The following is a 72,089-nucleotide window of genomic DNA, read 5'->3' as shown; positions in this document are numbered from 1 at the left end:
TAGTGAATGCCATGAATAGGCACAAAGGCAAAAGTGGGTATAGCCCAGTAAGGTAAAAAGCTGAGCATTTCAGTGGTATGGAAAATACTTGAAATCACAGTGTGTTTAGGTTCATTCATCTAATTCTCTACTGGCCTAGCAAGTTGCTTGACCCTGTCTTTAATTGCTACACTTTAAAAGCCACATAAAAGTTGGTATACGCGCTTTACATTTCCTCTTTTTCTTTTTGGTTTTAAGGAAATGGTTCTGATGGCGAGCAACCCCACTTCCAACCGAGAGGTTGTGAGTTCGAGTCTCCCCAATAGTAAGGTGGGAAGTTCTTGGAGGGAAGGATGTCGGGGGTCTATTTGGAAACAGTCTCACTACCCTAGGGTAGGGGTAAGGTCTGCGTACACACTACCCTCCCCAGACTCCACTAAGTGGGATTATACTGGGTTGTTGTTGTTGTTGAAATGGTTATGCTCGACTTAAATATACTTTTACTATTACAATAATAATAATAAGTATTCCTTCATCCTAAACAAGTTAGAATAGACAATATGAATTCTCATTTCTTTCTCAAGCTTAACTATACTATTATTAGTACCAGAAACGAAAAAATAACAGTTCACTTATATACCTATGATAAACAACATTTGTCGTACAATATTCCGCCATAAACAGAAGGGACATTAATCAGTAATCACATAGAATTCAACAACAGCTGCTTTTGCGGTTTGAACCATGGCATCATAACAAGAAGCTGAGGTGTCAAATGGATTAGTTGGGTTGATTTTGGACGGGTCAAAATACGCTAAGTCAATAAATGGGCAAGTCAATTGACCCGTCTAAACGTAGCTTGAGTTGAGATGGGCCGGATTAAGTTGGGCTAAAATTTGGATCATAGCCCAATCCGCCCAACTTCTACCCAAGCTTTAATTAATGTGTATGATTTTCTTATGAATTGTTTAATTATCAAATAAGATTTTTTTTCTTTTGTTATGGCCATATATAACATATCAAACAATAAATACTATATTTTAGCAAAGTTACTCATTGATCAATTTGGGCTAAAAATCAACCCAATTTTGTAGAAAAAGCGTGGGATAGCCACTTTTTAATGTGGTATTTAGTTTTTATCCAGTATTTTTAATTTTGAGCAAAAATAGCCACTACTCTATTAAAATTAATACGAAAAGACGTTTTTACTCTTTCTTTATGAGCGCTGTGTAAATATTAAGGGCATGGTGTCCTTAACTTTTACACAGCATTCATGTAGTTAAGGACACCATATTCTAAAGTTTAACAACAGAAGGTTCAAATACATGACACTTTGTCCTTAATATTTACACAACACTTATGAAGTTAAGGACACCATGTCTTTAATATTTACACAACACTTATGAAGTTAAGGACACCAAGTTCTTAACATTTACACTGCACATATGAAGTTAATGACATGATGTCCTAAAGTTTAACAACATAAGGTGCAAATACAAGTTAAATACATTATGTCTTTAATATTTACACTGCACACATAAAGTTAAGGACACCATGTCCTTTATATTTACACAATACCCATATCTAGCACATGAATATTTTAGTTCGGACGAATAAAAATTTATTAAGTACTAGCTAAAGAGCAAATACATTTATTGATGGAATATGGCATAGCTCCCTAACCCATCCATGATTTCAAAGCAGTGAGATTTATCATGAAACAAATAGTAGTAAGTCATCTCTCTTACCTTGAAAATCTGGCCAAACTTAGCTTCTCCCTAACCACTCATCATTGGTCCCAAAACTTTTAATCTTGTACTGTTATGGTCCCCTACCATTATTGTCCCAAGAAATTTATGAAGTATGAAATGTATTAATCGGACTTGCAACTTCTAAATAAGTGGTGCGTCATGTATCACTTAAGTTGCAATTTTGTCCCAAGTCTAGTTTTTTCTCTTATGTAGGCTCCTATTTTGGATTGTTTGTTGTGGACAAGCACCTAATTTAATTGGATAGGAGATCAAAACGACTCTCCTGGAGCATGTGATCATTTCGGAGGTAAAAATGGAAAGAAATACACCTAAATATAATTTTAAATAAAAACCATTAAAGAAATGAGAAAGCGAAACAAGAACAAATAATTGATTTGGAATACGTGGTACTCCTGAAATGCTCCTTTAGAAGTCATGTAGATTTGACGTAGCAGTGGTGAAATTTAATTAACTTTAGCTTTTAAGTTTTTTTATTTTTAAGCTATTTGCTTATGTTTATTGACAGAAAACAGTGTGAAAATCATATTTATCTTCCATTTCAACTGTAATTGCACTTAAATTCAACAAAAGCGAGATTTAAATTTGAAAATGGTCTTTTGATTAGAGTAAGAGTTGCGCGAGAGAAAAACATTTTGTGTGAGAGACTATTTAAACAAGACATGCTGCAACGACCATCAGTGAGGTTATAATCATGACTTTTGTAATAATCCATATATAAGGTTTAAACTTGTTTACCCTAAAATCGGATAACAATTGAATTTATACGTGGTTTTAAGGACATGTGATATAACTTCATACAAATTAAAAAGAATAAATTAGTATTGAAATAAACAATTAAAGAATAAATGCAAACCAAACGAATTGAACAGCCTTTACCCTCGAGTTCGGTCACCCTTGAACCAAATATGTTTCAACTTGCTTATGAACAGAATAACAGGATAATGAAAGCTAGAAAATGACAGTATATTACTTTGTATTACGTTAGTATGATGATGTTTGCAAATGATTGGCTAATTAACCGGCCTCTTCTTGATACGTGTCGGGATTCGCGCCGTGATCCTCGCCCGATTGCGGATATTTCGTCTTTCCGTTATTCGCCTCGGTAAGCTTCCCTCAATCTCCATCTTATTCAATTTTGATCTCGGTTGATCTCGATCTTAATCGGTCTAAGGGCCTCGAGCTTGGCAACCTAACCTTGCACCATAGTTCGGTATAATACGAGGCTGATCCTTGACTTATCGCGCTCCAGACTCGATCAGCCACGCGGAAAGGACAAACCCGAATTTGGCCGTAAACAAAACTACTAATTAATACAGATAAAATTGGAAGGTTATCCTCCCCATTACTAAATCATCTCTACCCCATCCTTTTTTCCTTTGGAAAACCCAAAAAAAATAAAGAAGCTAATAAGACAAATGCAGCCACGAAAAAAGTGAGATATTTATGTGTGTATGCTGAATGTATATTTGGACCATATAGCTTGGTATTTAGCCTGTGTATCTTGGATGATGCTGGTGGACAGACCACATGCATTATATTTCTAGTTCTTATTTATCTAGTTATATATACAACAACAATCCAGTATAATCCCACTTAGCGGGGTCTGGGGAGGATACTGTGTACGCAGATTTTACCCCTACCCTGGGGTGGAGAGGCTGTTTCCAAATATACCCTCGGCATCCTTCCCTCCAAGAATTTCCGCCTTGTTCTTGGGGAGACTCGAACTCACAACCTCTTGGTTGGAAGTAGAGGTTGTTTACCATCAGAACAACCCCTCTTGCCTATGAACATGGAAATTAGGTGGAAAAAGAGAAAACGAATAAGTGGAAAAGAAAAGGGAAAGAAGGGTAAATGACTTTTTCTATTTCCTTATCTTTGTTTCCCACTTGAAGAGACCGAGTTTCTTAATTAAGCTTGCACAAAAGAACAGTATACGTATATAAAATTTCCATAGTTTAAGTTCATTTTAGTATTTCCCCTCGCGTGAGCGGCACATTGCTTTCTAAATTCCTTTACTAATTTGAGCAATTTTGTTGTTCTTAACAAAATGGGTATAGGAATTAAAACATGAAGGAAAAGAATATAACCTGAAAAATAAATAAAGTATAATACTATGACGAGATGGAAAATGACAACAATAAGAGAAAAATACATGACAGAGCAACTTTTGAAAAGTATTTAAAAAAATAATATCATTTTTGGTTTATTCCATATATAGCAGATTCATTTACAATAATGGCATATTACCAAGATTATATGCACAATTAATGAGTAACACCAATTACGGGATCAATTTTATCCTTATTTGTCTAAATTTAAGTTGATTAATTAGCATTTAACTCTCTCTCTCTCTCCTAAATATTTGTCCCTTAAATTAGCATTCAAATATTCTCAAAATATTTCAAGTACTTTGCGTATTTACATGAATGGTATAAATAAAATATGTCATGTATATACTTATTCCATGTATATATTTAATTATCTATTATTTTTACATTAAAACACAATCTATACAATGGCTGAAGGATTATTATATTATGTATATTAATATACTAAAAATACCATTATAATCTATAAACTATTTAGCACCATCATTATACTATGTAAAAATTGATGTTGATATACAACTAAAAATAAAACCTTATACCAATAGAATAAATCTTATATATAATTATGTACTATGTAAAAATTGATGTTGATACACAATTAAAAATAAAATTTTATACCAACAGAATGAATCTCATATATAATTATATATTATTATAATATCATATTTATACTTATTCCATGTAATTGAAATAAATCTCATGTGATATTCATTTTGGCGCTAATTTAGGAAGGCTTAAGAAAAGAATTGAAAAGAAATTAACTGAACTCCTTTGGACCCTTTTTTTTAGGAATTGAATGCTCTGGTCTTGTTTTTAAGCGTGATTCTTGGTCCATATTTATAACTTCCTGCTAGGTGTCACACCCCAACTTCGGGAGGAGCGACCGGCGCTCAATCGAGTGAACCCAACTGAGCAAGCCTTATCAACCGCTATCTACCCAACTCGATAGGAATAAGGAAGTCATGCTTACCTTTATTTAAACTAGAAAAGATAGTACATTCAACATCTTAGTTCATTTTATATCACAACATTTAAAACGTGGTTAAACTTTCAAGGTTCCATACAAGTTATAGTATAGAAGAAAGCAAGAGTACAAGGTTACAACATGGTCCGTTGACCTATCCAATACCCATACATAACCCACACAAACGCCTACGGAGTCTCTAAGGATACAAAAGACGTGATAACAATGCCGGCAACAAGGCCCCGTCTATACCTCAAAAGTGAAAGTCCAAAATAAGAAGATGTACAATATAATCCCTTGAAGGAGAAAGGGGCTCACCAAGACTTTGAGAAGAAGGTACTCTGTTATGCGCGATCGGCACTATCCGTAATAGAGCCACCTACATTCATAAAAACAAATGTAGCACCCCCGACAAAAGGGACGTTAGTACCACTGAATAGTACTAGTATGTATAACTAAACACCATTTTACTAGAAAGAACTATCAAGCAAGTATAAGTAAATCACATGAGTAAATCAAATATGCAATTCATTCAATCTTTAATATAATTTCCAAAACTTAGTTTGGGGCATTTCTTTCATATCTTCATCACTGTTCTCAATACCACCGCTATTTTGAGCGGAGTCCGATCATGACCCGACCGGCTAGGTTGCCTCATTGGAGGCATATATCTCAATCACTATTTCATTTCCCTTATCCGGAATTCAATATCAGCACATTACCACCATGTGTGCGGCATGGTGTCCGATCACGACCCGATCGGCTAGGCCGCCTTATCTAGGCATTGTTCCCTTCTCCTTATCTAGGCGTTGTTCCATTCTTATTAGTCATCACATATGAATCTTTATTTCATATATATATCATATCAATTCCTTGGCACTTAGGGCCACCATTATCACATCGTTTTCCATTTTCAGTATTCATCTTGCAGGTTGTGATCATAGGCATATACAAAAGTAATTCAAGTTGCAGTATAGGTAAGTGGGCACATAGCTAGCATGAATAATTCTCAGTTTCTATCTTGGCTTATAGCCTAAGCATTTCAACACATAATTGTATTCTTCATACTTTTCTAATTATCAGGAATGGTACATTACTCACATTGAGGCACATCCTTCACGTATATGTGTAGTTAATTGCAAATCAATTAACGCGCAATAACAATCAATACATTAACCAATTCAAATCTTACCACACTTTCGTAAACGCCAACGGAGCTCAATTTCTAATAAAAGGGGGTTTTAGCCATACATACCTCAAAGAGCTTTTCCTTAAGTTACTACAACATTCCGGAAATTCTAGCAATGCCCATCTACTTCGAGACATAGCAAAATTGAACACAAATTAGGAAGATATTCATAATTCTAGCTCATTTGAGCACTTTATCAAACACTATATGAGCGTTAAATCTTTATGGTCCTTTTATAGAGGATTTTATCAACCCATACTTTTCCATTTTTAGCTCAACCATGTTCCTACACCTTTTGACAACACATGCAAACAAGATAACAACTCCAATACCCACAAACTTTCTTGATAAATACCCGCCTTTAGCTAAAATTCGAAATTAAGGGTTACGGTATAGAATCTTACCTCAAGGATGAAGACCTAGTGTGGTTTTCCTTGTTAATCCTTCAAGATTTGAGCAAGAGTTGTAGAAGAAATGATGAGGAATACTTTCCCACTCTAGGGCATTCTCTCTCTCTAAAAATATCTAATTTTTGCTCAAAAAATGGTCCCTTCCATCTATTTAATGAAATAAGGTCGTTTTATAACAAAAAAACCCGATTTTGTATAGCCGCGCCGTGTAGGGCGCCGCATGGGGCGCCGCGGTTGTGAAAAAAGTGCTCAGAAAACGTTTTTGGATGCTCTCTGTACCTCCCCACAGGCGCGCCGCATGGGGCACTGCGGTAGTGTAAAATTTTGCGCTACTTTTGGTAATTTGGTCCTAACTTCTGGTTTGAGTGTCCGAATGACGAATGGTTTGAAGCGTTGGAAACTGACTCAAAGACATTTCATTTGATAGGTTGTGCATCGCACAAAACCTTATATAAATAGAGATATACTTGTCCAAAGTGAGGTCTTGTGCATACTCATTTACAACTTTAGTCTATTTGGTAATTTTCCAACTTGTCTTAGACTTAGGTTCTCCTTAGACCCTAAATCAATTATAATAAGACTTATACACTTATTACCATATCCAAATGATATCCATAATATCATTAATCCTCATTTGCACGCAAGATAAAATAATTAGCCTACCTTGGCACCACAAAATCTTAAATTACTAAGCAAAATTTTTCTGGGGCTTTACCCCCTGCTTAAGATCATTCGTCCTTGAATGAGGATCAAGGTTCATTCATTAGCCATACTTATGTAACTTCTGCTTTTTCACGTCATGAAATATATCAACAGCCCCGAATTTGGCTAACTCCTTAAATTTCTGAAAATTTCGCTAGAGTTTCCTTTGTAACTAGGACTATCTACCTGTCAGAGGGTCCTAGATACATATCCTAACAGCATATACATGTCCCATAGATATAACATAACTTGTACAACACCAACCATGGCCCCATAGGCAACATATATAACCAAAATGGAATAGTTTAACATAGATCAAATCAAAAGATAAGAGTTCATAGGAACCAAATGCATGAAAGCTATTACATAACTATTCAACCAAATGTGGGTACTTCTTTCTCATTTCTTCCTCGGCTTCCCAAGTGGCTTCCTCAACCTGCTGGTTCTGCCATAACACTTTTACAGAGGCAATTTCCTTATTTCTCAATTTCCGAACTTGCCTATCCAGAATGGCAACTGGAATTTCTTCATAAGATAGTTCTTCATTAACCTCAATAGTTTCAATTGGTACAATAGCGGACGGATCTCCCACTACCTTCTTCAACATAGACACATGGAAGACCGGATGTACCAACGACATCTCGAGTTATAGGTCGAGCTTGTATGCCACCTGACCAATCCTCTGAATGATTCTGTACGGTCCGACATACCTCGGACTTAATTTCCCTTTCTTCCCGAATCGCATGATGCCCTTCATGGGGGAAACCTTCAAAAATACCCAATCATCCTCTTTGAACTCCAAATCTCTACGACGAATGTCCGAATAAGACTTTTGGCAACTCTGAGCAGTTTTCAACCTCTCCTTAATAATCTTGACTTTCTCCATGGCCTGATATATGAGGTTCGACCCTATCAATTCTGCTTCTCCAACCTCGAACCACCCAATGGGAGACCTGCATCTCCTACCATACAGTGCCTCGAATGGTTCCATCTGGATACTAGCATGGAAGCTGTTGTTGTAAACAAATTCTATGAGTGGCAAATGGTCATCCCAACTACCCTTGAAATCAATAGTACAAGCACGCAAGATGTCTTCAAGGGTCTGAATAGTCTGCTCTGCTTGCCCATTGATTTGTGGATGAAAAACTGTGATAAGGTTTACTTGCGTACCTAAACCTTGATGAAATTTCTTCCAAAAGTTGACCGTGAACTGAGCCCCTCGATCTGAAATGATTGAGACTGGAGTTCCATACAACCTGACTATTTCTTTGATATACAACTGAGCATACTGTTCCGCTGTGTCTATAGATTTAACTGGCAAAAAGTGCACTGATTTTGTGAGTCGGTCAATGATCACCCAAATTGAGTCGAACCTGCGCGGAGTGCGCGATAGCCCTACTACAAAATCCATATTGATCATCTCCCATTTCCACATTGGAATTTCTATGCTTTGAGTCAATCCACAGGGCCTTTGATGTTCGGCCTTCACTTGTTGACAATTTGGACATTTTGCTACAAAATCTGCCATATCCCTCTTCATGTTGTTCCACCAATAAATTTCCTTGAGATCATGATACATTTTTGTAGAACCAGGGTGCACGGAATACCTGGATGTGTGAGTTTCTGCCATGATCCTTTCCCGAAGACTGTCGATATTAGGAACACATAGGCGGTCTTGGTACCGTAGAGTACCATCATTCATGCCAAAGGAAAAAGCTGTGGTATTGTGTTTGTGAATCCCCTCTTTCAATTGTGCTAACAAGGGATCGTTGAATTGTTTTTCCTCCACCTCCACTACAAGCGATGATTCAGCCCTATTCTGCACAATTACCCCTCATTCACTAGAGTTCACAAGGCGAACTCCCAAACTGGCCAACTGGTAAACCTCCCTGGCTAACGCCCTCTGATATGCCCCCAAATGAGCCAAACTCCTCATAGATTTTCGACTAAGTGCATCTGCCACGACATTAGCCTTTTCCGGGTGATAGAAAATGTCGATGTCATAGTCCTTGTGTAACCCGAGCCATCTTAGATTCAACTCCTTTTGTTTAAAAAGAATATATTGAAGGCTCTTGTAGTTCATAAATACATCAACGTGGACCCCATACACATAATGTCGCCGAATCTTTATACAAAACTACTGCCGCAAGTTCTAAGTCATGTGTCGAATAGTTCCTTTCATGATTCTTGGGTTGCCTTGAAGCATAAGCGATCACCTGGCCATGTTGCATCAATAGTGGACCATCTATGTCACATTTCTCTTACATATGACCTCCTAGGATTTGAGTTCTTCAATAATTTTCTTGATATGGTTACAATCTTATGTGAGTACTTGCAACTTGCTCTTCCAAATTCTCAACAAAGACATTACTGGATGAGTTTTCTTATAGAACCCTCTATTTCAAAGGAATACATCTTCTAGCCTGCGCACACACCTTAATATCATCAACATGCACGACATTACATCAAATGTAATGTAACATTGTGCTCAGACCTTTCCTAGTCAACCTCTTTCCTCCTTGTGTGCCTTATAGGATTTAAGAAACCACTCCACTTCCTTTATGAACATTCTCATGATCCCTCCATACTGTTAAACACTTCCAAAAACACGTATCAACAACCTTAGTACACATTCAACTCAGAAAGAGCACTGGCCCGAACAATAACTTGAAATCTTCCTAAATTCTTCAACAAAAACTTCTTGTTTTCTTTCTAAGTGTAAGAATTACTCCATCCTCAATAATTAATTCACCTTATTCCGAATATTGTAACTACCAATAATGTTTGTTGGTATTGTGGCTTAAGAGCTATCATGTTAAACATGTTTGATTTGTAACAAGTGTTCGTCCTCTCTCACTACATTTCAAACATTCCCTTTGTGCTTTGGGTAGATTGTGTTTGTAAGCACGTGATTTTTTTTGCTATGTATGAGAATTACTCCCAAAAATTCAAAATTAAAAGAGGCTATCCTTCGGGTACAATTTTGAGAATCTGCGTGACATTTTAATAATTGTTTTGTCCATGAATGCTCACCTTGCTATAGTTAAAAATACAAAAATACATGTTGCATTGCATTTAGGAATTAATTAACCATAATTTGGTTTTTAAAAGCGAAAATCACAAAGAATATGCATTTTTATTCTATTTTTGACATGGTAATTTTATTAATGTAATTTGTGGGATAATTATTATAGGTGGAAACATAATATGTGTATAATCTTTATTTTTGATTTTTACAATTTATTTAGGATTTTTGTTAATTTAGATAATTAAAGAAAGAAGGAAAATGAGTTAAAGGAAACTCGGATTGGGCCAGGTGAAAATAAATCCAGGCCCAAACCAATTACATCTGACCCAGTCCAAACCAGGCCTCAGGCACCCCCTCCCCAAATGATGCTGTATAAGGTGTTTGATCTGAGCCGTCCGTTCAATCTGATCTAACGATCCCATGGCATTCCCCAGCACCCGACCCGTTTAAACTTTAGACCGACCCAGTCTCATTAAATGGAGACGACGTCGTTTCCTATTACAAAATAGATCCTGGCCATAGATCCAACTCGATCCAACGACCAGGATCTAATCCCCTACACCATATATAAACCCCTCATCACACCCCACGCCCCCTATCCGAACACCCCCCCTTTTCATCGTCTCTCTCAAGAGACTAACCTAACACCCCTTGCCAAACCCTAGCCGCCACCCTTCACCTTCACCGTAAAGCCGGCGGCAAGGACGCCGGTGACCACCCCCTGAATACCCCTGATGCACCTCACCACCCCAAACCCAAATCTGTTACCCCCTTGCCTCGAATCAGCCCCCTCTATCTCGAATCTTGATTTGAAGATTCGAGACCGAACCCAGATCTACACCAAACCACCCCAGATTCACACTGGACAACCCCCTGACCTCCCTCGTGACCAAACCAAGCTTGGTTTTGTCCGAATCTACCCACAAATCCTAAAACCCCAAATCTGAAGATTCAAACCCTAAAACACAAGAACCTGGGGAATCCGACCAGTTTTAATAAAGGGTTGAGGTCTAATAGACCTTAATCAAGGTGTTCTCGGTCGAGAACACCCCGATTAAAGTTTGTTCGGCCTCAAATGGTCAAATCTAGTTCAGACCTGGGTCGTCCTTTGTTGAGCCTTCACAGTAAGTTTTCTTTTTCTTTTCTAGTTTTGTTTGAATATTGATTGAGTTTGTTAGCATGTTTTGTTATGTTTGTTTGGTATTTCTGATATTTTCTTTCAATTCCTTCCGTCTTTGTAAGGCCTTTTATTTGGTCGATTGTTCTTCTGTGTATGTTTGAATACGTTTTGTGATATACATGCTCGAGTTAATTAATGTCGTCGAATAGATAATTCATATAGATTCTCTGTGTTGTGCAAAGTTGTTGAAGGCAGTCGATGCCCTGTTCGTGTTGTTTGATTGATCGACTGATTATTCCATGTTATAATTAGTATAGTCGATTTGATAAACGTAGTCGATTAGTTTTCTATGACTAAATGTTCAAATAACTTCACATGATTGATCGAACTTTGTGGTTAATTGGATGCTTGACATTGTTTGAAATTAGTTTGTAACTGCATTACAAACAACTAAAAAATTCAGTCTAGGGCAGTTGGAAAATGAACTTTCAGAAGTTCAAATTTCCTGCTATAGAAGCAGGGCAAGAAAGTGATAACCAGGGGCTAACAGGGGTAATTTGGGTGTAAAAAAGAACAGAAATGATTAGTTTAAGTGAGCTGACAAATAGGGTACTGAATTAGGATTAAACTAATGTAATAATGGGGAACCAAACTTGGTTGGAAGGGGCTGATTAAATAAAAGGACTGCCCATACCTTTGGGCAGAAACACACATGCTAGAAGGCTGTCAAATAGATGGGCATGGGGAATACTTTTGATTAGTTTTTAAAGAAGTTATGGGCAGGAAAGAAGTGAAGGGATCAAGGCAGCTTGGTGCTTGCCATTTCTGCCTATAAATAGGTTTGTTTAGGACAGAGAAAGGGGTTGGAAAATATAGCTGAAGGTTCTGAAAAAAAGAAGAGTGTTAAGTTTTGCATTTTTAGGTTAAGCTTTACATCAAAGGGCCTTAACCTGTCTTTGCTCTTGAGTGTGTAACAAAAATCAGAAATCACTACTTCTCGTACTAGTCTGTGTACTGTTAGCACTGCTGAATTCTCAGTTTGGTAGTGTCCAGTTCTTTGTTGGCCGAATATTGTTCCATCAGTTTACTCCGGGAATACTGTTTTGGTTTTAAGCAACTGTCGCAACTGGTTATTCTTATTGATTTCTGTGGGTTGTTGCTGTTTGGTTTTCTGGAATCGCTGTTGGGTTTGTCTCTTAAATTGCTGTTGAGCTTTGGTCTGTTTTCTTGGACTGTCTCTTTTACTGGTTTGGGGCTGTTCGACTGAGTGTGCTGCTGTTTATCTGCTGTTGCTGTGGTATTGCATACTGCTTTGCTGATCATTCCCTTTCTTCTTTTGCTTTCTATACCAGGTACACGACTGATACATTGCCAATGTAACTTCAAAGTTGAGCATGAATACAAAAGAAAGGAGTTGAAGTTGTTTATTTTCATATGTAGCCTGTATATTGAACATTATATGGTGTATAATAGTTTACATTTTTGCCTGGATAGTGGAGGTAGTCCTCCTACATAATGAATGTCGATGTATGGCAACTTGATAGCATATTGTGTATATAGGCTGGTAGATAAAAGGATTGACAGTGTAGATAGGCTATACCTTAGACTTTAGCTATGTTTGTGATTAGCATATCCTTTAATGCATGTTAAGTATGAAACTATCCATTGTTAGTTAATCTTATTTCCTTTGATAAGCTGCCTCGTTATAACTGGCAAACCATACCTTTTGGAACAAACAACACAAGTCTACATTTCAACCTTACAAATATCAAGCCCAAATCGAATGAGCTAAACAGGCCTTCATCGGAAAAGCAGTGGCCCAGGTCCGGCCAATACTGTGTGGGCTGGGTTTGGGCCCATAGTGTCCAGACGGTTGTCTATGTACGCGGTCGGGCTTCGGATTTTGCGAAAGCATTCGGGACCCCGCTATAAATAACCTACAAACATGTAACTAAGTAGGATCATTGCTTTCATTAGTAGAGACAAACGTAATAGAAAAATGTAGTCACTATAGGTTTATCCTTTAAAAATAAAAATGAGACGAGCCTCGCCAAATAAATCACACATCGCCGGGGCCCTCAATAAAATACATAACCATTGACTAGACTTTGGATTTGGCCGTTTAATGAACCTTCACGGCCTCTTCCTAAAATAACAACACGTTAGTCTCTTTAGGATACGCCTTAATAAACCTTACCTTCTTAAACTCGGGTGCACATTTATGTGACCCAAATCCAAATCTCAATGGAGTCGAAATGTGTCTCTAATCACGGGTACATTGATTGTGACATGGTTCGAGATGCGTGTCCATGACGTTGCAAAGTCCTTTTAAAAAATAAGAATGAGATGAGCCTCGACAAACAAAAATGCACAAGCTGCGGGGCCCTCTAAATGTATATATTAAAATACTTAGAATTCGGGATAGGCCGTTTAGCGAATTTTACGGCCTTCCCAAAATAACAATACGCTAGTTGCTTTAGGCGTGCCTTAATAATTGATTTGCCTTAACTCGGGTGCACATTTATGTGACCCAAATCCAAATCTCAACCGAGTCGAGATATGTCAACAACCACGTGTGCATTGATGTAACGTGGTTCGAGATATGTTTTCATGACGTTGCAATTCTCGTAAAAACATAATAATAAAAGCGGTCAAGAGTTAAAAAATTTCACATAAGTTTATATTTGTATAAAATCAGATAATCAAGCCGAATATAACAGTTGAGCGACCGTGCTAGAACCACGGAACTCGGGAATGCCTAACACCTTCTCCCGGGTTAACAGAATTCCTTATCCGGATTTCTGGTACGCAGACTGTAATATGGAGTCATTCTTTTCCTCGATTCAGGATTAAAATTGGTGACTTGGGACACCCTAAATCTCCCAAGTGGCGACTCTGAAATAAATAAACAAATCTCGTTTCGATTGTCCTTTAATTGGAAAAAACTCCCTTCACCCCTCGCGGGGCGCGAAAAAGGAGGTGTGACAGCTCTGGCGACTCTGTTGGGGAATGATTAAAACCCAGAACCACTGGTTCAGGGTTAGAAATTCGAGCTTAGAATAATTGTTCTATTTGGCTTTATTTATTATCTGATATTCTTATATGTGATTCATGTGCAAAATGATGTGTGTTACCGCTTTGATATTATTTGACTGTATACATAAACTGTGCCGAAACCCTTCTCTTCTTACCTCCGGGGAGAAGCTCGCTGGTCGAAACTCCCTATTTTGTTAGTGTCATACCCAAGTAGAAAGAGGCTCGGACAAGTTACAGAGCCGGACGACCCCGCGGGTCCCTGGTACGTAGCCCCCTCCTCGACTCGAGTTGTCCGCTCGTATAAGCCAGGTCTAGAACAAAGCCCAGTTTGAAGCTTAGTAAAACATAGCTTCATGCCGGATCGCTAGTAGGAAAACGCTTATTTGCATCACATTGCATTTGACTTAGGGGGCTCAACACAGGGGTTGGGCCCGTCTAGGAATAGCAGCCTGGAACAAAAAGACCATCATGTGGCATCTTGTCTGTTAGCGCATTTAATTTGCTTCGAATTTGCATGTTGACCGGCGGGTGATAACGGGAATTTTGAAAAAAGAATATAAATAAATAAATGACAAAGATTTTCAAGAGTTTCTCACTTAAGAAAAAGCAATGTCCAAATATTTTTCAATTTTGAGAAAAACCCGTGATTTAGATAATTTTCTAACCCGAACTACGTCGGTTTGATTCTCACCGGATGTGGGATACGTAGGCAACCCTTATCGGGTCCAACTCCCCGTTTTGTTTTACCAATAAAGATATATGTATGTATATATATACACATATATGTATATACATATATTGTTTCTTTAAAAAAAGGGGGGAAAACGAAAATTGTTTGGAATCAAAATAAAGATTTTTGCTTTCATCTGAAATCACCTTAATAAATGTGCAGAATGGGCACAAGTAAGAGTTCATCTGAGGCCATTATAAACAAATTTCCTTTGGGCTTACGCATGTGGTGGAACGACTTAGAAGGATCAGGGCGAGATACGGTCAAAATATACTTGGGAAATTTGGTTGGATTGCTGGACATCGATCCACGAGGGGATATTATCAGGGCTTTAATTTCATTTTGGGACTCGGCACACAATGTATTTCACTTCTCGGACTTCGAACTCACCCCGACGCTGGAGGAGTTGGCAGGGTACATTGAATGTCCTAAAATCCCTATGAAAGAACAGTATCTCATTGCACCAAGGACCGTGACCATACACAAATTCCTGGACATCGTAAAGATCCGCAGAATGGTACATAACCCAGAGTTATCAAAAGGGTTTTGTAGTTTGGCATTTCTGTACGACAGGTACGGTCATCTGGGAGGGTTCAATAATCCCGAGAGTAAGATTTGCAGTGGGGAAAGCCGGTTGAAATGGGAGAGGCATAGATGTATTGCTTTCATGATAGCCTTTCTAGGTTTTCTGGTGTTCCCTAGAAAGGATGGGAAAATTAACATACAAATCACTGGGGTCGTCAGCACTTTGCTCAAGCAAGAAAACAGCACTCTGGCACCAATGATAATAGCAGATATTTTCCGCGCACTCACTATTTGCAAAACCGGAGGAGGTTTCTTCGAAGGATGTAATATACTACTGCAAATGTGGATGATAGAGCATCTATGTCGTCGCCCTCAATTTCTGAAATATGGGTCATCACAAAAGACTTGTATAGAAGAGTTTCCCACCAGGATCGGCGGGTTCGGCTTGCCAGAAGGGGTCGTCGAATGGGTCACGCTACTGCGCTCTATTTTAGCAAACCAGATATAGTGGGCATTTGGGTAGCTACCCATAGATGAAGTCATACACATGTCAGCCACCGAATCCCATTTGTTGTTGATGGGTCTCCAAAGTATCCAGCCCTACGCACCATGCAGAGTGTTGAGACAGTTGGGGCGATACCAAATAATCCCGAAAGAAGAAGATCTCAGCAGCCAGGTGATCGAAATCGGACCTGGTGGGCAGTTCCCTGAAGCGGTCGTTCGGAGAATCTGGAATGAATGTCAAACCTTGAAGGTGGATACTTGTGTACGAGATCGGGCCAAGGGCGAAGTGTCACCAAAATACCTCACGTGGTACAGAAGAGAGCTTGAGCATCAGAGACCAACTAAGAGAGCTCACATCCAAGACTTTGAGGAAGCATCACATGCACAGTGGGGTTGGTTAAAAAGGGAGGAAGGCTACCGGGCTGAAATCGGGAAGCTAAAGCAACAAGTTGAAAGGCTTATATTTGAGAACAACGTGCAAGTCGCCTCCGAGCGGGGTGAAAAGAACAAGTTAGCCCAAGAGAACCAGACACTAAAGGCCCGCATTCGCCAAGCCAGCAAGAGTAACATTGACCGACAGAAACGTCGCTCCGACGAAAGATTGATAGCAGATTTGAGAAGTCAGGTCAGCCAAAGCCAAGAAGAATTAGAACAATACAGAGGCTTGCATAACAAGGATGAAGGTCAGATGGGCAAAAGGTACAATAGCCCGGAGGCTGCGTCTGTAAAAGGTCATAAGGGATTATGAAATGAGCATCGGGATATTAAGGAAAACGAACTCCACTCTTCATGATCGGATCATCAAACAAGCACGAGATGCCTAGGCCGGCAGAAGACGTTGTTACGATGCAATAGCCTGCATGGAAAGACAAATGGAGATGTTCCAGGATCGACTTGCCGACAATGCTCAAGCACTGGGATTAAAGAATCGGCAAATAAAGCAATTATTCGCTGAAAGGGACAACATTCGAGGAAGGATCTACGAGGTTGGGCACTACATCTACATGAGATGCCTAGCATGTGAGCAAATACCTCGGAAAACCCTCCTTGTTTCCATCATGGGCTGCGTCCACCGGATCATGAATGAGTTGAAGAGCCTACAGAGAGACCTTACACCAAGGGTCGCGGAAAGTCCGAGCGATGCCTCGCGAGCCCTCAAATTGGAATTGTAGCCCTAGTTCGAGTCTTGTTTAATTAGCTTTGCTGTCTTCCATGTGTTGTTTTCTTTCTGTCAAGGAATTAGGTCAAAAACTTTGGAATCTGTACTGTTGCTATTCTTTGTTTAAAGAAAGTTGTAATAGCAAATTTTGATGATCAATTAAAGGATCCCAAAAGAATTTTGTGTGTCTTTACTTTATGGCAGAACTACGCCCGGTCTGATTCACGCGGGGACGTGATACGTAGGCAATCCACATAATATTCGGCCGCCATTAAAGGAAAAGAAAAAGAAAGAAAGAAAAAGAAAATATAAAAATAAAATAAAATAAGGGGTTCCCAAAATGCTTTAAAAGGACAAATAAGCAAACCGGGACGACGCATGTTGTTTGAAGCAAAGCATGTTAGAAATGGTTAACTGCCTAGGAGCATTTGCATCCCCAATGTGTGTTATCAAATCTGTTAACCTCTAACGCTAACAAATTTGTTGTTTTCCAAAACATCCAGATAGTTAGTTGTTAAAGAATTCTGGCAACACACCCTTACCAAACCAGATCCAAAGGATCAGTAACAACGAGCATGACTACTTCAGAGAATAGTACCGAGGAAGAAAGGCCGATGAGCCAGTTGTTAAAAGAAGCGATGGAAAAGATTGAAGGGATGGGACTAGAGATGAATGCAATGCAGCTAGCTCTAGCCAAAGCACAAAAGAGCCCTGAGCCACTAGGGCACATGCCGGAATACCCTCACTCCGGCCCTTCAACAAGCCTCCCGAATCCCCGTTATCATCAGGAGAGAAGCCCCCATGATTCCCAAGCTCCACCACCCCATCGACCTCTCCCAACACCGAGTGTTCCCACTTTTGTGGGACCCACATCAGCCACCCTGCAAAGAACGACCAGCGAGCCATTGTTTCAGGCTCACGATGCGCAATACTATCCCCCTGAGCCTACATTCCATGCCCCCGAACCACACACCTACAATCCCCACTTGGAGGTACCGACAGAGATTGAAAAGCCGGTTAAAGCACCAGAACAAGATGAGGTATTGAGGAAGTTCAAAAGCCTGGAGCAGTCCTTCAGGAACTTGCACGGATTGGGCAACCAGGTCAGCGTGGCCTACAATGATCTATGCCCTTTCCCGGACATCCAACTCCCGGCTGGGTTCAAGATGCCTAAGTTTGATTTATATGAAGGGCACGGTGACCCCATGGCACATTTGCGGGGTTTCTGTAGCAAAATGAGAGGGGCAGGCGGCAAAGATGAGCTGCTGATACCTTATTTCGGCCAAAGTCTGAGCGGATCGGCACTAGAATGGTATACCAGGCAGGATTCCAGCAGATGGTACACTTGGGATGACTTGGCGCAGGCTTTCGCAGGTCATTTTCAATACAATCTCGAGATAGTCCCTGACCGTCTCACATTGCTGAGGACCGGGAAGAAGCCTGGGGAAAGTTTTCGCGAGTTCGGGTTCCGCTGGAGAGAGCAAGCGGCCAGAGTTGATCCTCCCATGAAAGAGGGAGAAATGGTGGACTACTTCTTGCAAACACTGGATCCAACCTACTTTGGTCACTTGGTGACGACGGTTGGAAAGTCCTTCAACGAGGTAGTAAAGATAGGGGTCATGATAGAAGAGGGTCTGAGGTCTGACAAAATCCTGAATTACTCGGAACTCAAGGCAACGACCCAGGCTATTCAGAGCGGCATGGGAGGTGTGCTGGGAAGAAGGAAGAAAGAAGAAATTGCCACGATTGAGGCAAGCAGTTGGTCCAGGTCTAACAAACCACACTACAACCAACCCAGACCCCACAGGCCAAACTACCCATACAACCCATCACATCACTACTATCCACCTCAAGAACCACATTTCACCGTCCATTAAGCCCAGACATACACCCAACCTCTGGGTCACCCACAATGGCGTGCGCCAGCTCCCCACAACACATACCCAGCTCCACATAATACCTACCCACCACCACAAAATGCCTATCCTCCACCAAGGGCATACAGGAACCCTCCGGGAACGGGTTTTCGAGGGAGTCAAGCTGCTAAAAATGATAGGCTGCAGAAACATAGAGCTTTTACTGAGTTGGGAGAGACCTATACCGCCGTATTACACAAATTGAGACGGTTGGGTTTGGTGAGTCCTGTCGAACCTAAAGAGCAAAACCCCCCACCCCAAAATGTGAACAGGTCAACAAGCTGTGAGTACTGCTCAGGAATGCTGGGACATGATACTGAAAAATGTTGGAGGCTGAAGCAGGCGATACAAGATCTCATTGATACTAACAAAATCGAGGTCCAGACGCCGGAGGCACCTAACATCAACTAGAACCCATTACCAACGCACCACGAGGCTCACATGATTGAGCTGGTATATAAGGGAGGAGAACTGAGGAAGCCCTCACAGACAGCGATGATGATCCAGGCCGCTCCGAAAGAAGGATCGACCAGTGGAGGAACGGGGGTACAGTCGCAGGGGGAAGGCATCAAGCCAATAGTGATATTGGAAAAGAGCCCGTCCTCCGTAACAAGCAAACCCGATTAAACCAAGTTGGTAATATCAGGGACTCCACCCACACCTGCAGTTGTGTTGAAAGGGGTATACAGGGAACTGGTCACCATAAAGCCTGTAGTCCAGCTGCCGATGATTGATAGCAAGGCCGTGCCTTGGAAATACGAGAAGGCAGTGGTGATGTACAAAGGGAAACAAGTGGAGGAAGTTAGTTGTGAAGCGCAAGGGCTGACTCGATCAGGACGGTGTTTTGCTCCGGTGGAGCTGAGAAGACCCAACCCGGCTGCAACCAAGAAACCTATGTCTGAAGAAGAGGCTGAGGAGTTCTTGAGAAAGATGAAAGTGCAGGACTACTCCGTGGTCGAATAGCTGAGGAAAACACCGGCCCAGATTTCGTTGCTATCATTACTAATCCATTCTAAGGAACATCGTGGGTCCCTGATGAAGATATTAAATGAAGCTCATGTGCCCAACGAGATTTCTGTAAATCACCTGGAAACCATTGCCAACAAAATTTTCGAGGTGAACAGGGTAACATTCTCAGATGATAATCTGCTAGTAAAAGGTACGGAGCATAATAAATCTCTCTACCTAACTGTCAAATGTGAAAACTCGGTAGTTACTCGGGTATTGGTAGATAACGGTTCAAGTGCCAATATTTGTCCATTATCTACCCTGAACAAGTTAAAGATCGACCACGGAAGAATCCACAAGAATAGCATTTGCGTCCGAGGATTTGACGGAAATGGAACAGCCACCGTGGGGGACATTGTACTCGAATTGACCATCGGTCCAGTCCAATTTACCATGGAGTTCCAGGTTTTAGATGCCGCGGTATCTTATAACCTTCTGTTGGGACGACCGTGGATTCACGCAGCCAAAGCAGTGCCTTCCACCCTGCATCAGATGGTCAAGTTCGAGTGGGATAGACAAGAGGTCGTACTGCACGGCGAGGACACTGCGTGCACCTTGGGTGGCACTATTGTTCCCTTCATAGAGACCGATGATGACAAAGGTCCTTGGGTCTACCAGATCTTCGATACAATGTCGGCAAACAAGATTTCTGAGGGTGAGATCCTCCAGCACCCTAGGGTAGCTTCCGCAACAATCATGATGGTTTCGGAAATGCTGGGTAATGGATTTGTGCCGGGAAAAGGCCTGGGAGTCGAGCTTCAGGGGATTGTCCAACTGTCTCCCTGCCCAAGAATTTGGAAACCTTCGGGTTGGGGTTCAAACCAACCGCAGCAGATGTAAAGCAAGCGCGGAAAATGAAGAAGAAAGTCTGGTATCTTCCCAAACCTGTGCCACGTCTCTCAAGATCTTTTGTCAGAGCAAGTGCCAAGGGGCCACCGGTCCCAAAAGTTCTCGGACCATTGATTGGGACGGACGGGGACCTGAATCAAAGTTTCGAGAGGTTATTGGCTGATGTCAATATGGTAGAAGTTGGAGAGAGTTCCAGCGGAGCATAGATACAGTTTGTGGGGCCTGAGGCCAAAGCCAACAATTGGATGGTTACTCCTCTTCCTATCCGGGGGGAGTCTTGGTAGTAGGCTTTGATTTATGCTTTTCTTGTTCGGATTATTCCAGGGTGTAATCCAAATTTTACTTTTGTTTTGTAAAAGTGTGAACCCTTTTATCCCGCAAGTTTATTAAAGTTCTCTTCTTTTGTCTCATTTTAATTTTGTTTTGTTCTTTTTCTTTCTGAACAGTTCTCTTTTTACTGGTTCTAATGACATGGCATGCACAGTGGATCTTCGACCTAGTCTAATAAATCAATCTGAGTCCGACTTAATGATACAAGAGGTCGTTTGTGACGATGAATCTGAATATGACGAAGATAAAGCCTTCGAAGAGATAAACCGAGAACTGTGTCAATTTGAAGAGAAACCCAAGCCTAACCTAAATGACACTGAGGCTGTGAATCTAGGAGACGCTGATTAAGTTCGAGAAACCAAAATCAGCATCCACATTGAGCCGAATGTCAGGGAAGAATTGATCAAAACCCTCATGGAATTCAAAGATGTTTTTGCATGGTCATATGATGATATGCCGGGATTAAGCACCAATCTAGTGGTTCACAAATTGCCCACTGACCCGGCATACCCTCCGGTCAAGCAAAAGCTAAGGAAATTTAAAACAGAAATGAGTGTAAAGATCAAAGAAGAGGTGATTAAGCAGTTGCAGGCGAAGGTCATTCGGGTCACTCGATATCCCGAGTGGTTGGCCAATGTGGTACCAGTTCCGAAGAAGGATGGGAAAATCAGGGTATGCGTCGACTACCGCAACCTCAACAAAGCAAGTCCCAAGGACAATTTTCCGTTGCCCAACATCCATATCTTGATCGATAATTGCGCTGGGCGCGAGATCAGATCCTTTGTGGATTGTTATACGGGATATCATCAGATCCTAATGGACGAGAAAGATGCGGAAAAAATAGCTTTTATTACGCCATGGAGAACTTACTGCTATCGGGTAATGCCGTTCGGATTGAAGAATGCTGGGGGCAACATACATGCGAGCAATGACTACTGTGTTTCACGACATGATACACAAAGAAATTGAGGTGTACGTAGATGATGTGATCATAAAGTCTTGGCGTCAGGAAGACCATGTAGCAGACCTGAGGAGATTTTTCCAAAGATTCCGAAGGTATGATATCAAGCTCAACCCGGCCAAATGCGCATTCGGGGTTCCATCAGGAAAGCTGTTAGGATTCATCGTCAGTCGACGGGGTATTGAGTTAGACCCATCCAAGATCAAATCCATCCGAGATTTGCCACCGCCAAGGAACAAAACAGAGATAATGAGTTTGTTGGGGAGGCTCAATTACATCAGCAGGTTCATCACTCAACTCACGGCGACTTGTGAACCCATATTTCGGCTGTTGAAAAAAGATGTCGCGGTAAGTTGGACAGCAGAGTGTCAAGAGGCTTTCGACCAAATCAAAGGGTATCTGTCCAATCCACCCGTGTTGGTTCCACCTAAGCCAGGGAAGCCCTTAATTCTTTATCTGACGGTCCTGGAAAATTCATTTGGTTGTGTACTAGGGCAACATGATAACACAGGAAGGAAAGAGCAGGCCATTTATTATCTTAGCAAGAAATTCACAGTATATGAGGTCAAGTACACTCAACTCGAGAAGACATGCTGCGCCCTAACTTGGGTGGCTCAGAAGTTGAAGCACTACCTGTCCTTGTATACTACTTATCTCATATCCCGTTTGGACCCATTGAAGTATATCTTTCAGAAACCTATGCCTACAGGGAAGTTGGCAAAATGGCAAATTCTGCTCTCAAAGTTTGATATCGTCTATGTGACGAGGACAGCCATGAAAGCCCAAGCGCTGGCCGACCATTTGGCAGAGAATCCCGTTGATGAAAAATACGAGCCTTTAAGAACGTATTTTCCCGACGAAGAAGTGATGCATACAAGTGAGTTGGAGTTACCCGAGGAACCGGGTTGGAAGCTTTTCTTCGATGGAGCCGCGAACGCGAAAGGGGTTGGAATGGGAGCAATACTCATTTCTGAAACAGGACGCCACTATCCTGTTACAGCTCAACTACGCTTCTATTGCACCAATAATATGGCCGAGTATGAAGCTTGCATTTTGGGTTTGCGATTAGCTGCGGACATGGATGTCCAAGACGTTTTGGTCTTGAGGGACTCGGACCTTTTGATGCATCAGATTCAGGGTGAATGGGAAACACGGGATTTAAAACTCATACCATATCGACAATGTTTGCATGATCTGAGCAAGCGATTTCGATCAGTGGAATTCAAACATATCCCGAGAGTTCATAACGAGGTTGCAGATGCATTGGCCACCTTAGCATTAATGTTACACCACCCTGACAAAATGTATGTTGACCCCCTGCACATCCAAGTTCGTGATCAGCACGCTTATTGCAACGCGGTAGAAGAGGAAGTAGATGGCGAGCCCTGGTTTCATGATATCAAGGAGTACCTCAAAATGGGGATATATCCGGAACAGGCCACTGGAGACCAAAAAAGAGCCCTTCGGCGTTTGTCGAATGGTTTCTTCCTCAGCGAAGGAGTTTTGTACAGAAGAACCCCGGACTTGGGATTGTTAAGATGTATAGATGCCGGTCAGGCCACGACGGTTATGGCAGAGGTACATGCTGGAGTTTGTGGGCCACATATGAGCGGATATGTGTTGGCAAGGAAGATCCTTCGAGCAGGGTATTATTGGCTCACCATGGAGCATGATTGTATCACTTTCGTGAGGAAATGCCATCAGTGTCAGATACATGGAGATCTGATTCATTCTCCGCCAACAGAGTTACATACGATGTCAGCACCCTGGCCGTTTGTTGCATGGGGCATGGATGTCATTGGGCCTATCGAGCCGGCAGCATCCAACGGCCATAGGTTCATTCTGGTGACCATTGACTACTTCACCAAATGGGTCGAGGCTAAAACCTTCAAGTCGGTAACTAAAAAGTCAGTGGTGGATTTTATTCACTCCCATATCATCTGCAGATTTGGGATCCTAAAAGTGATCATCACGGACAATGGTGCAAATCTTAACAGCAGCCTGATGAGAGAGGTATGCCAACAATTCAAGATTACACACCGCAATTCCACCCCATATCGCCCCAAGGCGAATGGAGCGGTCGAAGCAGCCAATAAGAACATCAAGAAGATACTACGGAAGATGGTGGAAGGATCTAGACAATGGCACGAGAGATTACCCTTTGCTTTGTTGGGTTATCGCACTACCGTCCGGACTTCCATAGGTGCCACTCCTTATTTGTTGGTGTACAGAACTGAGGCCGTAATACCAGCGGAGGTCGAAATTCCGTCCCTCCGGATTGTCGCTGAAGCCGAGATTGATGATGATGAATGGGTCAAAGCTCGATTGGAATAACTAAGCTTGATAGACGAGAAAAGATTGGCAGCAGTATGCCATAGTCAGCTGTATCGGAAGAGAATGGCAAGAGCATATAATAAGAAGGTACGCCCCAGGAAGTTTGAAGTAGGGCAGCAGGTATTGAAGCGGATCCTCCCGCATCAGGTCGAGGCAAAAGAAAAGTTCGCCCCAAATTGGCAAGGGCCTTATATCGTGACCAGAGTGTTGTCCAATGGTGCTTTGTGTCTGACGGATATCGAGGGAAGATGTGTCGACATGGCTATTAATTCAGATGCAGTCAAAAGATATTATGCGTAATTTCTTTGATTATGGTTGTTATTGGTTCGTTTGTTTGTATTTGGTACTTATTGGATAATGAAATGACGGAGGCAATTCTTTCTTCTATCCAAACACTTTTAACCCTTGTTTCCCCCTTTTGAGCCTTAAGTTATTCCTTCATACCCCTCTTTTGGAATCACTAATGGAAAAGATATGGAAAAAAAAAATCTTTAAAAGAAAATGAAAAAAAGAGAAGATAAAATCACAAGAAAAACAAAACCGTTAGGAACTACGTTTGACCTGATTCCTCAAAGAGGATACGTAGGCGCCTCACGGCTCGGTCATAGTGTGCATAGTATGCACAGTGTGCGTAACGCACATAGCTCAACTTAGTGTAAAAATAAAAATCCCCCAAGCAAGAAAATTGGGGCAGAGGTTATGTTTTAAAGTTCCAGCAAAGGTTTGATTCCAAAAGTTGTAGTGGTTCACCCGTCAAAATTATTTCGAATTATTGATAGCTTTTCTTTTAGCCCCACACCAAAACCAACATCGATGTCCAAAAAGACCTCCCGATCAACCTCCAAGAGGTGCCGAGTCAGGCAAATAAAGCCGAGAGTAATACACTGATCCCCAGCAAAGAAGAGGATCACAAAACTGGAAATGAATTGATAGTCGGAAAAGAATCTCCAGAATAGGGGGTCATATCGGCAACACTCCAATTCCCCTGAAGAAATAAAATGAGAAAGTCTTATCGGTGAAAACCTTCACAGGCACCATAAGGCACGAAAGATGAGAGATATAAAACGAGAGAGTCTTATCGGTGAAAACCTTCACAGGCACCATAAGGCGCCGGGAGCTGAGAGAAAAGAGAGAGTCTCATTAGTGAAAACCCCTCGAAGGGCACTATAAGGCGACAAGACAGATCGACAAAAGGGTCCACGTTCGCGAAGAAATGGACACCCATTTATCCCTAGCAAGTAAGGCCATCAGGCAGGATGATTGATACAAATAGACTGGTTCGGGAATCTATGGTACATGTCATGATCGTAAGGACCAGTCATGTCATCCAGATAAGTTCTTCTTTTTCCTTTTTTCACCAGTATTGGTTCAGAAAGATTTTTCTCCTTTTCTATCTTTTTCATTTTTTTTTTCTTCTAAAAATTCGTTTTGAAAAGGATTTTTCAAAGTTTACTACCAAGAGGCCGAAAGAGTACAAAAGCAAAATACGAAAGGGATAGGCCAAAAGCCGAGGCAATAAGACAAAAGGCATCGGTTGCAAAACCAAAGGACGAATTGTGTAGCAAGTTAAGGGTGACGTAAAGAGAGCGGAAAATGATGGGTGAAGGACTTGTGGACCAAGTTCCGAGAAGATTTCCCCGCAGAATGTCGATAAATCACAGACCCAAGTCCGAAGTGGTCAGACGCCACAAGAAAGGGGATATATGGAAAACCATCCCCAGCAGGCAGGCCACCCCCAGCAAGCAACTTTATCCACCAACCAGTTGTTGGAGCACAGAGCAAGGAAAAGAAAAGGAAAAATCATCCCCCAGCGGGAAGGACACCGCCGCCCGCCATGATTAAAACTAACTAAATCCTTTTGTCTGCTGCAGGAAAATAAAGGTTGATGATGGCAGCAGGACGCGATGCCAGAAAGGTCACCAAAACCGGGGCAGAAAATTTTCTGCCGTTGTCAAATTTTTTTTTTTCTCGGAGGAACGAGGAAACGAATTCAAATATTTTCTTAGCTTAAATAGGCGCCCACCTATAATAATGAGAGGAATACTTTTCAGTCTTAGTTTAAATAGGCGTCCACCTGTATAACGAGAGGAATATTTTTCATGTCTTAGTTTAAATAGGCGCCCACCTGTATAACGAGAGGAATACTTTTCATGTCTTAGTTTAAATAAGCGCCCACCTGTATAACGAGAGGAATAATTTTCATGTCTTAGTTTAAATAGGCGCCCACCTGTATAACGAGAGGAATACTTTTCATGTCTTAGTTTAAATAGGCGCCCACCTGTATAACGAGAGGAATACTTTTCATGTCTTAGTTTAAATAGGCGCCCACCTGTATAATGAGAGGAATAATTTTCATGTCTTAGTTTAAATAGGCGCCCACATGTATAACGAGAGGAATACTTTTCAGTCTTAGTTTAAATAGGCGCCCACCTGTATAACGAGAGGAATACTTTTCAGTCTTAGTTTAAATAGGCGCCCACCTGTATAACGAGAGGAATACTTTTCATGTCTTAGTTTAAATAGGCGCCCACCTGTATAACGAGAGGAATACTTTTCAGTCTTAGTTTAAATAGGTGCCCACCTGTATAACGAGAGGAATACTTTTCATGTCTTAGTTTAAATAGGCGCCCACCTGTATAATGAGAGGAATACTTTTCAGTCTTAGTTTAAATAGGCGCCCACTTGTATAATGAGAGGAATACTTTTCAGTCTTAGTTTAAATAGGCGCCCACCTGTATAATGAGAGGAATATTTTCATGTCTTAGTTTAAATAGGCGCCCACCTGTATAACGAGAGGAATATTTTTCAGTCTTAGTTTAAATAGGTGCCCACCTGTATAACGAGAGGAATACTTTTCATGTCTTAGTTTAAATAGGCGCCCACATGTATAATGAGAGGAATACTTTTCAGTCTTAGTTTAAATAGGCACCCATCTGTAATGATGAAAGGAATACTTTTCAGTCTTAGTTTAAATAGGCGCCCACCTATATAACGAGAGGAATAATTTTCAGTCTTAGTCTAAATAGGCGCCCACCTGTATAACGAGAGGAATACTTTTCATGTCTTAGTTTAAATAGGCGCCCACCTGTATAACGAGAGGAATACTTTTCATGTCTTAGTTTAAATAGGCACCCACCTGTATAATGAGAGGAATAATTTTCATGTCTTAGTTTAAATAGGCGCCCACCTGTATAATGAGAGGAATACTTTTCAGTCTTAGTTTAAATAGGCGCCCACCTGTATAACGAGAGGAATATTTTTCATGTTTTAGTTTAAATATTTCAGATTTTGAGAGCAGTAACCCCACCGGAAAGCAGAAGGTTACAACAGGAATACCCAGCAGGAAACAATAAAAAATCCCCAGCACCGGGAAGCAGAAGGTTGCAAACGCAAGTGCATGTGTCAAAAAGAAGAAAAGACGCGTTTTGAAAGAAGCAGCTTGTGAGCATTAAAAAATCATGCCCAACATAAATCTGATGAAGAGAGTCGTACCACCAGAGGAACCACTGAAAAGCTTAATGAAGAAAGCCATGTCCCCAGCGGACCAAGCAAAATGATGAAAACTGGCATTCAGAAAGGCAAAGGACCAGTGTCATCCCCAAATTCATGGAAGAAAAGCACCAGAGGAAGCACAAGCCGACAAGAAAGCAAGGCAACAAGAACAAGTTGAAGATAGATGAGATCTTATGATCCGTAGTCTAGCCTAGCTTCTTGTTTTCTTTTCAGCACAATGTAACAAGGAGATTGGTAAGCAATAACAGCATACAGCAGCATGTAACAGCATATAACAACAGCGAACATGACAATCACACGGTAGTCCCAGCTACCAAAACTTCCCGAACTACATTGACCTGATTCCTGTTCAGCCCAGGATATGTAGGAAACCTCTGAAGCAAAGGTTTGGTCAAATATTTTTCAAAAAAAAATGCTTCACACGGAGTACTCGGACGGGCAAAAAATCGCTCACTTTATCTTTGCACGAAAACCCTTCGTGTCTTCAGGCAAAGAGGGGCAGCTGTAAGCACGTGATTTTTTTTGCTCTGTATGAGAATTACTCCCAAAAATTCAAAATTAAAAGAGGCTATCCTTCGGGTACAATTTTGAGAATCTGCGTGACATTTTAATAATTGTTTTGTCCATGAATGCTCACCTTGCTATAGTTAAAAATACAAAAATACATGTTACATTGCATTTAGGAATTAATTAACCATAATTTGGTTTTTAAAAGCGAAAATCACAAAGAATATGCATTTTTATTCTATTTTTGACATGGTAATTTTATTAATGTAATTTGTGGGATAATTATTATAGGTGGTAACATAATATGTGTATAATCTTTATTTTTGATTTTTACAATTTATTTAGGATTTTTGTTAGTTTAGATAATTAAAGAAAGAAGGAAAATGAGTTAAAGGAAACTCGGATTGGGCCAGGTGAAAATAAATCCAGGCCCAAACCAATTACATCTGACCCAGTCCAAACCAGACCTCAGGCACCCCCCCAAACGACACCGTATAAGGCATTTGATCTGAGTCGTCCATTCAATCTGATCTAACGATCCCATGGCATTCCCCAGCACCCGACCCGTTTAAACTTTAGACCGACCCAGTCTCATTTAATGGAGACGACGTCATTTCCTATTACAAAATAAATCCTGGCCATAGATCCAACTCGATCTAATGGCCAGGATCTAATCCCCTACACCATATATAAACCCCTCATCACACCCCACGCCCCCTATCCGAACACCCCCCTCCTTTCCATCGTCTGTCTCAAGAGACTAACCTAACACCCTTTGCCAAACCCTAGCCGCCACCCTTCACCTTCACCGTAAAGTCGGCGGCAAGGACGCCGGTGACCACCCCCTGAACACCCCTGATGCACCTCACCACCCCAAACCCAAATTTGTTACCCCCTTGCCTCGAATCAGCCCCCTCCATCTCGAATCTTGATTTGAAGATTCGAGACCGAACCCAGATCTACACCAAACCACCCCAGATTCACACTGGACAACCCCCTGACCTCCCTCGTGACCAAACCAAGCTTGGTTTGGTCCGAATCTACCCACAAATCCTAAAACCCCAAATCTGAAGATTCAAACCCTAAAACACAAGAAGCTGGGGAATCCGGCCAGTTTTAATAAAGGGTTGAGGTCTAATAGACCTTAATCAAGGTGTTCTCGGTCGAGAACACCCCGATTAAAGTTTGTTCGGCCTCAAATGGTCAAATCTAGTTCAGACCTGGGTCGTCCTTTGTTGAGCCTTCACAGTAAGTTTTCTTTTTCTTTTCTAGTTTTGTTTGAATATTGATTGAGTTTGTTAGCATGTTTTGTTATGTTTGTTTGGTATTTCTGATATTTTCTTTCAATTCCTTCCGTCTTTGTAAGGCCTTTTATTTGGTCGATTGTTCTTCTGTGTATGTTTGAATACATTTTCTGATATACATGCTCGAGTTAATTAATGTCGTCAGTCATATAGATTCCCTATGTCGTGCAAAGTTGTTGAAGGCAGTGGATGCCCTGTTCGTGTCGTTTGATTAATCGATTGATTATTCCATGTTATAATTAGTATAGTCGATTTGATAAACGTCGTCGATTAGTTTTCTATGACTGAATGTTCAAATAACTTCACATGATTGATCGAACTTTGTGGTTAATTGGATGCTTGACATTGTTTGAAATTAGTTTGTGACTGCATTACAAACAACTAAAAAATTCAGTCTAGGACAGCTGGAAAATGAACTTTCAGAAGTTCAAATTTCCTACTATAGAAGCAGGGCAAGACAGTGATAACCAGGGGCTAACAGGGGTAATTTGGGTGTAAAAAAGAATAGAAATGATTAGTTTAATTGAGCTAACAAATAGGGTACTGAATTAGGATTAAACTAATGTAATAGTGGGGAACCAAACTTGGTAGCATGGGGCTGATTAAATAAAAGGACTGCCCATACCTTTGGGCAGAAACACACATGCTAGAAGGCTGTCAAATAGATGGGCATGGGGAATACTTTTGATTAGTTTTTAAAGAAGTTATGGGCAGGAAAGAAGTGAAGGGATCAAGGCAGCTTGGTGCTTGCCATTTCTGCCTATAAATAGGTTTGTTTAGGACAGAGAAAGGGGTTGGAAAATATAGCTGAAGGTTCTGAAAAAAAGAAGAGTGTTAAGTTTTGCATTTTTAGGTTAAGCTTTACATCAAAGGGCCTTAACCTGTCTTTGCTCTTGAGTGTGTAACAAAAATCAGAAATCACTACTTCTCGTACTAGTCTGCGTACTGTTAGTACTGCTGAATTCTCAGTTTGGTAGTGTCCAGTTCTTTGTTGGCTGAATATTGTTCCATCAGTTTACTCCGGGAATACTATTTTGGTTTTAAGCAACTGTCGCAATTGGTTATTCTTATTGATTTCTGTGGGTTGTTGCTGTTTGGTTTTCTGGAATCGCTGTTGGGTTTGTCTCTTAAATTGCTGTTGAGCTTTGGTCTGTTTTCTTGGACTGTCTCTTTTACTGGTTTGGGGCTGTTCGACTGAGTGTGCTGCTGTTTATCTGCTGTTGCTGTGGTATTGCATACTGCTTTGCTGATCATTCCCTTTCTTCTTTTGCTTTCTATACCAGGTACACGACTGATACACTGCCAATGTAACTTGAAAGTTGAGCATGAATACAAAAGAAAGGAGTTGAAATTGTTTATTTTCATATGTAGCCTGTATATTGAACATTATATGGTGTATAATAGTTTACATTTTTGCCTAGATAGTGGAGGTAGTCCTCCTACATAATGAATGTCGATGTATGGCAACTTGATAGCATATTGTGTATATAGGCTGGTAGATAAAAGGATTGACAATGTAGATAGGCTATACCTTAGACTTTAGCTATGTTTGTGATTAGCATATCCTTTAATACATGTTAAGTATGAAACTATCCATTGTTAGTTAATCTTATTTCCTTTGATAAGCTGCCTCGTTATAACTGGCAAACCATACCTTATGGAACAAACAACACAAGTCTACATTTCAACCTTACAAATATCAAGCCCAAATCGAATGAGCTAAACAGGCCTTCATCAGAAAAGCAGTGGCCCAGGTCCGGCCAATACTGTGTGGGCTGGGTTTGGGCCCATAGTGTCCAGACGGCTGTCCATGTACGCGGTCGGGCTTTGGATTTTGCGAAAGCATTCGAGACCCCGCTATAAATAACCTGCAAACATGTAACTAAGTAGGATCATTGCTTTCATTAGTAGAGACAAACGTAATAGAAAAATGTAGTCACTATAGGTTTATCCTTTAAAAATAAAAATGAGACGAGCCTCGCCAAATAAATCACACATCGCCGGGGCCCTCAATAAAATACATAACTATTGACTAGACTTTGGATTTGGCCGTTTAATGAACCTTCACGGCCTCTTCCTAAAATAACAACACGTTAGTCTCTTTAGGATACGCCTTAATAAACCTTACCTTCTTAAACTCGGGTGCACATTTATGTGACCCAAATCCAAATCTCAATGGAGTCGAAATGTGTCTCTAATCACGGGTACATTGATTGTGACGTGGTTCGAGATGCGTGTCCATGACGTTGCAAAGTCCTTTTAAAAAATAAGAATGAGATGAGCCTCGACAAACAAAAATGCACAAGCTGTGGGGCCCTCTAAATGTATATATTAAAATACTTAGAATTCGGGATAGGCCGTTTAGCGAATTTTACGGCCTTCCCAAAATAACAATACGCTAGTTGCTTTAGGCGCGCCTTAATAATTGATTTGCCTTAACTCGGGTGCACATTTATGTGACCCAAATCCAAATCTCAACCGAGTCGAGATATGTCAACAACCACGTGTGCATTGATGTAACGTGGTTCGAGATATGTTTTCACGACGTTGCAATTCTCGTAAAAACATAATAATAAAAGCGGTCAAGAGTTAAAAATTTGCACATAAGTTTATATTTGTATAAAATCAGATAATCAAGCCGAATATAACAGTTGAGCGACCGTTCTAGAACCACGGAACTCGGGAATGCCTAACACCTTCTCCCGGGTTAACAGAATTACTTATCCGGATTTCTGGTACGCAGACTGTAATATGGAGTCATTCTTTTCCTCGATTCAGGATTAAAATTGGTGACTTGGGACACCCTAAATCTCCCAAGTGGCGACTCTGAAATAAATAAACAAATCCCGTTTCGATTGTCCTTTAATTGGAAAAAACTCCATTCACCCCTCGCGGGGCGGAAAAAGGAGGTGTGACAGTGTTGTTTTGCCTTTTTTTATTCTCCCTTTCGGTCTATACAATACATTAGTACTATCTTTTCTTTGTGATTGGGACATTCATTCCCATTCCATTTTGCTATAATACATAGTAGATAGCCTTATTGTGCCACGCACTTGTCTGCACCCCATGGACTCATGGTATCATTGTGTCTGGTTTGTTGAGTTTATCACGCCACTATTTCACCACCAGTAGTCTCACTTTCCATTGTAATATGTAGACATGAACTCCCTCTAAATATTTTAGTTGATATTCAGTATTACCCAAGTCGGTAACATTACAGTTAGTCTTTTATACCTTCTATTAACACTTGTGCTCCAGGCGAGTCCACCATTCTGATACGAACTATTTTGCGATAACCATGGACATTTCAATTTATAGATTTTCTTCTTATTTCTTACCGCCTCATTATTCCTAGCTAGTGAATAGCCACACACTCTTCCACATGTTACGTGGTCTTTTTCCTTAATTTTTTTTTAACCCGCTCTCCTCTTAACTCTTGTTAGGATATTCGTGGGAAAGTGTGTTCATCGTCATATCACTTAACACTTCTTCGCCTGTAAGATTCTTTAGAGGCTCTCCATCAAATCCCAAATACCCTCTTGGGTTATTATAGCATCAAATTTATTTCTCCCACTCATTTCACCTTTCTTAACGCCTTGATACTTTGGTTAAATCACAGATCTATGATTAACCCATTCTAAAAACTCACAACCTTCCATATTTGGCCTATAGTACTTCCTTAGGTTCCATTATTCCTAACCCTCTAACAAGTATAAAATCCCTTTACAAACATACTCTTAGTTTCTAGGATCATTGACCCTATCATTCACATTGCCATGTATGAAGAATTTACCTTCCTTAACCTTCCATTTTTTGGGGGGGTACTAGTAGTCTATCATTAGCATATCCTTTCAGATAATAACGTTATCCATTATCACCTTTCTAGACTACGCATGTCTTCAACAAAATATTCAAACATCATAGCTACATGGTCTTACTCTTGTTTCATTGTATTTAAGTGGCCTTACTATGGCCCTTCCTCCCCCACTTAGGGCAAATGCCTCGGATTTTGACACAAGTCTTGAATTTAGCAACTTCATGGACATATGTTTCATATCTCTATCCCTCACATATATGTTCGACTATTATGGAGATTGAAGTCAGTATTGTATTAACCTCATAAGTTCTCTACTCTTATTCAGCCACACGGACTTGGGATTCCAATTCCTCATGTCAATATCTTTTAGGAGTGTAACACAACTTCATACACTTTTGGGATTATTATAACATTCATAGCATAAGGGTCTTCTCATTATGGGTTCAATTGACTCTCATTTCATGACTTCTTGTCTCCCGTGAGAGACCTACATGTTTGTCATTACTCTCCTGGTCATGCCTTACATATATTACATGCTTATATAACAAATTTTTTCTTTTAGACCTTAGGATCATATACATGATTCCCACACTATCAACAGGTGCCATATAAGCTCACATCTCATTTATCAAGTCAATGTGTCTTTGGAGGTGGGTGATCAATTTAAACATTTTTCTCATATAAAGTATGCTTCTGGTACTATGTACGTATCTCATATATCCGTACAATTTGTTCAACATGATACACGTGCCATCTTATTAATATTCAGGCTTTTCCCATTGGTCATTCCATATGACAACATTACTTGAAATAAACGAAAGAGCGTTTAAACTTATCTCGAATCTCAACGCACAAGTTAGAAGACAATCTTATAGTCAAGCTTTATCGCACGATCAGGAGTGTCGAAGAAGGCTAACATTCTTAAATGTCCATGTAGCCTCCAAATTATAGATATGGTCGACAACACACCGATAAGAAGAACTCTACTAGACACGGCTCCAAGATATCCTAGGACACATTAAAACCTTAGGCTCTGATACCAAGTTTGTCAAGCCCCAACTTCGGGAGGCGCGACCGACGCTCAATCGAGTAAACTCAACTAAGCAAGCCTTATCAACTGCTATCTATCCAACTCGATAGGAATAAGGAAGCCATGCTTACCTTTATTTAAACTAGAAAAGATAGTACATTCAACATCTTAGTTCATTTTATATCACAACATTTAAAACGTGGTTAAACTTCCAAGGTTCCATACAAGTTATAGTATAGAAGAAAGCAAGAGTACAAGGTTACAACATGGTCCATTTACCAATCCAATACCCATACATAACCCACACAAATATCTACGGAGCCTCTAAGGATACAAAAGACATGATAACAATACCGGCAATAAGGCCCCGGCTATACATCAAAAGTGAAAGTCCAAAATAAGAAGATGTACAATATAACCCCTTAAAGGAGAAAGGGGCTCACCAAGACTTTGATAAGAAGGTACTCCGCTATGCGCAATCGGCACTATCCGTAATGGAGCCACCTACATTCATAAAAAATGTAGCACCACCGGGGACGTTAGTGCCATCGAATAGCACTAGTATGTATAACTAAACACCATTTTACTCGAAAGAACTATCAAGCAAGTACAAGTAAATCACATGAGTAAATCAAATATGCAATTCATTCAATCCTTCATATAATTTCCAAAACTTAGTTTGGGGCATTTCCTTCATATCTTCATCACTGTTCTCAATACCACCGTTATCTTGAGAGTAGTCCGATCACGACCCGACCGGCTAGGTTGCCTCATTGAGGCATATATCTCAATCACTATTTCATTTCTCTTATCCGGAATTCAATATCAGCACATTACCACCATGTGTGCGGCATGGTGTCCGATCACGACCCGATCGGCTAGGCCGCCTTATCTAGACGTTGCTCCCTTCTCATTAGTCATCACATCTGAATCTTTATTTCATATATATATCATATATCATATCAATTCTATATATATATATATATATATATATATATATCATATCAATTCCTTGGCACTCAGGGCCACCATTATCACATCGTTTTCCATTTTCAGTATTCATCTTGCAGGTAGTGATCATAAGCATATACAAAAGTAATTCAAGTTGCAGTACAGGTAAGCGGGCACATAGCTAGCATGAATAATTCTTAGTTTCTATCTTGGCTTATAGCCTAAGCATTTCAACACATAATTGTATTCTTCATACTTTTCTAATTATCAAGAATGATACATTACTCACATTGAGGCACATCCTTCACGTATATGTGTAGTTAATTGCAAATCAATTAATGCGCAATAACAATCAATACATTAACCAATTCAAATCTTACCACACTTTCGCAAATGCAACGGAGCTCAATTTCTAATAAAAGGATTTTTTAGCCATACATACCTCAAAGAGCTTTTCCTTAAGTTACTACAACATTCTAAAAATTCTAGCAATGCCCATCTACTTCGAGATATAGCAAAATTGAACATAAATTAGGAAGATATTCATAATTCTAGCTCATTTGAGCACTTTATCAAGCACCATATGAGCGTTAAATCTTTATGGTCCTTTTATAGAGGATTTCATCAACCCACAACCCATACATTTACATTTTTAGCTCAACCATGTTCCTACACCTTTTGACAACACATGCAAACAAGATAACAACTCCAATACCCACAAACTTTCTTGATAAATACCCGCATTTAGGTAAAATTCGAAATTAAGGGTTAGGGTATAGAATCTTACCTCAAGGATGAAGACCTAGTGTGGTTTTCCTTGTTAATCATTCAAGATTTGAGAAAAAATTGTAGAAGAATTGACGAGGAACACTTTCCCACTCTAGGGCATTCTCTCTCTCTAAAAGTATCTGATTTTTGCTCAAGAAATGGTCCCTTCTATCTATTTGACGAAATGAGGTCGTTTTATAACAAAAAACTCGATTTTGTATAGCCGCGCCGCGTAGGGCGCCGCGTAGGGCGCCGTGGTTGTGAAAAAAGTGCTTAGAAAATGTTTTCGGATGCTCTCTGTACCTCCCCACAGGCGCGCCGCATGGGGCGCCGCGGTAGTGTAAAATTCTGCGCTGCTTTTGGTAATTTGGTCCTAACTTCTGGTATGAGTGTCCGAATGACGAATGGTTTGAAGCGTTGAAAACTAGACTCAAAGACGTTTCATTTGATAGATTGTGCATCGCACAAAACTTTATATAAATAGAGATATACTTGTCCAAAGTGAGGTCTTGTGCGTACTCATTTACAACTTTAGTCTATTTGGTAATTTTCCAACTTATCTTAGATTTACGCTTCTTCTTAGACCCTAAATCAATTATAATAAGACTTATACACTTATTACCATATCCAAATGATATCCATAATATCATTAATCCTCATTTGCACGCAAGATAAAATAATTAGCCTACCTTGACACCACGAAATCTTAAATTACTAAGCAAAATTTTTCTGGGACTTTACACTAGGAATGTATTTATTAAACTGCTTGTTATGTAAAATACCTAGTGATGCTAGGTATCTGGAATTTTTTTTAAGTATTGTCTACTTATGGTTTTTCCCCAAACAATAATTGTAAATGAATATGGTTTTGGTCCAGGTCTAGTCTACTTAAAAACCCTGATTTTACCAATGCTATTATCGTTATTGTTAGGACTAGTTATCCTCATAGTCAAGACGTCGAATATGACTAAACTTCGGCAATTGCCATCAATGATATATTTTTCCCACTCCCTTAATGAAGGAGAGTTCTTAAGTTCTAACTTCTAAATTAAATGACGTTAAGAATGACGCCCTCAAAGTGACACTCTTGTCCACTTCCATTCACTTCTAACCTCCTTAATTTTAAGTTTATGAGTTCCTATAAAAATGAATTATTATTATTTTTACACCACGCCAGAAACTATTTATATTTGGTAGCGAGAAAATATATAATACTTGTATAATTTTTGTATATAAAATACAAAATTTATATATACACAAAAATATACAAATTTTATACATTTTTCGGCTATTATTTTTACAGCGGCTATATAGTATCATTTTTCCTATAAAAATCTCAAGTTAATATACAATAATAACTGAATTAACGGACTGGGTCCCAAGCTAAATATTCTTATACATTTACTGAATTTTTTAATACAAATACAAAATTTAGATAAAAGTTACTGGATTCACGGAACCACTAACTAATGCACTAGATCCGCCACTGTCCAATGTCCACAACTATTGGCGAAGTTACGAGCCGAAGGTTCCGAACCTCTTTAGCTAGAAAATTATAATGTGTATATAAAATCAAAATTATAAATAAACATTAGTAGATAATGTTTATTTATTTTTTGAAACTCTTTAATGAAAATTATGTCTTTGTGACTGCGTTAGGTTATTAATTCTGTCAGATATTCCAATATCAGTGACATTTTCCACCTTTTTTCTCTCCACTTACGAAATCTGAATTATGTATTTTTTTTTTATACAAATATTAAAATAACCTTTTACAATGAAAAAGCACTGCGCTTCAGAAAAGCTTTCCTCCCTCGGGCGTTCCCACAAAATATTTAAGATCTTATCTTCTATATTTTGTCCCTACAAACTTAAATGATCGAAGTACATAAAAGTTGAATTATCTCTAAGGACTTTTTTTCCGAAAGAAAAAGAGAATTGTTTTGTAGTAAACTTACATCTCGTTTGAATGGTTGTTATGTATCGTTTCATAATGTATCGTATAGTATTTTATTGTATTGTATCGTTTTAATTTATACAATGTTTGGTTGGATTGTATTGTTTGCCGTCGTCTAATGATATCATGTATCAACAATATGAAGAATAAACTTACAATATTTTAAAGAAAAAGTAAGGGACGAGGTAATATTATTATATAGAAAGGTAGGGTAAAAGATAAAATATGATTATTTAATAATAAAAAAGGGCAAAATGAGAGGGAAAAAAATAAGAGAACGACGCGACCACACCAAATCGATTGTTCCATAAAGTAGCACTTTCCGTTGTTACGTAATTACGGATAAAAATAATATAATACAATAAAATTAAAGTAACAATCAAAACAAATATTATATTTAAAATAACAATTAGATACAAAACAACTGGTAACAACCATCCAAACAAGATGTTAAACTCAATTATAATACCAGCTATATTTTTCAATTCCAGTGTAAATTATTTAAGAATAATTCTGTCAGCTTTGACTTGATATTATATTGTAAAAACAATCATGAAACATGAAAAAATAATACAGATAAATTTTATATTCTTTTCTAATTGGCCTCTCTCATAGTAATTAAAATATGTTCTAAGAAATTTGTGAAGCACGTGAGACTTTTTCCTCTGGAAATTATTATCTTATAAAAAAATAAAGATTATTTTCATTTGATTTTTTTTCTCATACTACTTTTTATGAAGATAGTGGTGTCTGCTGCTTTATTCTTTTCATTTTCTTTATTTTAAACAAAAATAAAAGTGTCTGGATAGCAAATTACCGACTAGCAAAGGAAAGTAGCAAACAAGTGGCTTTATCTCAATTCTATCTCTTACAATGGAGAGAGACAGCCATATACTATTTCACTGAATCATATCTCAAAATTACACACAAAAACTCACCCACTTGATTTGTTTGTGGTACACTTGACCCATATCCCAGCAGCTGCAGCACTTCCTTTCTCCTTTCCCAAGTTCTCATATTTTTCTGTCAATTTTGGCAGCTTTCTATTTTGTAATGTTTAGTATATTTGGACCACTTCTTTTTACTTACCAACTGTGTACTACTTTTTCTTGCTATAGCTCCTTTTGCTTCCACTAAGGAAGCAAATATTTAGCTTGTCTACTTGCTTCTTGATTGATAACAGTTATTATGGGGTTTCCTCCTCTTTCTGTTTCTGCTCCTTTCAGTTGTCCTTTTTATAGTGTTTAATGACTTCCCTTTTACTGGGTTTTCAAGAATATTTTTGCAGCAGTTCTTGAGCTTGTCAAGTTGTATTTTTGGTTATGGACCTGAAAATTCAAAGTGGTTCCTGTGTGGAAGAGTAACGCAGCATATTGGGTTTGTATGAAATTATTGAAGAAATAATTGAATTCTTGGAAAAATGGAGTCTTGGAGCTATCTCTCAGGGGGAAAGGGTTTCATATCAGAGGAATCGGTTTCTGTAAATGATGGAATGGGGCGAACTAAAAATGGATTAATGGGTTGGGAATTGAAGACCCCTAGCAGCTATGTAATGTGCTCAAGTCAAGAAGATAGTACTAATAATCAAGGATTTCCTGAGTTGGGTTCTCAAAATTTGATGAAAAAAACTATGTTCAGTGACCAAAGTATTTTTGGTTCAGTGGCAGCTAGTCCTAGTGCAGCATATTCTGGGGAAAATAAATCTAAGTCTAGTTCCAAGTTATCGAGTTCAGTTGTGGAATCAAACTCTAGAGATTCATCACTGATTGATTTGAAGCTGGGAAGATTTCCTGATCAAATAGATGCAAATGTTTACAAATCTCCCAAGATTATGCCTAATGTCTCTGGTGCTGAGTCCATTGTTCCAGCCAAGAGAATGAGAGCAGGAGGTGTGAGTTCCCATCCATTTTGTCAGGTTCTAGGTTGTGGGAAGGATCTCAGCTCTTGTAAGGATTATCACAAGAGGCATAAAGTTTGTGAGGTTCACTCAAAGACTGCTAAGGTTATTGTAAACGGCATTGAGCAAAGGTTTTGTCAGCAATGTAGCAGGTTACTACTTTGTCTCCAAATACAGAATTCTAAATTTGGAAAAAGAGTTTTTATTAGCCAATCATAGTGCAGGCTGTGTAATCAATCTATTAACTATACCCCTCAGTCTTAAACTAGTCCATTTTAATCCTTTTCATCCCAAGCTACTTGTGTGTCAAATTTGTGAACTGTGTAAACCTCTTTTAAGAGCATATTTGTTCAACCTCTGTGAATAGTTTGATTGATAATAGCATCTTTATTTGCAAGTCTTATAAAAATCAGCTGTTGTCTTTCTTCTTTTTGTTACAGTAGGAGATGTTCTATTCTTTGCAGCTAATGGAAATCATTCTTGCTGCTTTACTTGTAGGTTCCATCTGCTAGCTGAATTTGATGATGGCAAACGAAGCTGCAGGAAACGTCTTGCTGGTCATAATGAGCGCCGAAGGAAGCCCCATACTGGTATGCACTCGGGCTGTTTTAGTCATTTGCTTTAAAAGTAGTCCTTAATTTTGCATATTATAGTTTCCTCTCTAATATGAAACTCACTAAGATGCATGACTACCAGTTTCTAGACTATTTCCTATAATCCATTTTTTGATTAGTACATTTTATTGCTAAAATCAGCATGCTGAAATCTGTCCATGATTGAAGACTTGATCTCCTATCTATATTGCAGGGAGTTAAAAATATTAAACAAGGTATCATAATGGTTTACATCTTTCTTGTTACACCAAAAAGCCAAGGATTATAAACATCTAGAACATCTAAAGTTCCACATTCCATACTATGCACATCGGAGAAGTACGGTAGTACCCACAGAACTTCCAGTTGCTTTTTCATCCACTGCTTCTCCAGCTATTTGTAACCTCCTTTAGCTTCCCTTGGCGTTACCACTTCACTCCCAAAAGATTGATAAACATATAACAGACTGCCAGGATACAGAGCAATCCAAAAACACGAGGCTCCCACTGTTTTTCACATTTGTAGTATCCGCTGCAAGTGACGACCCCCCCTTCTATGTAGTTTTCTTGAGTAAGACTTGCTCTATGCAAAGCAATCCAAGTGAAACACGCCATCTTTATCTTTATAGGATTCTCAAGGCCACTGATTCTTTCTGCCATTTCTGAATAAAACACTCTGCCAAGTCTTAACAGAAACAGCCATCCTTTTCTGCTTTCCAAACCAAAGTATCTGCTTTTGGAGATAGCTCTCTGATCCCTCAAGTATTCCTCAGTAGGTGAGCTAAAATTTCTAGTTACCAATCATATTCCTGAATTGAGACCGCATCTACCCCCAACTAGCTTGAGATTGAGGCGCAATTGTTGTTGTTACAGTAGTTGTATTGCACATCAATTAGTATAAATTTGTTTAATCTAATTGTTGTTGTGTATCATGGATTTTGTATAAAATATAGTTTTAAGACGGTTTAGAGAATGAAAATGTCAAACCTCAAACTCTATATGGATGTATTTAGCACTAATTGTTTTTAGAGAAACCAATGCCATGTTTATCTGACTCTAACAACATGAAGAAACTTTCTTTCAACAAATAATATTTAAAATTTGTGATACTGAATGCATTTGAATTCTTGTTCTAAACTTCAGAATTTGTGTTTATTCCTAAGTTGCTCCGACATGGCAGTTTACGTGCCGCACCCGTGTCGACACGACACTAGTATGGGTGTGGGTATGGGATCCGTACCGGATTTGGTCAAACAATTTTGGGTACTTTGACCATCGCGGATGAAAAACTTCGAGACAAGATACGTTTGATTCCCGAAATCAAAGCCAAAACTAGGGTAAATTTGAAGAAAATAGCATACCTTATCTAGGAAATCAATTCTTTATTTATCTACAACTTGAGAATAAAAAAGAAATTCACACTTTATAAGCTATACGTTAGTTTCCACAAATCTTCTCATAATTTAAAGATATTTTTATATTTTTATTTTTTTGAATTATTTTTAGCCAGATCCCCGTATCCGTACTAGAATCCATATCCACGAATCTTAGAATTTACATCTCGAATGATCCAACCTCTAGATCCGTACCCGTGTCGAACACCCGCACCCATGTCTGAGCAACTTAGGTTTATTCACGTGCTATAGATAATACTTATGAATCAATCAACTATGCCTCAATTTCAAATTAGTTGGGGTTGTCTATATAACAACAACAACAAACCCAGTGTAATCCCACAAGTGAGGTCTGGAGAGATAGTGTGTACGCAGATCTTACTCCCTATGTTCAAGAAGGTAGAGAGGTTGTTTCTAGTAGACCATCGGCTTAGGAAAGGTAAAAGGAAGGGCAACAACAAGCACACAAATTACAGACCGAAGCAAAAATACAAAACAAACACTAGGTTCTGTAATGAGAAAGCCGAAACGAAAGCAACAAGTAATAACAAAAGTCGAGGAATACGAAGATACACAAATGACACTAAGTCAAGTACTGAAGCTACTTTTACGGACAAGGACAACGCTCGACTACCTAACCCTTTATCTTTATTGTCGACCTCCATACTCTCCTATCCATGGTCATGTCCTCAGTAAGCTGGAGCAACGCCATATCTTGCTCAATCACCTCTCCCCAATACTTCTTCGGCCTGTCTCTACCTCTCCTTAAGCCCTCCAAGGCCAACTTCTTACACCTCCTCACCGGTGCATCTGTGTCTCTCCTCTTCACATGCTCAAACCATCTATGTCTCGCATCTCACATCTTGTCCTCCATAGCGGCCACTCCCAGCTTGTCCCGAATAACTTCATATCTAATTCTATCTAACTTAGTATGCCCGTACATCCATCTCAACATCCTCATTTCATTCACCTTCATCCTTCGGACATGGGAATCTTCTATTACATGCTGCTCTATATGGGTCATTTCATTTCATTCCAATCCTATAATTTTTTCTTAAAGATAAATTAGAGGTTCTCCAAAATTAAGTTTCTCTAGATCATACACTTATTTTTAGACTTACATATAAGTTTGTAACCAGATTTAACAAACGTTGGACCTAATGTAAGTGTAACAACAACTACGTCTTAATCTCAACTAGTATGTGATTCCTATATGGATCTTTTGACTTCGTTGTGTATTTAGTTAAGTTCATATTTATTTCAGATTGTAGGTCAGTCGACAGATCTTCCTCCATGTGATTTTAGGTCTGTATCATCCTCATTAACACACTCCATCATTGTAGTGTAAACACTTGCGAAAGGATGCATAAGGAGGTCTACTTAGGACATAGGAAACCATGCAGTTTATCTTCTATGTGGCTTGCACCTTTGTTGTATGTGATCATTTTTAATCTTGTATCACTGCTCATCTATCTCAATACTTGTATTTTTACAAAATTCATCTTGTAGATATATTGGGCTCACTCCCAAATAACATTGCTAATACACAATATTCGTGCAACAATGCTAGTCTCATCACTATTCTATTGAACTTGCATTTCACTTTTATGTATCTTCTTATTGCGTAATAATCCTGCACTTCTCCATTTCATTTATCTTATTTTAATTCCATGTGTCACATCATCTATTGCAGTTCTCCTGAAAGACCAACTTGTTGAATTTTCAACATTTAGGTACCGCACATCTTTTAACATGGGTTAAAATTGCAGTGCATATTAAACTAATTTAATAGTAACATATCCTTTACTTTTACCTTATCAATTCTTTTTAGGTAAAATACATAGTTTACCCATCAAACTTGCACCGAAATCCCTGTTACACACCTTTTTTTCACGGGTAAACTTTTACACACCCAACTTTTTAAAAGTGTGTCGAAAACACACCTTTTTGATTACGTGTCACTCGCGTGTTTTTCACACATAAGAGGCGAGTGGACAATTAAAATTCCGTGTCTAAAGGCTCATTTTGAGAGCACTTGTCCAGCCTTCTCATATTTTCATTTTTCTAAATCCTTTTCTTCATTTTTTAGAATAAAAAATCTACTATTCTTTTCCATCTTTTTCCATTACTGCACCATCGCTTCTTATACCACCATACCACCAAATATTTTTGCCAAGATTTAGAGGAGGATAAAAAAAAATCAGAGATTCATATTCAGCATAGGAATCGCTGAATGACGGTGACACCGTTGAGCTGCTAGGGTGGCCAAATGTTGAAGGGAAAATTCGTGAAGTTCTTCATATGTGTTTTGTGAGAATTTGTGGGTTCTAATTGGGTCTGTGGAGTTTCTTCCATTTCAGCCATTGATGGGTTGAGAATTTTGGGTTCTTCGATTCTTTTTTGTTCTTACTGTTGCTTGGTGTAAGCAATTTTGGTACTCAAACTATATAATCGGTGGGTCAATTTGAAAGAGGAAAGATACAAATACAAAGGAATTTTAGGAAAAATATTTAATTGGTAGTGTGTTGATAGAAATTTTAAAATGTTATCCTGATAATTTGAAAATTAAAATTAAACTTTGGGTGGTGGGAGGAGGGGGGCAGCCATGGTGGTACAGCCTGGGGAAGATGAAGAAGATGAAAATAATTGTAAATTCAAGTTTTTTGAAGTCAACAACACGTGTCACGTTATTATTGGTGCGTGACTGCACTTGATGAGAAAAGAGTAGTCCAGTACTGAAGAGGTGTGTTTTAGACACACTTTTAAAAGGTTGAGTATATAAGAAGTTTCCCGTGAAAGAAAGATGTGTAACGGGGATTTCGGTGCAAGTTTGATGGGTAAACTATGTATTTTGCCGTTCTTTTTATTTAACTAACTCATTGCACAAGCTTATAATGTGAAGTTTGTATCTTATGTCCTCCATATCTTTCTCGTTTGGCATGTTGTATTAGAGGGAATTTTATATCTATGAAGTTTTATGTTTCTTCCAAGCGTGTTCTGGACAACCAGGATTCAGAGTTTTCGTATTTTGTGAAATGTTTTGAGAAAATTTAAAATTCATCTGTACTTTAACACACTCCAGGTTTTTGCAGGTACCAGATTTCGAGGAACTTCTTTTGCGACATCATCCTTTGCTTGCCAAGACATACTTGGTGGCCGCTTTCTGCATCAGCCAAAATTTGAGATGAATGACTGGTATAAGAATGTAAAAGTTGAAGATGGTGTTGAACGTAGCCATCAACTTGCCATGCCCTTTTCAAATGGGCAATTGCAACCAAAATCTGTTTTCACGTCATATCATGCCAAGAAACAGTGTCAACCTCTCCATGATGAAGGACAACCTGCTGTAACAACGAGCAGAATTAACGAGAGTGCCATCTCATCTATGCATGATATGCGAGGATCAGATTTTGTTTCCCCTTCTTTGTTCCACACCAGCTCAACTGGATCTGAAGTCTTGCATGTTTTGGACACATCTTCTACTATTCATGGGCTATCAGGGATATCAAACTCCAGCAATGCTCTCTCTCTTCTGTCATCCCAATCACGGGGCTCGTCAAATCATTCCACTGTTTTTCGTGCCGCTCATCCCCTGATTTCCCCAAGCAATAATTCACGTTACAGTGTGACTCAAGCATCTAAAGAAGTCCTGGGATTTAGTCCTCAGGATTCAACAGGTAGAATGTCCAACACATTCAATTCATCTGGGGTCAATTCTGCAGAAGGTGGACTGGACCAGATACTATTTCCTAGCAACACTTGTAGCGTCGATGGGATCATGCAAGGACCAAATTTTGTGAACCAAAAGGATCAACTTTCTTGTGAAGATGGACCCACTATCGATTTGCTCCAGTTGTCATCGCAGCTTCAGCGTGTGGAGCATCAAAGGCTTTCCATGCAAGTGAAGCAGGGCAGCAACACTTTTCCCGGCCTCAGAATCACTTGAGCAGGTAGAAAAATGTGATGTGTCACTATCAGAGTTTTGCTTAACTATATCTCATGTTTTTGATGGTTATTGAAATATCTTTTCTCTTTTAACTTCAATAACTCTATGTCTTGCTGTTGTGTTGGCATGTCTTTGTAGCTGGATGAAATATCACTTTCTTGTCAAGCTACATTCTTAGATTTTCACTTACAATTATTTTTCGTATTTCTTATTAATATGCACCTCTATGTTACCTGCTAAGACTGTGAAGGCGTCAAATTAATTTTTATTGTCAACTTCCAATAATGGCTGATCCTATCTTAGTATTGGACGTCCCATATAGATGCTTATCTTTTAGGCAAAAGCAGGAGGCCTGTAGATTTTGTAACAATGCAGCTGGGATCTGAAACTTTTTGTGCATCCTTCTTGTTTTACTCATTCCGTTTTTCTTTTCCGAGGTCCAGTAAGAGCGTATAATTCTTCTAGTGCCTCTGGCAGATTGTTACTAGTCTGTCTAATAAAGTTGCTAGCATCATTAGTCCAGGCAAATGACTATTGCATGAGTAATATTGCCCTAAATTGAACTTGCCGTCTGCAGATTCAAATATCTGGATTGACGTGAAAATGGTTGGCTGCTGAACAGCTAAAAGGTGCAGCAACTCAGGCAAGAAGCAGCCAGCTTTTCCAGTTAACAGAGATGGGAGCGTTGAGAAGCAAGTCTTCGGAATCTTGATGTTCGTTTCTTCATTGTTGTTCTATCTCTTTCTCATTTTGATACGGACAACTGTTCCTCTCGACAGTCTTATTCAATAATAATCCGTTTTTCTTTTGGATAATTGACAAAAACAATCATGATTCGTAGTCAAGTTGGTTTTGTGTGTGGAATTATCCACCCTTTTTGTAGTGTTATGTGCTTCATTCCTTTGGTATGGACTAGTTGCTCGGGGTACTTAATGTTAGATTAGTTAGTGTTTGATGGGAGTATTTGAGAAGAGGTTGTTTTGTCCCTCATTGGAAAAAGAAATAAAGGAAGAGGTGTTTAAAAGCACTTCTTTGTCTTATATAGTTTGAATATTTTGAGGGTGTTTTGGAGGGAAATTGGAATTTAAATTCAAAAGAAGGTGACTATTGGTTTTAAAAGGTGCTTGTTACGAAGAGATGAGTCTGTTAATTCAATAAATAGAGGCTTTGTAGAATTCTGTTATTTCTATAACAATCTTAAGGGATTTAATCTCCACTGCAATGGAGGCTTTTGGTATTGATTTTGGTTTCAACAAGATATTCGAAGTGTTCAAACTGGATCAATTTGATGGCTCAAATTTCACCCTCCAGAACCTACTTCTGAAGATTCTGACGAAATTAAGGCGGCACACAAAAAACGTGAAGATGATGAGGTGCGCTGTCGAGGTTTTATTTTGAACTCACTTTATGATCATTTATATGATTTGTTCTGTCCTCACAAATCACCACAAGAAATCTGGAAAGCCTTGGAACAGAAATATACTGCTGTGAAACAAGGAATAAACATATTCCTTGGAATGAAATTTTTTGAATTTCAAATGATAGATGAGAAATCTGTCATAGAACAGGTTGATGAGTTGCTTGTTTTGATATCTAGACTCAAAGATTTTAAAGTCGATGTTTCTGAATCTCTTCAAGTGGCTGCTATACTTGCAAAATTACCGGCCACTTGGAATGACTATAAGAAGAAATTATTACATTCTTCCGAAGACTTTAGTGGACCAGTTGACTAAGCATATTCGGATTGAAGAAGAGACACGAAAACGTGAAAATAAATATGCATCGGAAACTAGTTCAAAGGTGAATTTTATTGAGTCTAGTAAGGCAAACAATTCAGGAAAATCTAGAAACAAAAAGAAGAGAAAGTTTGAGGCTGCTCCAAAGGAAAATTCTTCTAACATTAAGAAAGGCCTGTGTTATACTTTCGGAAAAATGGGTCATTTTAAGAGATATTGCGGGTTTCGTAAGAGACAAAAAAATGAAGAAAATGCTGGACAGAAGAGGGAAAATAATGTTGAACAACAACAAGCTTCTTCTTCGGATATTGTTGCTATGATTTCTGCCTTTACCAACTTGAATCTGAGTATGGTAACTGAATGCAACATGGTAGCAACTATGAAATCTGCAGATTGGTGGTATGATTCCGGTGCTACAGTTCATGTATGCAATGACAAGAGTTTCTTCAAACATTATGAAGTTGCAACAAGTGATGAAAAGGTTTTAATGGGAAATCATGACACCGCCAAGGTCTTTGGAAAAGAAACAGTTGAACTACAATTCACTTCGGGAAAGAAGTTGATTTTAATTAATGTTCATCATGTACCTGATGTTAGGAAGAATTTAATTTCTGCAAATTTATTAAGTAAGAAAGGCCTCAAAACTGTTATAGAGGCAGAAAAGATTATTTTCTCTAAGAATGGTGTATTCGTAGGACATGGCTACTCTTGTGAGGGCATGTTCAAATTAAGTATTAATAAAGTTGAAGTTTCTGCTTATATGATTGAGTCATCTATTAATTTATGGCATGCTAGACTTTCACATGTTACGATATGTTAAGTTTATGTCTAAAAATAAATTAATTCATGTTGTAGAGAATAATGATAATAAATGTGAAATATGCATACAAGCTAAGATGACTAAGAAATCTTTTCCAAAGAATGAAAGAACAAGTAATCTACTTGAACTTGTGCATTCCGATATATGTGAATTGAATGGTCATTTAACTAGAGGTGGAAATAGATACTTTATTACTTTTATAGATGATCATTGTAGATATACACATGTTTACTTAATGAAAACAAAAGATCAAGCATTTGATATGTTTAAGAGTTACAAAGCATTAGTTGAAAATCAATTGGAAAAGAAGATTAAAATCCTACGTAGTGATAGAGGAGGCAAATATCTTTCCAATAAATTTTCTGTATTTTGTGAAGAAAATGGTTTGATTCACCAAGTTAGTGCACCGTATACCCCACAACAAAATGGTCTTGCTGAAAGAAAAAATAGAACGTTGATAGGTATGGTTAATGCCATGCATTTACATGCAAAATTACCAACGAATTTGTGTGGGAAAGCTTTGTTAACGGCTTGTTTTGTGCATAATAGAGTACCTTCAAAGAAATTTAAGGTTTCACTATATGAATTATGGAAAGGAAGAGAGTCTAACTTAAATTTCTTAAGGGTATGGGGCTGTTTATCCTATTATAAAATTCCAGATCCTAAATGGATTAAGTTAGGACCTAGAGGAATTAAAACATATTTGTAGGATGTGCTGAGAACTCAAAGGCATACAGATTATTGGACATTGAGTCTAAGTATATTGTGGAACCTAAAGATGTTGAGTTCTTGGAAACAAAGTTTATTGGTGATTCTAATAATTCACATGAGGATACAGAAATTACTAAACAAGATGGTAATGCAACAAGCATTGGTGATAATGCAGTAACTCAAGAAAATTGTGCAGAACCTAGTTCTTCTTTTAACAATAAAAGAAAGGCAACTGAATCTCCTGTAGAACCAAGAAAAAGTCAAAGAGTTAGAAATGAAAAAATATAGGTGTTGATTTTATTTCTTCTCAAGCACTAGTCTTTTTGGTAAAAGGAAATAGAGATGAAGTATTAAATAAAATACCCATTATTTAAATTTAGAAGAGGATCCTAAAACCTATAGTGAGGCTATGGCTTCGCGGGATTCTTCTTTCTGGAAAGAAGCTGTAAATGATGAAATGAATTCTCTTTTATCAAATGGTACATGGGTATTGGCAGATTTACCTTCTAATACTAAACCTATTAGGTGTAAATGGATTTTTAAAGAAAATACAATACTGATGATTCTCTACAAATAGTTAAAGCTAGACTTGTAGTCAAGGGATTTAGACAAAAGGCAGGAGTAAATTATTTTGACACATATGCTCATGTGGCCAGGATTACCTCAATAAGAGTATTATTTGCTTTGGCATCAATACATTATCTAAATGTCAATCAAATGGATGTTAAGACGGCATTCTTAAATGGTGATCTTGATGAAGAAGTTTATATGGAGCAACCCGAAGGGTTTGTGCTTCCTGAAAATGAGAAGAAAGTTTGTAAATTAGTTAAGTCCTTGTATGGATTAAAACAAGCTCCAAAATAATGGCATGAAAAATTTGATAGTGTTATATTATCAAATGATTTTAAACATAACGGAGCAGATAAATACATTTATTCCAAATTCACAAAGGACTATGGAGTGATAGTATGTCTTTATGTTGATGACATGCTAATCATAGGAACTAACATGCAAGGCATAAATGAAACTAAGAAGTATTTAACTTCTCAATTTAAAATGAAAGATTTGGGAGAAGTTGATACTATTTTAGGTGTTAAAGTTAAAAGGCATATTGAGGGTTTTGCCTTATGTCAGTCTCACTATATTGACAAGGTTCTTTCCAAATTTAATCATTTGGGTATTAAAGAATTTAATACTCCATTTGATGCTTCTAGCAAGATGATTGAGAACCACGGAAGATCTGTTAGTCAATTAGATTATGCTAGTGCAATTAGTAGTTTAATGTATGTTATGCACTGTACTAGGCAAGGTATTGCTTTTGCGGTTTGTAAATTGTCAAGACATACTCACAATCTAAGTGGTGATCACTAGAAAGGTATATTGAGGATACTTGGTTATCTGAAAAGGACAAAAACTTTTGCCTTGTATTATAACAGATGTCCTTCAGTGTTTGAAGGATATTTTGATGCTAGTTGGATAACTAGTGTTGGTGATAATAAGTCAACGTCTGGGTGGATATTCACTTTAGGTGGAGGAGCAATTTCATGGGCTTCTAAGAAACAAACATGTATTACTCATTCCACAATGGAATCTGAGTTTATTGTTTTAGCAGTTGCAGGAAGAGAGGCAGAATAGCTGAGAAATCTATTATTAGATATAAAATTGTGGCCACAACCAATGCCAGCTATTCTCTTGCATTGTGATAGTGAAGCAACTATGTCCAAGGCATTTAGCAAAATATACAATGGAAAATCTAGACATATTGCTTTAAGACATGAGTACATAAGACAATTAATTTCGGATGGAATTATTACTGTTGTGTACATCAAGTCTAAAGACAACCTTGCTGACCCATTCACTAAAGGACTCGCGAGGATATGATAATAAGCACAATAAGTGCTATGGGTCTAAGGTAATTTAAATTTGTCACTAGTAAAGGGAACCTTACCTTTCTTATTGTTTAACAATATTAATGATTTAAAAGGTAATGACAAGTTATAGTTGTGACGGATAGCATGTACTGGAAATTAGTACCTAGAAAAGGAGGATGAGTATAAAAATACTCTTAATGAAGAAGCAGAGTTCGGTTTAGGAACTAAAGAAGTCCTTGTTAAGGACTTGGTTAAATCTTCACCTATGTAAACACAAGAAGTGGTGCCGCTTCAATCAAAGTTTGGAACACAAAACTTGATAAATGTTTATGAATTCAGGAAGTAGCACAGGGCCATTATCGGGTGCTAAAACTCACAGTGAACAAGTTGTCGAGTTGCTACGATTTATGTGTATAAAGCTTTTCCATCTTGTCGCATAGGAATTGTAGTTTAATACAACTTAATCTAACCAATAATTTCGACAAGGTCTTGAATAGTTTATACAAGTAGTAGGTTTAAATCGAAAAGTACCTACTATATGCATGAATCTCATAAATAACATCAGTCGCTAACTAAGTGGGGGATTGTTAGATTAGTTAATGTTTGATGGGAGTATTTGAGAACAGGTTATTTTGTCCCTCATTGGAAAAAGAAAGAAAGGAAAAGGTGTTTAAAAGCACTATCTTATATAGTTTGAATATTTTGAGGGTGTTTTGGAGGGAAATTGGAATTTGACTATATTATTAATAGTCAATATTGAAAAATGTTTTAATATTTTTTTAAATTCAAAAGAAGGTGACTATTGGTTTTAAAAGGTGCATGTTATGAAGAGATGAGTCTGTTAATTCCAACATGCTCCAAGAGGTATTATAAATACCTATTTCATCTCCAAAACGAAATCATCTGGAAAATTTTCATCTCTTTCTCTTCTACTTATTTTCTGCAACTCACAACTATTTTGTTCTTGTGGGAAATTCGAGTTAATTGCTGAAACTTGAATTTCAGAGGCTTTGTAGAATCCTGGAGGAATTCTGCCATAATCCCTGCAGCTAAGGGTGTTCATGGTTCGGTTTGGATCGGTTTTTCCCTAAAAAGAAACCAAACAAAGTAAATCGATTTTTCAAATATTAGAACCAAACCAAATCAATTAAGTCGGTTTTTTCTCAATCCGGTTTATGTCGGTTTTTCGGTTTTTTTCGGTTATTTCGGTTATTTGTCGGTTTTTTCTTAAATATAAGACATACACTACTAAACACACATTTCAACGACCATATTTTCAACGTAACACTATCAAATCAATTGCCCTTTGAGAAATCTATTATTTACCAAGATATATTGATGATACTTGAGTCAAATAGTGATGAATAATTTAAGGACTCAATTAAAAATATATTATTTTTAACATGAAATAGTTTCTTACACTCAACAAAAGAAAACTACTAATTAAACTAGAATGTAAAGGTAAAGAACTGTACTAAAAGTGCAAACGATTAATATTTACTATAAAAATTTTAAAACTTTGTATAAAAATATACATTTATATATGCGTAATAATAAATTTAAAATAGTTACTCCTATATTCGGTTTGGTTCGATTTTTTTTAATTAAAACCAAAACCAAACCAAATTTGATCGGTTTTTAAATTTTAAAACCAAACCAAACCAAAAAGTATCGAGTTTTTTTTGGTCGATTTGGTTTGGTTCGGGTTTTCGGATTTTTATGAACACCCTACCTGCAGCAACGTAATTGGGAGGCTTAAATTCCTTAAGGACAGTGACTACACTATCAAGGCCTAATTATTCCGTCCCATATTCTGTTATTTCTATAACACTTCATGAACAATTTGATGAATTGCATGATTTGTGTGCTTTGGAAACTTTTTCTTCTCGATTCGCCAAAAACAGTATATGCACAAAATCATGTTATAGGTGAAATGGTGTGAATTTTGGTTGATCGCAGAAGAAAATTATGCCCCTAGCTACCTCCCAACTTTCTTTTTTCTTATGTCAAATGAAGCAAGGGAAGGAAGAAATTTTAATGCCGAGGAGCGCCATTCGGCCATTTGGTGTAATATTGCAGTTATATATCAACATAAATGTGTGTTAATAGTTTATCACCAAGTCGTTGTAGTATAGTGGTGAGTATTCCCGCCTGTCACGCGGGTGACCCGGGTTCTATCCCCGGCAACGGCGTTTCTTTTGTTTTTAATACGAATGGCTTTGACACTCTTTTCCATTTGAAAACTTTTTATTTCCAGAGATCTATGCGAACTATATTTTCTTCAAAATCTCAATATTTTGATCAGCTTAAACTTTCCTATTTTCCCACCCGTTTTACCTGTAACAATAGAGAAAGAAATGCCAATTTTTTGCTACTGTATATCTTCCCAGACCAACTGTTACATTCTATTTCTTAAAACATCTTTTTCGTTTTATTTCTAATTGATTGCCTAGTCAATCGTATATGTCTAGGTGTTCCATATTTCGTTTTATTTCGTTTTTTCGGCTCCTGTTGCTTTTTGAGCCGAGGGTCTCCTGGAAACAGCCTCTCTACCCTTCAGGGTAGGGGTAAGGTCTGCGTATATATTACCCTCCCCAGACCCCACTTGTGGGATTATACTGGGTCGTCGTTGTTGTTGTTCCATATTCAGACTGGTTTATTAATATTATGGCGTCCCAATATGATGATTTTTCTTAGGCCAACCTTTCGTTTCTTTTTTGACTTTTCCACTCCGAAAGTTTGCTCTTGGCCTTGCATTATGGAAATTTTAAGAACACAACAAAAGCCAACTTGCTGAAGAATATGCTTATAATATCCAAAAGAGCCGGCAGGTAAGAAATAAATAATACTACTAGTTTTGATTAAATTAAATGGCATAGTCTCATAGATATTGTCCTCAACTCTCCGGACATAACAAGATTAACAACCTCCGTACTACAAAATATAATTAAAAGGACAAAAAGCTTGAACTGAGAAGACGATGATAGTAATACAAGCACCTATAACCAAGGCGAACTATGAGTTAAAATACTCTATTGATTTTATCTATTTTGAGCTGCCATTGGATAATTTCACAGCAGCAGCCGCGGCGGATGGGTTGAGCTCGTCCCATGCTTCAATCCATGTGATCATAGCATCTGCCAGCTTGTTAAAGTAATCATCCACTTTGCCAAGTTTTGCCTTCACTTGTTTGGAGAGTTCAAGGTAGCATTTTTGGACAGAGGTGCAGTCCTTTGGAAGGGCAACAGATTGGAAGAATGGGATCAGCTCCTCTTGCCAGTAAATACCTTTGTATTCCTTCTTGAGGTTCACAAATGGATTGCTGGCCTTGCTGTGCCATATGTATGGCAGACCTGTCTTGACTCCCAATCCTAAGTGATCACAGATCACCTGCACAAACAAGAAAATTCCATTTCATCTTTGACGTAAAATACTAAACGATACAACACAGTAGGTAGTATCAGAGGCGGATGCAGCCTTTAAACAATGTGCATATATGTGTGAAAAAACACTAAAAATTCAACAAACATTTAATTGTGAATCGATAACTTTAAAGCACAATAAGTTCAGTTCAGTCTATAACAATTAAAACTCATTAAATTTAAATTCTGGATTTGTCTCTATAACAACAACAACAAAAAACCCAGTATAATTCCACAAGTGAGGTATGATGAGGGTAGTGTGTACCTTATCCCTAGCTTCAAGAGGTAAAGAGAATGTTTCTGGTAGACCCTCAGCTTAGGAAAAGTAAAAGGAAGGGAAACAACAAGCACACCAAAGCAGAAAATGCAATACCTTCGTGCACCAACCAGCCCACATATCGTCGTAACGTCCAATAGGCTGTCCATCACCCATGAGTCCAAAGTACATAGCAGGGCCAATCAACTCACGGTCGAATGCCAAGTTCATGCCACACATGGGGAAGAGGGTTCCTTTTGGGATTGTCATAACAGCATCAACATACCTGAAAAAGACAACACAAGAGTTGGAGACCTTGGCATTAAGGAATTAGGATCAAGAAACTCTAAAAAGTAGGATGGCATTGATACCTAGTGTTCCTTTCAAGAGGCTTGACAAGTTGGGTAGGTGCATCATAATCAGGGATGTTGAGCCAGAGACCATGTGAAACTGCAGTAGGTACACCTTCACGGAGACTGAATGGGTACCCACGCACAAAATCTGCACCCTCTCTGTACGGATCATACAATGTGTTGAAGAAAAATGGACTTGATGGGGACAACAGATTTTTAATGTGTTGCTCAAGTGCATTAATTTCCTTGCCAGTTGGGTCTTTGGCTACCTGCAAATTAATCAAAAATACCAATACATTAATGCCACATACACCACTTCTCTCCTCACTTAAAAACATTAAAATTAAGCAAGAGACCTATTACCAAAATGTTGATACCCACAATCAAAGTTACACTACTATAGAAATATTTCCTTTTCAAATATATAATCAAGTAATCATAAAGACTTAGAGCAATTAGAGATCCAGCATTTGACACAATACAACAACAACAACAACACAGTGTAATCTTACAAGTGGAGTATAAGAGAATAGAGTGCACGTAGACCTTACTCTGTTTCCGGAAGACCCTCAAGCATTTGACACAATGCAACAAAATTTACTGTTATACATTCAGAATAAGTCACAATTAAGAATTAACATCAGATCCAGTCGTATATTAAACAACTAACAAAGATCAAAACGTCATTCCAAATCTCTTAAATAGGTTAGCAGATCGAGCGTCTAATCCCCGAAAAATGGGAGTAAGAAATCACAATTCAATGTGCCATACTGGACGGATAACAAAATTCAAACCAAAATCCACTTTTTATAACGCTTAAGAACATCAAGTCAGAAATTAAAATCCAATCTTTGACATACAAAATTCAGCAGATCAAAAACCTACTAGAGCAGTAAATACACAACTAAAAACAATTTCAAAAAGCGGTGGCACAATCGAAAGGAATCTTTTTTTTAAAAGAGAGAAATCTTACAAAGCAATCGTCGTCAATGGTGTAGATGTACTTCTTCTTAGACACCATGTAACCAAAGCAACGGCAAGCAGAATCCTTGAAAGAGATACAAGAAGCCTTAGGACCCAAAATTTTGTTAATGTCATTACGATTATAAAGCTCGTAATCAAACCCTTCAGGGACCTTAATGATCTTAGAAGGGTCACCATCTTGAACAATAATAAGATGATAAGACTGGAAAAAAGGCCTCCACTGCTCCAAGAAATCAAGGTTTCTGATAGTGGGAATAACTATGTCAAGTTCATCTTTCAGAAGAGGAATTGGAGCAACAGAAGCAGAAGAAGAAGCCTTTGCCATTTGTGTTATGTAAATAAATTGGAGAGTTTCTGAGAATAGGTGTAAATAAGACGGAGTTTATATAGATAGAGAAAAATAAAGAGAGAATTCAAAGGGAAGGGGTGGTGCCCATGTTGTGGCCGCGTACAAGTGAAACTCCTGAATAAAGAGAGCGGTGGCACGTGATGTAACCATGTCATCAAAGCGTTACTTGTCAATTACAAAAAGAGCCAATCCAACCCGATTAATACGCAACAAATTTTATTGTGTTTTGAAATAAATGTTACTTATACATTACTTTCCTAGGACAAGAGCGGTTGCTCTGATGGTAAGCAACCCCCACTTTCAACCAAGAGGTTGTGAGTTCGAGTCTCCCCAAGAGCAATGTAAGAAGTTCTTGGAGGGAAGGATGTCTGAGGTCTATTTGAATCGTTCTGAAATAATATTTGGATTTTATGCTCTATTAAAAAAAAAATTAACCCTGTTATATTCTACTGTTAAGATATTAGTAAATATTTGAAAAGATAATTGTTTACAATAACAAAAAGGGATTTTATTGATAAACATTGCAGGTTACAACTCTGTTTATCCCTTGATTATTTCCTCCGATTTATTCTACGTGATTCGAGGGCCTTAGCGGCATATTTCTCGAATGTAAGACTTTAAGCAAGACATATTAGACATGTCTTTGATCTCTTAACGAATATTTCAAGAGTTTCATGCAATTTCATAGATCTCATATTTGATCTCTTTGTGCATATTCCGAGATTTTATGGAATTGTTGAGATCCCCTTTGAAGGAAACATGCAGCCTTATTTATAGATATGAATTAGGGTTTGTGTGGAGTAGCCATCAAGTAACCCTAATAGACTCTTAATATTTCAAGAATTGTCTTGAATTTAGGATTTATCTTGATCTGTTAAAATTTCAGTGTCTACAATAATAATGAGAATAAAAATTCATTTGACTTCCGTAAAAAATAATAGTGTCATCAAATAGACAGACAAATTATTTTGGACTTTCTCGTTGTGGCAACAATTAAATTTATGTGACTTAGCTCTCTATTCTAAAGTTAATCTGCGAAAGTTTCATCCCAAATATTGAAAACATAGCATAATTGATTTTTGACACTAGGGCATTTCTTATTTGGATCGCATTTTTTCGGTGATTTTATTTTTATGACAAAAAAAACCACAAGAACCATGACTATTTGAGCAATTTTATTCAATTAGTTTTGAATAATTTGATTAGTAAAAGCATAAAGTATGAACTTAAGATATTTAGTTGTATGCTTTTTAGAAAATAAAATAAAAATATTTAAACTTGAAGGGCACATAATACAAATCTGGCAGAAGTTATTCTTAATCCGGTTGAAAATTGACGGTAACACATTTCAACTTTAATTGACTAATAAGCAAAAGGAAACGGAGACTTCTAATGACTTCTAGTATGAGAAAAGGACCTATCTTCTAATGAGTTCTCATGTTTTTTCTTCCGCATAAATGGGGCATTTGCATCTATATCCGCTTTTTGTGTCACGTTTTAACTTGTGTCCGCTTTGTAAAAAAATTATAAAGGTACCTGCTTTTTCGCTTAATTTCAGCATACGGGGCTGAAGTAGCAAAGACAATCACGCAAAACTTCAGTATTCTAGTAGCCGGGCCTGAAGTTCAGCTCCAGAGCTGAAGTTTTTGTTTTGTAACTGTTGTCTTTGTAACTGGGGAACTTTAGCTCTAGGGTTGAAGTTTTTGTTCTATATTTGATTAACTTCAGCATGTTTTATGCTCTCATGTTTTATGCATGGTAAATTACAAAATAATTGCTTCTCTGTGCTAATTTGCTTTCTTTTATTCGACAGTTCGACTCCAGATGGGCTATTCCCTCCGACAGCATTTGGACCTTTCAGTCCGACATCTCAGAGTTCAACTATTCGAGTGTCTGTTATCGTGTATACATTGGCTGTATTTTCTGCTTTGTTGTTGCTTGATGTGAATATGTATTTTGTTTAATAGCCTCTTTAGGAAGTCAGTTCTTTGCCTTTTTGATTCCCTTGTATTTTGCAGGAAAATTGAACCATTTCAGTAGTCAGTCTAGGTGATTTTTAATGTTATAATAATAATCCAAGTGGGAGTCATTAGTATATTTGATTTAGCTTCATTAATCAAAGAGAGCAATGTTGAAGTCATCGTTGTAGAAGAAGAAAGAAGAAAACGAAGGAGGAGAAGGAGGAGGAAAAAGGGGGCTGAAGTTGTTTAAAAAGTGAGTACAAGTTAAAAGTTTTAAAAAAAATAGGTATAGGTTAAATGGTGGCGACCAAATAGGGCGCCCCGCGCAATTTTAAGGCATAAATGGTAGTAAGTAGGGGTGTCAATGGTTCGATTCGGCCGGTATTTTATAAAATTTATACCATACCAATTTTTCGGTTATTCTATTATGTATAACCAAAATTAGACTTTTCGAAACCGTCCCAATTATGTCGGTTTCTCTTCGGTATCGGTACGGTTCAGTTAATTTTCATTATTTTTTTAAAATATCATGTAAAATTTACCAGTAGAAATAGAATGCAATAACATACGTTCTTTTATATGATTTAACAAAACTCTCTAGACATTTTTACTGTTTAAAGGGTGATGAATTAAATAAAATAAAAGATGGCTAGAGTATAGATCCATCAACTATTCTATAACAACGTAAAAGAAACAAACAAAGGCAAAGAAAATATAAATCACACGAGTTGAAAGATATTAACCAAACTGTGACTCAAATCTATAGAAGATAAAATATTCAAAAAGATAAATCAAAATTATATGAAAGGAAATATATTCAATACATTGTAGTTTGCAATTCATAAACGCTAGAATACTTTGTGTCTTGCTAATAAAGATACTTGAAATAATTTAGTTTAAGTAGAAGTAGCATAATAGGTTTTAGGAATTAATATTTTGAGTTTAATTACTTGTTGGCTTGTAATAGTTTTTATAATTCCAAGTCCCAAAGAAAAATTTAATTTATTATTATTTTTAAACTTACTAAATAAATATATTTTTCGCATATAAAATTTATTCGGTATGGTTCGGTATTTTTTCGATTTATTTTTATAAAATAAAAAACCTACCCTAATTATCGGTGTGGTTATAAATTTATATAAAAACCTATGGTTTCTTTAAAAAAAAAAACCTAAAAATCGATTCGGTACGGTACGGTTCGACCGGTTTAGTCGGTTTTCGAATATCTATTGACACCCCTAGTTGTAAGTGATTCAGATCATTTATAATTTGAATAGAAGAAAATAACTTAGTGTAGACAATAAATTTGCGTCGAGAAAATCAAGACCGAAAAATATCGCAACAATCGTAGTATTTTATTTCGAATATTTGAGTGTTACAATCTCTATGAATCCTCTGATTCTTCTTTTCAATAGTAAATAAATTCAAGGGCCTTTGAGCTTGATCTTGAATATGTATTTGTTGTCTTGAACGATGATCTTGTTCTTGAGCTTGATCTTGATTGCTTGAACTTGACCTTAATTTGTTCTTCGTTCTTGAACTTGCACTTGATTTCTTGAACTTGAACTTGAAGCCTGAAACTTGTGGAGGAATTTGCAGCGTTTGATCCACGAGCTCTTTCTTGCTTCTTGTTATAACTTCTGGTGTCTTTTCTGAGTTATGAAGACCCCTATTTATAGTTGTGGAAGGGAAGAGTTGTGATAAGAACAAACTCTTTCCGACCAATCAAATTGAAGCGTGACATGGCCGCATTTGATTGGCCAGAACATGTCACTTGCACACGTGGCGCGATTTCATTGGACTTTTAGTGTGACTGGGCATGCCTTGTCATTTTGACACATGGCACGATTCTTTTGGCTCTTTCATTTGACTTGGCGCGCCACGTCATTTGACATATGACACCAAACTGGGCCTCTAGGAAGATAACATCTTGGGCTTAATTAAGTGGGCTCATCACTTTAGCCCAATTAAATGGGCTAGCCCAATAGATTAAGACTTATTTATTTAATCCATATATATTGGACTAATATAATTAATCTAATCATATTGACCCATAATATTTATTTGGACTAACATAAATTTAAAGTACAGTCCAAAATATTTTATTGAATTTCAATTCAATAAATTTTGCATGCTTACACTTAGAATTGTTTTATATTTTATTTACCAATTTTTTGCACGATTTTTTACTATTTTAAAAAAAAATATAATTAAAAAAACATTAATAATAAGTCATAGGTTGATTTCTCATTTTTTTTGTTTATTTATCTTGAGCTAGTGACCTTCCGTAGTGGGTGATTTGCTCAAATTGGGTACTTTGAAACCATTCTTGGTTTTTAACTCTGGTTGTTTCTTGGTAGAACTTTAAATTTATGAAGTTGTCTCTCACTTGTTCTACGGACACTATTTTTTATTTTTAATCTTAAAGGTTTGTCCATAAAGAAAGCAAACAACAACAATAATTACATACCCAGTGTTATCCCACATCGTGAAATTTGGGGAGGGTAATATGTACGCATACCTTACCTTTTACCTTTGTGAAAGGTAGAAATGTTGTTTTCAATAGACCCTCACCGCATAAAAACATAAGCACCACACTAATTAAAAGATAGGCAAGAAGGGACAACACCAAAAAACCATGTAAAGCAGCAAAAAAACAATACGATAATAAAGTGATCAAAATGAAAGAAAATGTCGAGTAGTCAAAGAAACCTACTATCAACAGAATGGGAGAGTTCGTACTAATACTACTGGTATGAACAATCTAGACCACTTCCCCTGCTATCCTAATCTTCGACATTCACACCATAAAATAAGCGAAGAAAAAAAAAAACTCGACCATTTACTTTCAGTGTCATTGAATATAATTTTTTGTGCAATTGAAGCCTCACAGATGCCAAATGGAAAAAAGAGAGAAAAAATTGAAAATATGAAGGATGGTTAAGGCGCAATTGAAGTAGCAGTAGAAAACATAAAACGTAAGGGAGGGGGTAAACGTGCAAGACCGGCGTTAGATGGGGACGTGTCGGAACGTTAAGGGAGCTGGGGCTTCGAGGTGGGCCGGCCAATTAGTCAATCTTTGCTCTTTTGGAGCAAGGTGGGGTTGCTCTGATGGTAAGCAACTTCCACTTTCAACTAAGAGGTTGTGAGTTCGAGTATCCTCAGAGCAAGGTGGAAAGTTCTTGGAGGGAAGGATGCCGGGGGTCTATTTGGAAACAGCCTCTCTACCTCAGGGTAGGGGTAAGGTCTGCGTACACACTATACTTCCCAGACTCCATTAAGTGGGATTATATTGGGTTGTTGTTGCTGTACTTGTTGCGCTGCCGATAGCTTTTATGCTTTTACCTTAACTACGAAAAGAAGTGGTAGGCTCACTTCCATCATTTTTCATGGTCCCTAACTGACTTTTCACAGCACACGTGGCGACCTACCCAAGATTCACCCATCAAAATCACTCCGCTATAAACCCAGTTTGAAACTTGAATTCGTATTTCAAAAAATCCAATATGAAATCGATTCAAAAAATCAAATATGAATTTTTTCGTTTCACATGAGGCCTTTTTTTTTTCTTTCTGAATTACAAAATTTGCTTAATCATACAAACACTATAAAGGTCCACGGTGATATATAGGATGAACAATGCAGTCATTCTAGTCCATAGACAATGCATTTGTACAAATGTACAATTAAGGAATAAAGGGAAACTGCCGTTTGGTCTGGTAGTTTACCTAAATCTATATAGCCACCGACAGCAGGGGAAAAAAAATATAGCCACCCCCCAACGAGAACTTCTTTGGGGATCTTACCAACGAACATGAGAAAATGGCACTATAAAAATTGTAAAATTGTATAAAAATTATACAAATTTTATATATATTTTTTCAGCTACTAAATGTAAATAGTTTCTGACAAGGGTTAAAGTGATAATACCCCAACAGACATTGTAAAATGTAAATCTCTACACAATATCGGATTGTCTGTAACTTTTGACCCCTGTTTGTTCTCTCGTCAAATTTAAGGTTGAAAGGTCAAATTTAAGGTTGAAAGTTAAAAGTGCAGCCATAGCGAAGGGCAATAGTTGTCTGTTCATGAAGGTTAATGGACTATCCATTTTAAAGGTTAATTGTGTATTTCACCCGTACTATAGGAACATAACAGGCAAAAGGAGAATGCTCCAAATATGAGCTCACATTGCAGAGTGTGTAGATGGGTCGAAAATTTACAGTTATGCTATGGAAAATGGAAATTGAGTTCAAATTCTCGAATTTCAACCTCTGGTCAACCAAAAAGAAGGAAACGAAAATTTCAAGGTTGTTCCTTTTTGTTCCTATTTACTGATGAGGCGACGTAGAATGTAATGTTTTTTATTTTTATTCCCGTTTGATCCTTTTGTCTGAGCAATCCCTCTTGGAAACCTTAAACTATAATTACATGGAAGAAGACACATCATTTGTCATTTAATCCTTTTTTTCTGTTCATGAATAGTCTGACATTATTAGCCTTATGGCCTGCAAGCTTCTTTTTTTTTGCTAAATTGAGCTGTTTGACCAAGCTTTTTGAAAGGAAAAAAATGCGAGAAGCAAAAAAGTAGTTTCTCTCCAAATGTACTTTTTTGAGAAGTATTTTTGAGAAAAATACACTTAGAAGCAGTTTTTTAAAGCTTGGTCAAACACTAATTGCTGCTCGGAAGTGCTTTTCAAACTAATTAGTCAAACACAAACTGCTTCTCACCAAAAGTACTTTTGAGAAAAACACTTTTAAAAAAAACACTTCTCAAAATAATCTAATTTTTGCAGCTTGGCCAAATGAGCTATTAGTGTCATTGTCCATATCAGAGTCTGGGAAACAGAGGGCTGATTTCTTTATTCTCTTTCCAAATGCTTTTGTTTACCATTTATGACCATTTAACGGCTATATTACATATGACCGTTGTCCCTTTCTGTTAAAGTTTTTTTTTTAAAAAAAAAAAATCACTCTCTTTTCATATCTATAAGACACCTTAGACTTTACACTACAAACACTATATTTCTCTTCAAAACTCTCTATCTCCCTATCCTATCAATTTATAATAGTCAGTCTCAAGGCACACCGGCGATGGGATTTCAAATTTTTGTATTTCGTCAATTTGGTACCATTGTTTCATCTTTAGTTATTAATTTTGCTTAATTATAGTACGATTTTGTTTAATTATTATTTTCTATTTTTTATCACTTATTTCAACGTTTACTCATATATTTTCTCTACTTATTTGCTTATTCTATTTGTTATTTTATTTCTTTGACTTTTTCTTAATCATGTCATCACCATCCGGTAATACTAGATTAAAAAATAAGCGTGGCCATGATCAACTTAGCTCACATAGTGAAAGTTGTTTTAGTAATGCTTTACAACTTAATATTGACCCTAAAACTGGAAAACAATTTAGATATTCAAAAAAGGTAGACGAATGGGAACTAAGTAAATTTATTATCGTTGAGTCACTTTATAGTAGGAGCTTCAGAAATTTACTAGAAAATTATGTTCAAATTTTTTACAATCCCACTGAATATTCAGAAGAAAAAAATCGTGCTGAATTAGTTAAATTAATAAGTGCTGAGTCAATTCTTTATAATACAAGTTTCATAAATTCTCTAACAATTTATATTCGAACTGCCCATTATCCCGAATATAAGCCTATCCCTAGGAGTACTATTATACCTGAAATTAAGAAACAATTTCTTGAGTATCAAAACCAAATAATTGAAAATTTCAAGTCTCTTTCTAGTAAAGTAACCTTAGCTTTTGACATAATTCATACTGATTCAGTAGGAGAAGCTATTTTATGCCTAACTGCCCATTGGATTGATGATAACTATATTATGCAAAAAATAATTTAGCATATCAAACCAGATTAACTGATGATATTCATGATGTAGGTTTAATTGTAGACATGATTGGTAAGTATTCATGTCGTTATTGTCTTGGTAATAAGATATTTTCTATTTCATTTTATAGAGAAAATCCTAATGAATTAGCTGTTAATGAATTAAAGCATAGGTATGTTACATGTGCATGCCATGTTCTAAATTCAATTGTTACAGATGGAATTGCTCATTTTCAACCTGAACTTAGGAAAATAAGAGAAGCCATGCGTTACATGAAAATTTGTCATTCAAGAGAAAATGAATTTTACAAAAGGTGTTTAGCTCAAAATCACAAAGCAAAATACCTAACAACTGATATTCCAACAAGGTGGAATAGTACATATGAGATGTTAGTCCTTGCCTTTATGTGCAAACCCATTCTTACCGAAGCTTATAATGAATCTCTTGATTATAAGGATAAAAATGGATTGAATAACATAAATTGGGATATATGTGGAGAGATCGTTAAATTTTTAGGACAGTTTTGCTTTGCTACTGCACACTTTTCTAGTTCTAATCATCCAACTTGTAATTCTATACTTATTTATTTGAATGACATAGCTTCGTTATTTTTTAGGTTTAAGGATAAGCCTTTCTTTAGTGATATAATACCTAACATGAGAGCTATATTTATTAAACATTTTATTCCTGTACCCTCTATATATTTACTTGGTGCATTGTTAGATCCTATGATGAAATTACAACATATAGAACTATCCCTTAAGTTTTTATATCAAAATCTGGAGTTGAACTATAGCGAACAAGATTTAAGTTCTCATAAAAATGATTTATTAAAATTAGCTAATGAAATATATTCAGATTATGAAGTTAAACTTGAACGTACACAGCCCCCGGTTCCTCCTAGTTCTTCTTCATCATCTTCTTCTAAGCGTTTTCCTGGTTGTGAGTTTTGGGAACAACACGTTGTAATGTCAAATGAGTCAAAACGATCTTCTAACATTAATGAACTTAGTTTTTATTTAGAGCAGCAATATGATATTGATGAGTCTGATTTTTATCTATTGGCATGGTGGAAAGAAAATGCGAGAAAATTTCCAGTACTTTCTAGAATGGCACGTGATGTATTAGCAGTTCCTGTGTCAACTATTTCAATAAGCAGAGTTTATAGTCGGGGTGAGTTGGTGGAAATAGGGGAGAAAAGCAACTTAATGGGTGACAGTTCGGTCGAAAGGCTCGAGTGTTTGAAGGATTGGGTTAGAGCAGAAAGAGGAATTCAAGGATTACCAGAGATAGACTCGGAGTTCTAGATGCATTTATGGACTTGGACCAGCAGTTTAATGAAAAATGTAACATGACATATGATGACGACGATGATGACGACGATGATAATGATGATGATGATGAAGAAGGTTTCTCGACGAATAAACAATGAAGAAGAAATTGTAATGTATGGTACTAAAAGGTTTATCAAATGGTTTTAGTTCTATTGAGCTCGAGAAGCAAGAACTCCTATGTGAAAAAAACTCACTCTATTTACTGCACTATGTAGTCTGTCATAGTTATAATTTATAGGTGTGCTAACTAACTACCACTAAAAATTCACTTGCCTATATTTTATTATTCATCCAATAATCTTGACAAAAGCTCCTCGAGCATTAAATAAATCCGTCTTCTTCTTCTTCTTCTCAAATGTTGATTGTTGATAAGCATTCGGTTGATCAATAGAATTTACCTTCTCAGTTAAGTAGAACGTTAGAGATAAATAGAGTTGTGAGATTCGTCAATTAAATTAATCATGTTGAATATAACCTCGATCCAACATTCCTCAATAAAGATGTTATTCGGCTCTACTCTCATCTTATCAAGTGTTCCATTTTGTAAAGGCTTTTTCGGTCCATAAGAAATTTTTCATTTTCGAATTTTTTTTTTTTTTTTTTTGGAATCAAAACATCCATGAAAATTTCAAATTTCACTTGAACTTGAATTTCAGAATTTTTCAGAAATTTGAAAAACTCCAAAATTATTTTCAAAATATTCACTTCAAATCACTCACAAAAATTCGAAACATCTTTAAATTGTATTCATGTCGAGGCACAAATTTAACTTTCAAATACCATTTTCACTTATGTTTTTAACTTTTTTTCGGAAATTTACAATTTTTATGTCCACTAAGTGTTTCTTTAATCTGTTGGGGAAGGTGTGGATGCCAAGGGTGGATTTATAGTCAAAATAATGGTGCACGTGAACTCATGGTCTTTCAGCAAAATTAGTTATTTTATATATACATATTTTTTAAAATTGATATAATTAATTGTTGATATCCATACTACAAGAAGATTAAATGATATACTTGGTCGAAGATTGAATTATTTATCAAAAAGAATAAAAATCAATTCACACGTTATATATTTTTTTCTAATTTTTTAGTAGTGTATATGTATAGATCCACCTGACCGACAAAGGAAGCAGTGAACGGATTTCATGGCCAAGTTTTTCTTGTTTTCTATTATGTTGAATAATATCTGTTTTGTTAAGGCGTCTGCAATCTCTGCACCCACACTGATCGAGAATTTGGACTCGGCGCCTGCCCGCGCCCAGTTCCTTGAGTTTCCCACAGCTTCACTTCAATTATCTGCTTATTTTCAGTCAACACATGCAGCAAAACAAACTTAAAAGAGTTAGAACTAGTATATTCCAATCATTTAAATAATTAATCCAGTAGCTTCCATTATTAGCTGTGATATTATTAATCTTTCGTTTGGTATATTTTTTGTTAACCTATATATAATTTGTATTAGTTATACACCTTATTTGGTATTCATATATAATCACACATAGCAAACCATAATTAATCCAGTAGCTTCCATTATTTTCTGTGATATTATTAATCTTTCGTTTGGTATATTTTTGTTAACCTATATATAATTTGTGTTATACACCTTATTTGGTATTCATATATAATCATACATAGCAAACCATGATATTAGTGATATCCAGACTATTAATACATGCACAGGCATGATTAAAGACAAAATTGCTCTTGAAATCCCTCAAAGCTAAAGAATATGAAGGATATTTTTGTAAACAAATAATTTTTAAAAAATTATACAATGCATATCATTATTAATATATCATAACTAATAGTCATAAGAAACAATCTCAACATAACTAATCTCTATATTACTAATCCTCACATTACTATTCTTATACATCCTACCAAATAACTCCTTAGTATTTTTAATTTTCATTGTTTTACTGGCCTCCTGCAGCTTCTCCGTGCTAAAGTGGATTTCATTGAACCAATAGCTCCAATAGTATATTGAACCAATAGTATATTTAACTCCTTGTTTTACTTATCTACGGTAATTTCATTGAACCAATAGCACCATCACGCAAGTGACGTCACGAGTGACCATTTAAATCAAGCAAAAATACGTGTAAACCAGGAATAATGTAAAATTAGAAATTGAAGATGCTCAAAATAATAGAAACCTAATCTTATTAACCACACACGAGACAAAGCTAATAAAAGTAATCAAAATGAGTATACTGGCACTACTATTTAATGGTTGTTGGGTTCTTGACTTGTTACGCGATAATCTCCAAGACATTAAAAATTATTTTATTACAATCGGTGTGTCTTTCGTGAAACAAAAAAAAAAAGAAAAGAAAAAACAATAGGTATGTCTTTATTTGTAAAAGAAAACATAAAGGAAAAGACTACGTTTAACTAATATTGTACTAAAGTAATTTTTCCCTATGAATAAAATAAATCTAAAAGGTTGCTGTTGAATTTAGAATCACTATTGTCTATTAAAAACACTAGTACAGTACTCCCTCCGGTCCTTTTAATCAAGTCACCTTAACCAGAAAAAAAATTGGTCCAGATCATTTTGTCACTTCAGAAAACAAGAAGCTAAGGCACTGATAACGTGTTTGGCTAAGCTTCAAAATTCAAAGTATTTTGATAAGTATTTTTGTAAAAAAAGAACTTTGAATGAAAAACAGTTTGTGTTTGGCTAATTAATTTAAAAAGTATTTTTAAGCAACAATTAGTGTTTGACCAAGCTTCTTACAAAAAGTGTCTCTTTTTTTTTTTTTTTAAAGTTGAAGTGTTTGACCAAACTTTTAGAAGACAAAAAAAGTATTTTTGAGTAGAAGCGGGAACATTTTTGGAGAAGCAGAAAAACGTCTTTTCTTTAAAAGCACTTTTTTGAAAAGTATTCTTGAAAAAAATACACATAGAAGTGTTTTTAAAAAAAATTGGTTAATCACTAATTGCTGCTCAGTTCTTTTCGAATTAATTAGCAAATCACAAGCTTCTTCTCACCAAAAGTACTTTTGAAAAAAATATTTTAGAGAAAAGCCATTTCTTAAAATAAGCTAATTTAGAAGCTTGGCCAAAGTCATAAGTGTATTTTTCTTTAAAATGCTCTTTAAAGTGCTTTTGGAAAATATTTTTCTACTCAAAAAAAAAAAAATCCCCTTCAAGAGCTTGGTCAAATACCTTAACTTTGAAAAAATACTTTTGGCTGGAAAAAGAATTGGCCAAAAGGAAACTTGGCCAAATATACTACTCTTTTTTAGTCTGTGCCAAAAAGAATGATTATTTTCCCTATTTGGAAACAATTTACCTTTATGCGATGATTTATAGCCACACAAAATATATATGCCTCATTTTACACCACAAATTTAAAAATCTTCTCTTTTTTTAAAACTCTATGTCGAGTCAAATGTATTCACATAAATTGAAATGGAGGGAGCATATTTGTTCAGCAATTCCGTCTTCACAATTCGAAGTGACATATAGTCATTACTCCATTATTTACTCATTTAAGGAAGATATAGAAATAATCTAGTCAAATACTCTTTTTATATAATTACAAGTACTATTAAATAGTTTTCTTAATGTGTATATTAAAATCTTCAACGATAGATAGAACTAGCTTAGGGTCATTATAATTTCATGGCTATATATACTTTCTAAGTCGCAATAAATTTTGCAAGCACCATGCAAAATAACGTGTCATTTGGTACATGAAATAATGATAATAATTTCAATATAGAATTTGAGATTGTATTTATCATACATTTGGTTATTTATATTAATTAGTTAATTTCGGAGTAAATTTTATACAAAAATAGTAAGATATCTCATAGAGAAAATGAGATGGCTAATCCCGTGGAATATCTCACCATGAGATATCTCGCCATGGCACTAAACAAGCCCGAATAAAATTTGTCAGAATTTCCAATGATAGATATTTGTTTGAAAGGAAATTAACTTAAACTGAAAAATACCAAGAAACAAACAAGGCAACCTTATCACAAAAAGAGAAAGTTCAACCTTATCAGACGGAGACTCCTGCACAAGTGAAAATATTCTAAACTTTAACTTTTCCATTTTATCCTAATAACATATTATCGTTATGAAAATGTCATGACATGTCTAAAGGGATGACTTCAAATAATACATTTGGTTTGTACGTTTGATATTTTTCTAAAGTTTAATCACTTGGCCTCTCAATAGTTCCAATTGCAACCAATGGTCTTTTTTGTATTTCTAAAAGAAAAACACTCCATTTGTAATACAGTGGTTGTTTTCTGTGACAAAAAAAGTGAGGCATCTGCTTTTAGCGACGACCTCAGTGATCTACTCTGTTTCTAATTTTGTGTCTCGTACATTTGACACTAGTAGTATGAGGTAATTTTTTTGTCTCAAATTTTTGTGGACCCAGATTTTTAAGATTAGGGTCCACAAATTTGTGAGCCAAAAAGGAGTCTCATACAACCAGTGTCAGTTGTATGAGACACAAAATAAAACTTCACCTAACGCTGTAATGTAAACTGTTGATTGGTTAGTTGCTAATGATTCAAATAGTACACAGAGACGGATCCAGAATTTAAATTTTATAAGTTCATATTCCTAATTCTATTACTTTTATCTAATTTATTGGGTTCAAAGTCTAATATTTTTGCATACCTAGTAACCTTTTTTCACGCATATAAATTTGTCAATGCCAAATTTTACGGGTTCAAATGAACCCTTAAGTTATTGAGACACTTATATAACTAGACAAGATTTAAAAAATATCTACAGAATCTTAGCATCATTTATTGAATAATAAATGAGGCAACAAAAATATTATATTAGTAGCAGTTTCCATAGTCAATCAAATCCCAACAAATCTCCTAATTAGACTCCCCAATAATAACCTTCTATACATGAACTCCGTCTTTTCAAACAAAACTAGACATACCATCAAAGGAAGATACAAAATAATCTGCACCATTGAAGGCATTTCCTTAAACTTCCAATTAAGTGAATTAGTGTATTTTGGGTATATTGTAGGTTTGTGATTGTTAAATTTAGTATGCGTAGAAAATTATATACACCAAATAATAATGGTATATCATAAACTAATATTTGTTTAGTTATGTATGAATATATAATTATATTATATCATGTATTAAGGGTATATTGTAGATTTTTATTTTTTAGTTAAGTGTCTAATAATTACATCTATATATATATTAAAGCAAAGAAGTTTGCCTTCTCATTTAGCCAAGTGGCAAGTTATTAGAAATTCAAGTGGCGACCTATTAAAATTACACATGGCAACTAGTCACGACCCGAATTTTCCACACTCGGGAGTCGTGATGGCGCCTACTAATAGGAGTTAGGCAAACCAAACCTTAACTAATTGCTACACTTTCATTTTTGCTTCCTTTTAACAAACACAAGTCGATAATATGATAAAAGCGGAATTTTAAATAAATAAGCGGAAGTCAACAATTATATAGCTTAAGGCTACGTCTATTACAACTTTTAAAACTTCAAATACCCCAAAACTTGGTGTCACAGTGTCACAGACTGACTAAGAGTTACTACATACAAGGTTTGAAGAAATACAATACACTGTTTCGGAACAAAAGGAAATGAAACAGGAAGTAGAGATAGAGGGAGATGTCAGGGCCTGCGAACGCCTACAAGTCTACCTTGGGTCTCCGAGTGGACTGAAGGAAGCCCTCCAACTACTGTCCAAAAGCTGCTCCTGGATCTGCACACATTGCAGAGTGTAGTATCAGCACAACCGACCCCATGTGCTGGTAAGTATCTAGCCTAACCTCGGCGAAGTAGTGACGAGGCTAGGACCAAACCACCAAATAAACATGTGCAGTTTATATATATATATACAGCGGAAAAGAAATACATAAATAATCAATCAATATGGGAGGGGGAAAACATGTTGTGGGGGAGATATTAGTTTCGAATAGAAAGGCATCAAGTAAGGAAAGAAACAACATAACTAGAATATCAACAAGGAAGCAGAAATCAACAATTGCACGGCATCACCCTTCGTGCTTTTACTCTCAGTCTCACCAAAGCAGTTATATAATAAAAATATGCACGGCATCACCCTTCGTGTTTTTACTCTCGTCCTTACCAAAACAGTCATAT

The 72,089-nt window shown here is 37.2% G+C and overlaps 2 protein-coding genes and 1 non-coding gene across 4 annotated transcripts; 2 read left to right on the top strand and 1 right to left on the bottom strand.

The window, feature by feature from the left end:
• The first annotated feature begins 39,254 nt into the window (after nucleotides 1-39,254).
• LOC107814567 (squamosa promoter-binding-like protein 6) lies at nucleotides 39,255-47,179 on the top strand. 2 transcript variants are annotated; one of them, XM_016640008.2, is made up of 4 exons: nucleotides 39,255-40,520; nucleotides 40,867-40,958; nucleotides 45,447-46,304; nucleotides 46,878-47,179. In XM_016640008.2, exons 1-3 carry the CDS (start codon nucleotides 39,892-39,894, stop codon nucleotides 46,298-46,300), a joined length of 1,575 nt encoding a protein of 524 aa, XP_016495494.1. In that variant the 5' UTR covers nucleotides 39,255-39,891; the 3' UTR covers nucleotides 46,301-46,304; nucleotides 46,878-47,179. The 2 variants fall into 2 exon arrangements, with proteins under 2 accessions (XP_016495494.1, NP_001312856.1); NM_001325927.1 differs by lacking the exon at nucleotides 46,878-47,179 and having other exon boundaries at nucleotides 39,892-40,520; nucleotides 45,447-46,300.
• Nucleotides 47,180-53,558: 6,379 nt separating this feature from the next.
• TRNAD-GUC (transfer RNA aspartic acid (anticodon GUC)) lies at nucleotides 53,559-53,630 on the top strand. Its single transcript has one exon. It is a non-coding gene; the product is annotated as a tRNA-Asp (tRNA).
• Nucleotides 53,631-54,270: 640 nt separating this feature from the next.
• On the bottom strand, nucleotides 54,271-56,891 carry LOC107814566 (UDP-arabinopyranose mutase 3). Its single transcript, XM_016640007.2, has 4 exons — nucleotides 56,443-56,891; nucleotides 55,488-55,738; nucleotides 55,234-55,402; nucleotides 54,271-54,828 (listed from the first exon to the last, which is right to left on the bottom strand). Exons 1-4 carry the CDS (start codon nucleotides 56,776-56,778, stop codon nucleotides 54,484-54,486), a joined length of 1,101 nt encoding a protein of 366 aa, XP_016495493.1. The 5' UTR covers nucleotides 56,779-56,891; the 3' UTR covers nucleotides 54,271-54,483.
• Between the last annotated feature and the right edge of the window lie 15,198 nt (nucleotides 56,892-72,089).

Source organism: Nicotiana tabacum, chromosome 6 (genome assembly GCF_000715075.1).
Source record: "Nicotiana tabacum cultivar K326 chromosome 6, ASM71507v2, whole genome shotgun sequence".
NCBI lineage: Eukaryota > Viridiplantae > Streptophyta > Magnoliopsida > Solanales > Solanaceae > Nicotiana > Nicotiana tabacum.
The sequence above is the reverse complement of the archived record's forward strand: the minus strand, read 5'-3'. Positions and strand labels throughout refer to the sequence as shown.

Coding starts and splice junctions, on each gene's coding strand:
- LOC107814567 (XM_016640008.2), top strand. CDS start 39,892: ATGGAGTCTTGGAGCTATCTCTCAGGGGGAAAGGGTTTCATATCAGAG. Junction 40,521..40,866: donor TTTTGTCAGCAATGTAGCAG/GTTACTACTTTG, acceptor CTTTACTTGTAG/GTTCCATCTGCTAGCTGAAT. Junction 40,959..45,446: donor CCGAAGGAAGCCCCATACTG/GTATGCACTCGG, acceptor AGGTTTTTGCAG/GTACCAGATTTCGAGGAACT.
- LOC107814566 (XM_016640007.2), bottom strand. CDS start 56,778: ATGGCAAAGGCTTCTTCTTCTGCTTCTGTTGCTCCAATTCCTCTTCTG. Junction 55,739..56,442: donor CCATTGACGACGATTGCTTT/GTAAGATTTCTC, acceptor ATTAATTTGCAG/GTAGCCAAAGACCCAACTGG. Junction 54,829..55,233: donor GGGCTGGTTGGTGCACGAAG/GTATTGCATTTT, acceptor TTGTTTGTGCAG/GTGATCTGTGATCACTTAGG.